A 72,089-nucleotide genomic window follows, 5' to 3' on the forward strand; every position below is an offset into this window, starting at 1 on the left:
TTAGTATCAGGGATATGGTGGCTTCATAGAATGAGTTTGGGAGTATTCCATCCTTTGAAATACCTTTAGTAGTAGTGGTGTTAACTCTTCTCTGAAAGTTTGATAGAACTCTCCAGTGAAGCTGTCCAGACTAGGGCTTTTTTTTTGGTTGGGAGTTGTTTAATTACCTTTTCAATCTCCTCTTTTGTTATGGGTTTATTTATTTGTTCTACCTCTGTTTGTATTAATTCAGATAGGTAATGTGTTTCTAGAAGTTTATCCATTTCTTCTAGGTTTTCAAATTTGTTAGAGTACAATTTTTCATAGTAATCTGATATGACTCTTTTAATTTCAGTTGGGTATGTTGTGATATTGCCCATCTCATTTTTTATTTAGGGTATTTGCTTCCTCTCCTGTTTTTCTTTTGGCCAATGGTTTACCAATTTTTAAATTTTTTTTCCAAGAACTAGCTTTTGGTCTTGTTAACTGTCAATCATTTTTCTGTTTTCTATTCCATTTAATTCTGCTCTAATTTTTATTACTTGCTTTCTTCTGGTGTCCAAGGGCTCCTTTTCTTGCTCTCTTTCTATTTGCTCAAGTTGTAGGGATAATTCTTTGATTTTTGTTCTTTCTTCTTTTTTGTACGTGTGCGTTTATTGATATACATTGACCTCTGAGCATTGCTTTAGCTGTGTCCCAGGGGTTATGAGAGGAAATGTTTTCATTCTCATTGGATTCTTCCAATTTCTTTATTCCATCCGCAATTCCATCCAGTCGTTTTTGAGCATGGTATTGTTCAGTTTCCAAGTGTTTGATTTCATTTCCCTGCTTTTTCTGTTATTGATTTCTACTTTTATGGCCTTGTGGTCAGAGAAGATGCTTTGTATTATTTCAATGTTTTGGATTCTGTTAAGGCTTGCTTTGTGACCTAATATGTGGTCTATTCTAGAGAATGTTCCAAGTGTGCTAGAAGAGAAAGTATATTTGGCTGCTGTTGGGTGGAGTGTTCTGTATATATCTATGATGTCAAGTTGGTTGATTGTGGCATTTGTATCTTCCATGTCTTTGTTGAACTTCTTTCTGGGTGTTCTGTCCTTCACTGTAAGTGATGTTTTGAAGTCTCCTACTATTATTGTGGAGCTGTCTATCTCACTTTTCAATGCTGATAGAGTTTATTTTATGTATCTTGCAGCCCTGTCATTGAGTGCATAAGTATTTAATATGGTTATATCTTCTTGGTATATTGTCCCTTTAATCAATATATAGTGTCCTTCCATATCCTTTCTGATGGATTTAACTTTAAAGTCTATTTTGTCAGAAATTAATATTGCCACTCCTGCTGCTTTTTGATTATTGTTTGTTTGATATATTTTTTTCCATCCTTTGAGTTTTAGTTTGTTTCTTTAAGTCTAATGTGTGTCTCTTGTAGGCAGCATATAGATGGATCGTGCTTTATATTCTGCCACTCTCTGACTCTGTATTGGTGAATTTGGTCCATTTACCTTCAGTGTAATAGGTATGAGTTATTGTTGTCATTTTGATGTCTTTTTTTTTGTGTTTTTGATAGTTTCTTTTTCCCACCTAAATTTTTGTGCTGAGTAGTTTGTCTTTATATATTGTCTTTTCCTCTTATTCTTTGTTGTTGATTTTGTTTTTGCTGAGTCTTTATTTTTTTCTTGCATTTTATTTTGATGAGCAGGATTGTTAGTCTCCTTTGTGGTTACCTTAATATTTACCCCTATTTTTCTAAGTTTAAACCTAACTTTTATTTCTTTATATCATCTTGACTTCCTGTCCATATGAAAGATCTATGACTACATTTTTAATCCCTCTATTGTTTAATGTTGTCATCTTTTACATAATGACATTGTTGTTTCCCTGTTTTGACCATTGTTTTTATCTTGATTTATTTTTGTGATTTCCCCAGCTGGGTTGATATCCGGTTGCTCTATCCGATGTTCTAGTCTTGGGTTGATATCTGATATTATTGATTTTCTAACCAGAAAACTCCCTTTAGTATTTCTTGTAGTTTTGGTTTGGTTTTTACAAATTCCCTAAACTTCTGTTTATCTGGAAATGTCCTAATTTTGCCTTCATATTTGAGAGACAGTTTTGCTCTATATATGATTCTTGGTTGGCGACTTTTTTCCTTCAATGCTTTATGTAAGCCATCCCATTGCTTTCCTGCCTGCCTGGTTTCTGCCGAGTAGTCTGAGCTTATTCTTATTGATTCTCCTTTGTAGGTGACTTTTCTTTTATCCCTAGTCACTCTTAAAATTCTCTCTTTATCTTTGGTTTTGTCAAGTTTGATTATAATATGTCTTGGTGACTTTCTTTTGAGATCTACTTGTGTGGGGTTCGATCAGCATCTTGGATAGACATTGTCTCATCTTTCACGATATCAGGGAAGTTTTCTGCCAACAAATCTTCAACAATTCTCTCTGTATTTTCTGTTATCCCTCTCTGTTCTGGTACTCCAGTCACTTGCAGATTGTTTCTCTTTATAGAATTCCACATGATTCTTAGGGTTTCTTCATTTTTTAAAAGTCTTTTATCTGCTTTTTTTTTTGTATAAATTGATGCCACATGTTTTGCCTTCAATCTCACTAATTCTGCCTTCCACTTCCTCAATTCTGCACCTCTGACTTCCTATTGAGTTGTCTAATTCTGTAATTTCATTGTTAATCTTCTGAATTTCTGATTGGTGTTTCTGTATGGATTCTTGCAGTCTGTTAAATTTTTTATTGTGTTCTTGAATAATCTTTTTAATTTCTTCACCTGCTTTATCTGTGTTTTTCTTGGCTTGTCCTGTGTTTTGCCTGATCTCCTTCTTGATGTCTTGAAGAGTTCTGTATATTAATCTTTTGTATTCTACATCTGGTAATTTCAGGAAAACACCTTCATCTGGAAGAATCCTTGACTCTTTATTTTGAGAGCTTGTTGAAGCGATCATGTTCTGATTCTTCATGTGATTTGATATTGACTGTAGTCTCCAAGCCATCTATAAGTTATTGTATTAATTTATTTTATGTTTGCTTAATGTATTCTAGCTTCTTGCTTTGTTTTGTTTTGATATGCACAAATAGGCTGCTTGAGTGAGCTAGCTTGATTATTTGCACCTTTGAAGCTTTAACGTTTGTCACCAGCGGGCTAGAGGTGTTACCAGGTAAGCCTAGGAGTCCATTCACTTTTCTTGTATGGATTCTGCTCAGGTATCCAGGTAGTTGTTCATCAGGCGGGTAGTACAGGCTCTGTCCTACAGTGTTAGAGGGGCAGGGGAGATTGGTGTAGGCACAAGTATCTGATTGCAGCAGGGGCTCACTCTCTGAACAAGGCAGGGGGCTGACAACTGTCCCCTGAGTATCTTTGATGAAAGCACATCCCTGTTCCCTAGAGTGCACAGGTGAGTGGGTTCTGCAGCTAAACCATGGGCACCCAATGCTTTTGGTTGTAAGGACAGGGAGGTACCACTTATGCTTGGACCCCTGTCACAGGTGGCTAGGTGATGTGGGTGGAGCCACCAGTCCTTAGGCCCCTGATGTGGGTAGGTGTGCACCCTGTTTAAGTTGCAAAGTGGTGTCAAACATCAAAGGCCCACCTCTCCGCTGCACAGCTGAAACAGTTGCAGTCTGCCAAGAAGGGCTTATTCTCCTGAAATGAGCCCACACAGGTCCATGCAGCAGTGAAAGGTATTCAAAGTCTGCAGACCATTTGTGCTTGGGCAGGAGCTGCCTCTCTTCTGATCTCCCCAGCTTAGTGGAGCTGGCAAATTATCTTTTCCCCCAAATGTTAATTTATTCCTTCTCCAAGGCTGGGAGAATGGCTCAGAACGTGCAGGTGGACCTATCTCAGGCCCAGGGAAATTGAAAGCCACTGAAGCCAGCTTGGGGGCCAGGGGCATGGTAAAATAAATGCAAGTACTTAGCTTTTGCTGAGAGCTCTGCTCTTCACTGGTTCCAAAGGTATGAGTAGACTGTGTGACTTGCTATCTCTCCCTGTGGAAACCATTTCCTGAATGCTGCTGCCAGCCCGGCTCCAAGGGATCATGCCTTAGGGGTGCTGGCTCCCAATGAGTCAGGTCCAGCATCTCCTCGCCGCTTCTGAACCATCTCTTCCTCCCCCTGCCCCTCAACCTGTTTTCTAACTTTTTCTTTGATGTTCAGGGATCCTAGCTCGTCATATATATAATCATTTCACTTGTTTTTTCTGACCTTTGTTGTAAGAGGGATCACCAGATGCATCTGACTACTCTGCCATCTTGGCCCCACCTCCCCCCATAAACTTTTAACTAATTGTTTTGTTTGTTTTTGCCCTCACTTCAGTGACTTGCCTTCAAAAATATCTGCTGAATTCCTGAATCTCTTCTAGGTTGTGAAATATATCAGCCTGCCTTCCCAGGAGGCATTCAGTAGAGAAAGCTGAAATGTGAATAAGTTGCCTCTCATCTATTTTTCATCTTACACAATTGTATTACCATTTCTAATCTTCTGGTGTTTCCTCTATCATCTCTGTCCTTGTGCCTTTATATAGATATATATTTTTTAACTGCTGTTTTATCTTCATTAGTAATAAGTAGCATCTTGAAAGGTTAGATACAAAACTCAAGGAGCAGTGAGTTTAAGTTAATTGGGGAGGAACAATTTAGAAAAGGAGGGTGAGATTGTTTGCTCAACATGGATGGAGCTTGAATACATTATGCTAACTGAAATAAGTCAATCACAAAAGGACAAATATTTTATGACCTGATTTATATAAAAAGACAAAGCAGGCAAATGTATAGAGACCAAAGTTTATTAGTGGTTACCCAGGGTGGGAAGGAGAGGGGAAAGAGGAGTTATTGCTTATGGAGCACTGAGTTTGTTTAAGGAAACAAACAATGGAAAATTTTCATTGATTAAAGGTAATGGTTGCACAGCTGATTGCTGATGTTAAGTGCTGTAGAGTCAGTTCTGACTCATGGTGACCCTATGTACAACAGAATGAAACACTGCCTTGTCCTGCACCAGCCTCACAATCATTGTTATGCTTGAGCCCATTGTTGCAGCCACAGTGTCAATCCATCTTGTTGAGGGTCTCCCTCTTTTTCACTGATGCTCTCCTTTAAGAAGCATGATGTCTTTCTCCAGGGACTGGTCCCTCCTGATAATGTGCCCAAAACAAGTGAGACAAAGTCTCGCTGTCCTTGCTTCTAAGGAGCATTCTGACTGTACTTCTTGCAGGACAGATTTGTTCATTCTTTTGGCAGTCCGTGGTATGATCAATATTCTTCGACAACACCATAATTCAAAGGCAGCTGATTAATTGGTGTCAATAAATTGTGGCCCTTTAAAAAGTTGAAGTGCCTTTATATCTTGTTATTTATTTTTTGCTCTGTCATTTTCTTGGAGTTTTGGAAGATAGGTGTCATGGATTGAATTGTGTCTCCCCAAAATACCTGTCAACTTAGCTGGGCCACGAGTGCAAGTATTGTGTGATTGTTCACCATTTTGTCACCTGATGAGATTTCCCTACGTGTTGTAAATCCTATCTCTATGATGTTGATGGGATGGATTTTCAGCAGTTATGTTGATGAGATCTCTAAGATTAGATATTGTCTTAATTCAATCTCTTTTGAGATATAAAAACAGAGAAGCAAAGAGAGACAGAGGACCTCATACCACCAAGAAAGCAGCACCAGTAGCAGATTGTGTCCTTTGGACCCAGGGTTCCTGCAAGGAGAAGCTCCTAGTGCAGGGGAAGATTCATGACAAGGACATTCCTCCAGAGCCGACAGAGAAAGAAAGACTTCCCCTGGAGCTGATGCCCTGAATTTGGACTTCTAGACTACTAGACTGTGAGAGAATAGATTTCTCTTTGTTAAAGTCATCCACTTGTGGTATTCCTGTTATAGCGGCACTGGATAACTAAACCAATGGATAAGGAAAAAAACAAATATGTTTCATCCATTTTCTATAGCCAGAAATCTGATTCTTCTCTAGGTGCTAAGATGACATAATATGTGATATATATGTGTGTGTATGTTTGTGTATATGTGTGTGTATATATATATATATATATATATATATATATATATATATATATATCTTAGGCTGAGTTCTCTGGAGAAGCAAAACCGGTGAGCAAAAAAAACCTGTTGCCATTGAGTCAATTCTAACTGAAGTATGTGCATATGTATACATATAGAGAGAGAGAGAGAGGTAATAGAGAGACAGAGAGGATAAAGAGAGAACGAGAGAGATTTATCCCAAGGAAATGGCTCACGTAGTTGTAGACGCTGGCAAGTCCCAAGTCCGTGAGTCACGTCAGACTGGAGGCTTCTCCTGTCTCATGTAGCTGCACAGGCTGATGAACCCCAGATTAGTAGGTTAGACAGCAGGCTGTGGGCTCAGGGGCTACTAAAGCGATAAATCCCAAGATCAGTGGGCAATACAGCAGGACACTGGCTCGAGTCCCAAGAACCAGAGGTCAGATGATGACAAGCTGGATGTAGGATCCAGAGTGAGAAAATGCCAGAGAGATTTGACAGAACTTCCACATGTACTGAATGCAGGCCACACTACCGTGGAAATTCCCATTACAACTGATTGGCTGATCATATCAGGTCACATTATTGAGATGATTTCATTATATCATAAAATGGAGGATAACTACATCATTTCATAACTGCCAAACTACTTCAATACCTAACAGCCAAACCACTGAGAATCATGACCCAGCCAAGATGACACACAAGCTTAACTATCACCATATACAGATATGTGTGTATATACATATATAAAAACCACTACGCCACCAGGGTTTCCATATATGTATATAATATTCTGTATACACATAATGAAAACCAAATCCATTGCCATTGAGTTGATTCCAACTCACAGCGACCCAACAGGGCAGAGCAGAGCTGCCCCATAGGGTTTCCAAGGAGTGGCTGGTGGATTCAAACTGCTGACCTTTTGGTTAGCAACCTGAGCTCTTTACCACCGTGCCATCAGGTCTCTCTCTCTCTATGTGTGTATATATATATATATATATATGATAAAATTATATTCCTATTTTCTCTTCTTCCATTCACTCTTTAATACATTGCCATCAAGTCCTTTTGTTTGTCCCTAGCTCTCTCTCACATACAACACATACACATACAACGAACACTGCATGCCTACACAGACACTGCTCTAGATGAAGAGTCTCCAATGATTTTCAAATGGCCAATTCCAAAGGCCACTTTTCCATCCTCATTTTACTCAAATTCTTTCTGCCTACTCCTTTGTTTTTTTGCACCCCCTTCCCCTTGACTTTCATGACACCAGTCTCCCTCGTTCTTTGTAGTCTCTTCTGATTATCATTTCTTGTCATTTCTCTCGCATTTGTGACCCTCAAGGTTTTACTCTCAATCTCTTCTCCTTCCTTTTTTTTTTTTCTCCCTTTTCGTTCCTTTTTCTCTTCTCTTTCTGTCTTCTAGAAGCCCTGGTGGAGCAGTGGTTAAGCACTTAGCTGCTAAATAAAAGGTCAGCAATTTGAACCCATCAACTACTCTGTGGGAAGAAGATGTGGCAGTCTGCTTCCATAAAGTTTTACAGACTTGGAAAGCCTTTGGGGCGGTTCTACTCTGTCCCATAGACAGGGGCAGATTAATAAGTAAGCAAGTTGTGCATGGGCTTACATAAAGCAAGGTACCATGGGCTTATTTGTGTTTATTTACTAATCTGTAGTGAACAGTTTCACATGGGTTTCAACACATCTTTGATGTTAGGCAGCTAAATCCAGGAAAGATCAGTCAGAAATGATGGAAAACTCTGGAAACAGTAGGCAGTGTTTGACATAATTACATGGGAAAAGAGTAAATGCAAATTCGTGATTTTTTTAGCAGATGGAGAATAGGACCATGTACTAACAGACACAGACACGTGAACTTCTATAGCAGTCAGCATGCGGTTATATAGTACTTTTTTTTTTTATTTATTAACTTTTATTGAGCTTCAAGTGAACGTTTACAAATCAAGTCAGACTGTCACATGTAAGTTTATACACACCTTACTCCGTACTCCCACTTGCTGTCCCCCTAATGAGTCAGCCCTTCCAGTCTCTCCTTTCGTGACAATTTTGCCAGCTTCCAACTCTCTCTATCCTCCCACCCCCCTCCCAGACAGGAGGTGCCAACACAGTCTCAAGTGTAATATAGTACTTTTATTTTACCTTGTATTAAAGTTTATCCTCTCTGTCTCCTATTGAGCAGGGACCCTACGTGTTGTTAATTTTATCCCACCCTGCACATAATAAACAATCAAAAGAAACTTGTGGAATGAAATGGGCAACCTCAAAACCTCAACCCCTCTAACTTGTCACCTTTGACCTGTGACTCAATGATGATTAAGTAGTGAAATGCCCCAAAAGCAGGTGACCAAAGCCTGACATGAGAGGCCGTTGGAAGCTATCAGTCAGATAACAAACCCAGGAATATTGAATGTCTGTATATATATCTGGTCCCATGACAATGAAATATAACAACAATAACACAGCTTACAGATCAGAAAAGTGGCATGCTTTTAAAGAACTTCTGTATGTTTTTGAAAACTACATGCTAAAAAACTAATGTCCACTTGTAGCATTTGTATTTCCTTTAAACATTTTATCAATTAGTATTTCATTAATTATTGCCTGCATGTTGAAAAATAATCTGAACCCTTTTTTTTAAAATGACTTTAACTTTTATTGATCTTGTTGACATAGTAAGGAATCAGCAACTACAGTAGTTGCCACTTTGTGACCACAGAAAAACAAAATATATAATTATTTTACATAGTTATATTACAATTTTATAAAGTTAGCTGTAGCATACCCATATTTTTCTACAAACTATTCCTTTAGCCATATTTAAGCTGTCAATCCATAAAGGTCTTTGAACATGCTGACATATTAGCAGTGTATATAAAGGAGAAAATAGGCTAAATTCATTTATAAATCTTCTGAGCTCTAATATCAGTGTTAACATTATTTTTGCCTATTGCTATATTAAGCAGCTCATAACACTAGGAAAAAATATTTTAAAGTTAAACAGTAGCACCTTTTCCTATCTGGTTTTAATCATGACAAGAAATCCTATTTGTTTCTTATCACACTTGAACAGTCTGTTGAAGTTTGCAATCAAACATTTTTAGAAACGCTAGTGAGTCCCATTTCTTTACAAATAGTGCCTGTATATTCTATATGCAGTTTTGAGGCTTGGCAAGATGATTACAGGTCACTATTCTGATACAGAGAAGGAAAGAATATAAGGATGGAATGAGGAGTAAGAGCCTAAATTTAGTACATGGTAATAGAAATGAGTTAAAACTTAAATGGGAATAAAAAAATATATTAACAAACTGTGAAAATATCTGTGACCTAAGTTTTAATTTGAAGTCCAAAGCTTGAAATGTCTTTTGAGATGACACACATTTGACAAAGTGATTGGGAAACAATAGACAGGACTGTGAAGGATTTGTAAGTAGAGTCTATGTGGCATGTGAATTAATTATTGTTATTTCTTATTGGCCAGGTTATCAGTTTTGGTTTACTGTATCATCAAGCTAGATGCTAGCAGAAAACAACATTGCTAGGTTATGTCCAACATGTGGCCCAGGTTACTAAAAAAAAAAAAATCTAAACTCTGTTATATTTTAAGACTGAGTGAAAGCTCTTGGGCTTAATTTGTTCCTGAAGTCACTCTGAGAACATTGCACTGTGCTTTGCTGGAACAGAATCAGGACCTTTTGCATTGATGTGACGGAGTAATGACGAACGTCAGGCTAAGAATGGGAATCTGTCCCCATGGGCTTCCTCCCACCCCACCTCGTTTCCTCTCCCTTCTATTTTCTCTTGTACATACTTTCACACGCATCTCATCTCAAGGAAACCTAAGGCACTTTGCCGGGGAGATTAAAGAAATAGGCAAGAATGTACAAAACACGAGTTTCTTACAGCCTCCAAAAGCAGTTTTGCCTCTAAGTGATAGAAAAAGCACCATGTCAAGAACCCTTTTCTAAAGGTTATTTACAAAAATACTATAGAAATTAGTCGTAAGCTTTGCAAAAGAGCCCTGGTGGTGCAGTGGTTAAGGGCTTGGCTGCTAACTGAAAGGTCGACAGTTGGAACCCTCCAGCTGCTCTGTGGGAGAAAGATGTGGCTGTCAGCTTCCACGAGGATCTACAGCCCTGGGAACTCTGTGGGGCAGTTTACTCTGTCCTATAGGGTCTCTATGAGTTGGGATCGGCTCCAAGGCAATGTTGTTTTGTTTGTTTGTTTTGTTTAGTAAGTTTTACAGGTAGCTGTTAATCAACTAATTTGAGTGATTTGAAAAAGTAGCGTTTTACCTATACTTTTTTTATTATTATGCCAGACACAATGTTAACTATAGCATCGGTGAGAGAGGATGCTGCTTGCTCCTTTGGCATGTGGACACTGCTCCAGGCAATTCACATTTGTCCATTCTTGAGTTCTAGCATCTCTCCATTGTAATGGTATGAACACGGGCCCTGCCCTGGTTTGATAATCCATATGTAGTGTCTATAGCTAAGTACAGATAATGAAAAGAAGCAAATGTAGTTTAGACTAAAAGAGCACAAGAAGATGAATATTTTAATAATCCGTATTTCTTTGTAGAGTATGTGAATGGAAGATTTCAAAGAAGTCTTTTGGGACAGCATTCCAAACCATCTTTCTCTTTCCCTTTGGGAAATTTGGTCTTGTCTGAATTTAAAGACTTTAATGATTTTCAAAAATTTAGTGGAGATCTCACTTCCTGATACTCCATCCAGATTATTAAATATGTTTCTAGTGTTCAAAAAATATGGCAGCTAAGCTGCTTTCACATTTTGTATCCAATCATAGTTTGACAAATTGTGTGACACTATTTTTATTAATAAAAAGTTTGTTTTAAAGTATGTTTTTATTCAAATTGAGTTAATTTAAATTTTCTTTAAAAATTCTGTTTTACAGTGATACATTTTTGCTTTATAGCAGTCACATGAATTTTTAAATAAACCTCTCTGTTAAGAATTCTGTGAACTCTGGTGACACAGCGGTTAAGCGCTCAGCTGCTAACCAAAAGATCGGCAGTTCAAACCCACCAGCCACTCTGCTGGAGAAAGATATGGTAGTCTGCTTCCATAAAGATTTATTAGCCTTGGAAACCCTATGGGGCAGTTCTGTTCTGTCCTACAGGATTGCTATTAGTTGAAATTGACTCAATGGCGGTGGGTTAATAAGAATTCTTAGGAGCCCTGGTGGCAAAAATGATTGAGCTCTTGGCTGCTAACTAAAAGTTTGGTGGTTCGAATTCACTCAGAGGCTCCACAGGAGAAAGACCTGATGACCTGCTTCCATGAAGATTACAGCCCAGAAAACCCCATAGGACAGTTCTATTCTGTCACATGGGGTCACCATGAGTCGACACGGACTTAGTACACCTAACAACAGCAATAAGAATTCTGAGTGAGTTCATTTTAAAGCTAAATGGTGTATGAATCTACTAGTAGTTATTAAGAGCCATGTTGAAGTGCTAACTAAAAAATTAAGTGCTTTAACAATGAGGCTTTCTTCATTCTCACTGCTTTTCCTATATTGTAAACAGCTTAAAATGCCATGTGTGATTATGAATGTTAATAACCACTCTTACATCTTCACACTTTTTTTGTGCAAACACAATTTTTTGTTTTGTTTTGTTGGCAAATGTCTCATTGTTTTAATGACTTCTGTCCAAAATTAAAAAAAAAAGAAAATGAAGTAAATATTCCTTCTTTCAAGATGAGCTGTATTTATTACTGGAACGGAAGTTGTCATATCCGTGGTCATTAGCTTTGAACTTTAAGCAGGAATGCTTTTCCTCCAAGGACTGTTTTTCTTCAAATGACTGGCACCAGCAGCATAAGCATGACTGTACAAAACAAAGTCACTCATTACATGTTGACATCAGTTCAACTGTCACAACTCTCCATACTCTCCAAGGTTCTGACTTTCTGTGCATAGCTGGGAATTCTTTGACCAATTCCTTTCTAAGCTCTCTGATTTTTTTACCCTCAAAAATATATAATTATATAATTACACAGGTAGCATATGATACTAAAAGTATATACAGAGCATGTAAATGATACTAGCATGTGATACTAGAAAATACAGAGAAGGAAAAAAAAAGATATGCCTAAGAGTCCTCTCTCAGAGAAAACCACTCTCAATACTTTGGATAAACAGATACTCAAATGAGGTGACCCACCCAGGCCATCGCCCTTAGGTGTCCTTTTGAGCCTTGAAGAAACTGATTCCCTGGAGTCACCTTCAAGTCAGATAAAAGTTTAGTAAGCAGCTTAGTGGAGTCCTTTGGCCTTAAGTATTGAGTTCTTCTGGAAAATTATTTATGCACAACCCAGCTTTGAGAAGTAGGAATTCCAGGGTCTGACTAGAGGCTGTGTTTTAGTATGTATGGAATGTCCTTAGTGACCCTGTTTCTGTAACCTGTGGATCCTGAAGCCCTGCTCATGCTTTGATGTTGCCTCCTGAGAAATTAACATTGCGGTGACCTATATAACCAGCTTTCAATGTTCCCTTTTGGAGTGCCTTCTTGATATGTTTGGGTGACACTGAGTGATTCGAATCATATCTATTCACAATAAATGTATTGTTACACTAAAAAAAAAGATACTTAAATATGTTTTCTATGCAAACAGGAAAAATATAGATACTACCATGCACTTACATACACATGGTTGTACATGTGCCTATGCTTGTGAGTGGGCTATCATTCATTTCACTGAGATTATAGTACTCATACTACTCCATAGCCTGATATTTTTCACTTAGCAATGTCATAAACACCTTTCAATGCCAGTGAATTTAGTGCCACATCACCACTTTCTTCAGCCACATGGTATTCTCATGTGCCATTTCAATTTTGTTATACAGTAAGGTTTTAAAATATACAAGCATCTCAATTTTATTCTTCCAATTTTTTTTCTTGGATTTTTTTTTTAATACAAAACTTTGTTCATTCTGTTTGTTTTCTCAGAAACTACATAATAAGACAATGGTTGATCCACTGTCTTCTGTTTTATAAAGTGATAAAACACGAAAGAACATTCTCTTTCAGTGCTAAAATCTATGAGTTTATGATTTTCCAGCTGTAAAATCTTTAAGTTATGAGTGAGGATTTTATAGACTGCCTTAGATTTTATAGGGAAGCTAACTTCTTGGCTTTCCAATGATGGAATCCCAGGGACAAATGAACAGTTCCCACATAAGGGAGGACATATTTTATTTCACACTAGATTGTTGAAGGAGTGAATGAACGGATGGATGGCTGTTAGGCTGCAAGCAGTGGACTGAGGAGTAATCACACATATTCCACACTGAGCAGCACAATTCTGCTTTACCAAGAGGAGGGAGAAGCTTAATTGTATTTCTTTAACTTGCTGTTTTCACCACCCATGGATAAAGGGACTGATTTGTTTTTAATTCAGATTGGTTGTAGCTGTATAATCCAAAATTGACCAAAAACTGGGGAGCAGAACAGTTAATCTATATTCAGCTGTGATCTTATTATGTGACATCTGTCAGACATCTATGAGTATAATTTTTATTGATTTTCTGAGCAATTTCATGAGTATAACTGATGGGTTGAGGCAGTAGGGAGTGGTTGACTACGATCCATAGGCAAAAACTGACTACAGTGATTTGTAAGTAAAAGTCATGATGAAAAAAAATTTAAACATCATTGATGATATAATGCAAGGGAAAATGGTAAAACAATTTACTAGATTGCTTTGGATAAAAATGCTAATGGATTTGAGGGGCTATCTTTGATGCCAGATTAAAAGAGCTTTTTCTTTTAGAGTACTCTCTTACCTTAAAGCAGTTTTTGAATCTTTTGCTCACCAAATACAGAGCTATTGGATTAATGCAGGAGTTCAGGGAGGCCATGTTGATGCCGATGTAGTCCATGACCAACAAAAAGCTGGAAAAAATAACCCAAAATGTGTCTGTGGAAAATATGCTTCTCTGCGCATGTATTCATTGCAGACTTTTGTGTTGTTGTGAAGAAATATAGCTTATTCATATTGTATAATTGTTTTGAATTTATTAATGGTCCTTTCTGATAATGATATCCCCCTTCTCTGTCTCATCCTCTCTTTCTTTCCCTCTCTATTTTCTCTTTCTCTCCTCTCTCTCTCTCTACTTGTCATCCTTTCTCCCCCAAGCTCCTCACCCCCACCCCCTACATACACCCAGTTCTCCCTTTTACAATAAAATCTCATTTGGAGGTGCTGAAAGCTATTTGAAAATAAAGGGTTTACAAAGTGCAAAGGAGAACCAGACCTGATATTTTCAAACTTGTCACTCCCTCATCATTTTGACAATTCTGGCTTTCCACTCCCAGTGTTCCCATAAGTCCCCATCCATTTCTCCCTCTAAAATAGGAGTAAAGGTACAAATTGGGGGTCTTAATTGCTCCCTAAGGATTAGAAGGAGTCCGTGGGTAATGCGAACGATTAATGTACTTCACTGCTAACAGAAAAGTGGTAGGTTCCAGTCCACCTAGAGGCACCTCCGAAGAAATGCCTGGCTATCTACTTCTGAAAAATCAGCCATTGAAACCCTATGCAGAACGGTTTTACCCGGACACACATGGGGTCACCGTGACTTGGAATCGACTTCCATTTGACGGCAACCGTTTTCTTTTTTTAATGGTTAAAAGAATGGTACTCTTTCTGCCTGTGAATGGGATCAGTGGAAACGCACCTGAATTGCATTTTATTTATAAAATTATTTCTATTTTACCTTTCTTACCTCAAAAGGTCACATCTACTGGGGTCATTCTGATCATAAAGAGTGTGCTTCAAAATCCTGCTGAGATGAAGGGGAAGCCAACACAGGGCAAAGACGAGCACCAGGCAAAAGACTGTTTTGGCCACTTCCCGTCTCTGAAATAAAACCACCAGTCAGACCCTTAAAAGATGGCTCACTATAGTCACATTGTTCTCTCTTCCAAACAGAGTATGCGATATGGTTTACAAAAAGCCAGTAGCATTTGTAAAAATTCAGGAAACTGAACTTTAAATTGAATAATCAGAAGTAAAATGACTGATTTATTTTTCAAAGGAATGATTTTATCTAGACACTTTTAGATTACAGAGAATATTTCAAAATAGATAATATAGATTAGATATTTTCTATATTCAAGGATGCCAGAAAAAGGAAATATTATGCTCTGGTGTATAATAATTTTACTGTATTATCATGATAATTTTCATACTCATAATAATAACTATAACTATGTCAGCAAATATGTTCATTTTCTTACCTGCTTTAAGTGATCATTTAAAGCAATCTGCATGCCACTCTTCTTTCTCAACATTTCACAGGTCATCAGGGTATAAAAAAGTGCAGTAATGGCCAATGGCAAGCAGAAATAGAAACTAAACAGCCACCAATCTTTAGCTGTCTTGTAAAACTACAGAGAAGGGAAGATTTTTATGATTAATTCTCATCCATAAGAAAATCTTTTACACCAAATATTACACAGAAAATAACATATTCATCAAGGAATAATTACCTTCTAAAGGAGATGCATTTTATAAATACTATATAGATAAAAAAGAATTTTTTTTTTTTTTTAATATAGAAACTCTCAGGCCACATCTACATCTACTGAATAAATAATTAAATAACTATATTAAGTGAAACAAAATTTTTCCTAAAAAATATTTGAATACTCTAAGGCAGTGTGCTATAATTATGCGTAAGAATTTAAGCACTTGGGCAAAAATTAAAATATTTGGTAACTCAATGTTTTCTGTACACATAAGCAAGTTATCCTTAGGGCTTTCTTTGTATAAAATACCACACTGAATACAGAAAGATATCCTAGTGTTTACATAAAGTTTTCGTGTTTTATCAAGTTTGTTTAGTGGGAAAAACGGACGTGAGAAAGTCTATGTTAATCATTCGGCTTAATAATGTATACATTTAACCTCTCTATTAAAAACTCAAAGCTGTCTATGACTTATGCCTTTTCCTATATTTTTTTCTGCTCTAAGCTACCTTTTTTTAAAAAATTGCTTCTCTGGATCCATCTGTGTTTTGTAACCTATGCAACGTTTTTTTCTTTTTACCAGTAAAACCAGAAAACAGCAATCTCATTCTCAATTTCACAGCGATGTCTCTCTTTATTATTTTGCTTACCGTATAATATGCAATTCATAAAGTTTAATATAATCTTATTAAAAAATAGAAATTACCATTGGCAACACTTAGACCAGCCCCCTTTGCATTAAAAAAAAAAAAAAAAACTAGGTCCTCTTAATCCATTCTTTGGGAAGGGCCTTTTACGCTTAGGGTCAGTCTTCCAGAGATGAGCATGGCTATTCTTTTCTTATTTCCTGAAGAAATGCTCTTTAATAAATGGCAAAAGTTCTTTGCAATGGCGGCTTTCCCTTTAGTTTCACAGACAAAGAGAAAGGACAGGCTTGCCTTTGAGAATCCATCCCTATCAGGGTGATTTCTAGTTGAATATCCACTGAACCATCCACTCCCTCTGATTACTGTGGTGGTGGTCCCTAGGTAGTGCAAACGGTTTGTGTTTGATTACTAACTTACAGGTTGGCAATTCAAACCCACCCTGCAGTACCTCAGAAGGCACTCCAAGAAATCCTTATGGAGCTCAATTAATAAAAAATGCTCGCCTTGAACCTTGCTCTCTTTTACAGAAATATCTGTATGAGATTAAATGGACAACAGTAACTCTAAAACACAGAGGAGAACTTTAAGGGACAGAGTCTAAGTTTACAGTAGTGAAACCATATTGACAGAGATAGGGGAGTAAGGTGACACAGTGTGAAGTATGTAACCATTGTCAATGAACTGTACATGTAAAAATTGTTGAATGAATGTATGTTTTGTTATATATATAAAAAAAAAAAACCTGTTGCTGTCAAGTCAATTCCAACTCATTATGTCCCTGTAGGACAGAGTAGAACTGCTTCCCCATTGGGTTTCCAAGGAGCGGCTGGTAGATTCGAACTCCTGACCTTTTGGTTAGCAGACGAGCTCTTAACCACTGCACCACCAGGGCTCCCCTTGTTGTGCATAGTTTCACAAAAACCAGTCAACCAACAAAAACCCTATTGAGCAGTTCTACTCTGTAACACATGGGGTCGCCATAAGTCAGAATCAACTCAATGGCAAAGGTTTTGTTTTTTTTTGAGGGGGGGAGTAGGGTTTGGTCTTATTCAGAACCTGTAGTAGTTGCCATACCTTATAAGGCTGTGGGCAGATAAGCTATAAATTCAGATAAATTCTTAATGTGTGAACTTGGTTTATCTGTGGCAGTGGCATGATCTGTGTCCCTGAGAGCCAGAGGGCTTTTAGAGACTTGTGACCCAGCTTCTCGCACCTTGGGCCATTAGTCCATGTGAGCCCTGCAGTCCTGGGATCTATGCTCTTAATTTATGCCAACCCATTGCTGTCACGTCAATTCCAACCCATAGCAACCCTATACAACAGAGTAGAACTATCCCTTGAAGACTCCAAAGAGTGGCTGGTGGATTCAAATGGCCAGCCTTTTGGTTAACAGCCTTGCTCTTAGCCACTGCACCATGTGGGCTCCAATTTATGCCAAGGACAGTTATAAATCGATAGCTATCCCAAGAAGGGTGGTCAGGAGGAAAATAGCTAAATATTTGCAAGGTAAGAATAGAAAAGGGGGGAGAAAAGGAGTAAAATTTACCTGCATGAAGGCTGTTTTCTGAGTGGGATGAAGCAAGCAGATTCGCAGAGAACTTCCATTGTAGTCAACCGTAATCATATCAAAACCCACAGCTTCAGGGACAGCCAGAACCACAGAGACCACCCAAATTAAAACAATTTCCACCGCTGTCCATTTTGGCACCCCAATTCCTTTAATTCGACTCCAAGAAGCAACAGCTCGATATCTGAAGATCAAAATAGCATGGGTTCTCAAGCTGGCAGAGCCTAGTTTTATTGAATTACAGAGTTTGTTTTTTAAGCAATGTAGTGATCAAGAGTACAGTATTCAGGATATACCTGGCTTTAAATAGAAGGTCTCACCTGTCAATACTTAGAGCACATAGACTAAGCACAGTGATGCCCACGGAGGCCTTCTGTATGAAAGGCACCAGCTTGCACATCTCAGGTCCAAAGGGCCAGTCCCCTGCGAGGAGCTACATCGAGGAGAAGACAAGAATCTGAGAGGAAGTTTTACACAGCACCTTCTGAACGGCATTGCTTAGTGGAGAGTAGTTAGCATGCGGAGTAAGATAACAAACCCAGGTTCTTCTTCTTTCCCTCATGGAACACCCCTTTGAAAAGCACCAGGTTTGATATCTGGAACAGGACAGTATGTTGGCAATAATGAAAAAGCAGCCAGTTCATGAGGCTCCATCATGCAGAGCTAAGGGTCAGGATCTCCAGTGTGGACCAACTGGTACCGGTCGCTTAGGTTCCCCTCGCAAAATTGAACCCGCAGTGCTGATAACATCTCTTTACTGTCATGAGCTTAACAAGCCCAGGTGATGGCTTAATCAAGCTTTAGGTTAATTTAAAAATAGATTGCTCCTAAGCTGAGGAGAGCAGACTAATCATATGGAGAATAGTGTGTGTGTCCACACACTTGTTTTTTTACTATAAACAACTTACTTAACTAAACATTAGCTCAGCCCCATGCTGCTCCTTGAACAAACACATCAGTCATACTCCTGGTTTAGAGCTTCAGCGCTAGGTCTTTCCTTTTCTTGGCTCTTTGCCAAGATCCACTTGGCTGACTCCCTTACCTCCTTCAGCTCTTGCTCAAATCTGACTTTCTCAATGGGACCAATCCTGACCTCACTATTAAATGCAGTAACCAGCCAAGCCTCCCAATCTCCCTTCCCCTACTCTAAAAAACAAAACAAATTGTTGCTATCAAGTTGATTCTGACTCATGGCGAGCCCACGTGTTTCAGAGTGGCATGAAGCAAACAGGTTGGCAGAACTGTGCTCCATAGGATTTTCAATGGTTGTAATCTTACAGGAATAGATTGCGAGGCCTTTCTTCCAATGTGCTGCTGGGTGGATTTGAACCACCAACCTTTGGGTTAGCAGCTGAGCACAAATGGTTTGCACTGCCCGGGAACCTGTTTTACTTTCCCTTTCCTCCATAGCACAATTACTTTGTATTGTGTATATCATTCTTTTCTAGTTTTTTTTTTTCTGACTGGCTTCCCTAGAGAATGAGGTAGAATATGTGCTCCACAAATGCCTAGAACAGTGCCTGACACACAGTAGATGCTTAATAAATATTCAAACCCCTAAGACATATAAAAACCAAACTCGTTGCCATAGCGACACTATAGGACAGAGTAGAACTGCCCCATAGAGTTTCCAAGGAGTACCTGGTGGATTAGGACTGTTGACCTTTTGGCTAGCAGCGTTAGTTTTTAACTACTAACACCACCAGGGTTTCCTTAAAATATACAGGCACTGGCTATACGACAAGCAAAACAACATAGCTCTTGCTATTATGTGTGCATATTTTTAAAATTTATTTGATTACACAACAGCAAAAAGACATAGTTCTTACTATTCTACTCTATTTCTGTTTATCTGTCTTCAAAATAAGCAATCATCTATTGTTAAACAGTTATTTTCTTTCGAAGGACAGTTGGGTGTATCCCACACCAGTAATGAATCACTTTAGGTAAACATCTGGATAGAATGTTCATGAGATTTTTAAAATAAAGACAACTATTTCACATCTATGTTTTTCTTTTTCTTTTTTTTAAAATGCTTTTAAAAATACATTTCCAAAATTGAAAACTGTTTTGAAACACAATTGAGTCTTTCTGTTCTTTTCTGAGTTTTTCAAGCTGGGTGACGGTTCTATAGTTAGAACAGCACCTAAGACTAAAATGTGTGTCTCATTATGACTATTACTTAGAGATCCAGCCCAGGGCACATTTCATTTTTTTTTTTTTTTTTTTTATAATGACTTTTATTAAGCTTCAAGTGAACGTTTACAAATCCAATCAGTCTGTCACATATAAGTTTACATACATCTCACTCCCTACTCCCACTTACTCTCCCCGTCTTGAGTCAGCCCTTTCAGTCTCTCCTTTCTTGACAATTTTGCCGGCTTCCCTCTCTCTCTATCCTCCCATCCCCCCTCCAGACAAGAGTTGCCAACACAATCTCAAGTGTACACCTGATATAATTAGCTCACTCTTCATCAGCGTCTCTCTCCCACCCGCTGACCAGTCCCTTTCATGTCTGATGAGTTGTCTTCAGGGATGGTTCCTGTCCTGTGTCAACAGAAGGTCTGGAGAGCATGACCGCCGGGATTCCTCCAGTCTCAGTCAGACCATTAAGTTTGGTCTTCTTATGAGAATTTGGGGTCTGCATCCCACTGCTCTCCTGCTCCCTCAGGGGTCCTCTGCTGAGCTCCCTGTCAGGGCAGTCATCGATTGTGGCCGGGCACCAACTAGTTCTTCTGGTCTCAGGATGATGTAGGTCTCTGGTTCATGTGGCCCTTTCTGTCTCTTGGGCTCTTAGTTGTCATGTGGGCTTGGTGTTCTTCATTTTCCTTTGCTCCAGGTGGGTTGAGACCAATTGCTGCATCTTAGATGGCTGCTTGTTAGCATTTAAGACCCCAGACGCCACATTTCAAAGTGGGATGCAGAATGATTTCATAATAGAATTATTTTGCCAATTGACTTAGAAGTCCCCGCAAACCATGTTCCCCAGACCCCCGCGCTTGCTCCGCTGAGCTTTGAAGCATTCATTTTATCCCGGAAACTTCTTTGCTTTTGGTCCAGTCCAATTGAGCTGACCTTCCATGTATTGAGTGTTGTCTTTCCCTTCACCTAAAGCAGTTCTTATCTACTGATTAATCAATAAAAAAACCCTCTCCCACCCTCCCTCCCTCCCCCCCTCGTAACCACAAAAGTATGTGTTCTTCTCAGGTTTACTATTTCTCAAGATCTTATAATAGTGGTCTTATACAGTATTTGTCCTTTTGCCTCTGACTCATTTCGCTCAGCATAATGCCTTCCAGGTTCCTCCATGTTATGAAATGTTTCAGAGATTCGTCACTGTTCTTTATCGATGCGTAGTATTCCATTGTGTGAATATACCACAATTTATTTACCCATTCATCCGTTGATGGACACCTTGGTTGCTTCCAACTTTTTGCTATTGTAAACAGAGCTGCAATAAACATGGGTGTGCATGTATCTGTTTGTATGAAGGCTCTTGTATCTCTAGGGTATATTCCGAGGAGTGGGATTTCTGGGTTGTATGGTAGTTCTATTTCTAACTGTTTAAGATAACGCCAGATAGATTTCCAAAGTGGTTGTACCATTTTACATTCCCACCAGCAGTGTATGAGAGTTCCAATCTCTCCGCAGCCTCTCCAACATTTATTATTTTGTGTTTTTTGGATTAATGCCAGCCTTGCTGGTGTGAGATGGAATCTCATCGTAGTTTTAATTTGCATTTCTCTAATGGCTAATGATCGAGAGCATTTTCTCATGTATCTGTTGGCTGCCTGAATATCTTCTTTAGAGAAATGTGTGTTCATATCCTTTGCCCACTTCTTGATTGGGTTGTTTGTCTTTTTGTGGTTAAGTTTTGACAGAATCATGTAGATTTTAGAGATCAGGTGCTGGTCGGAGATGTCATAGCTGAAAATTCTTTCCCAATCTGTAGGTGGTCTTTTTACTCTTTTGGTGAAGTCTTTAGATGAGCATAGGTGTTTGATTTTTAGGAGCTCCCAGTTATCGGGTTTCTCTTCATCATTTTTGGTAATGTTTTGTATTCTGTTTATACCTTGTATTAGGGCTCCTAGGGTTGTCCCAATTTTTTCTTCCATGATCTTTATCGTTTTAGTCTTTATGTTTAGGTCTTTGATCCACTTGGAGTTAGTTTTTGTGCATGGTGTGAGGTATGGGTCCTGTTTCATTTTTTTGCAAATGGATATCCAGTTATGCCAGCACCATTTGTTAAAAAGGCTGTCTTTTCCCCAGTTAATTGACACTGGTCCTTTGTCAAATATCAGCTGCTCATACGTGGATGGATCTATGTCTGGGTTCTCAATTCTGTTCCATTGGTCTATGTGTCTGTTGTTGTACCAATACCAGGCTGTTTTGACTACTGTGGCTGTATAATAGGTTCTGAAGTCAGGTAAGGTGAGGCCTCCCACTTTCTTCTTCTTTTTCAGTAGTGCTTTGCTTATCCGGGGCTTTTTTCCCTTCCATATGAAATTGGTGATTTGTTTCTCTATCCCCTTAAAATATGACATTGGAATTTGGATCGGAAGTGCGTTAAATGTATAGATGGCTTTTGGTAGAATAGACATTTTTACTATGTTAAGTCTTCCTATCCATGAGCAAGGTATGTTTTTCCACTTAAGTATGTCCTTTTGAATTTCTTGTAGTAGAGCTTTGTAGTTTTCTTTGTATAGGTCTTTTACATCCTTGGTAAGATTTATTCCTAAGTATCTTATCTTCTTGGGGGCTACCGTGAATGGTATTGATTTGGTTATTTCCTCTTCGGTGTTCTTTTTGTTGATGTAGAGGAATCCAAGTGATTTTTGTATGTTTATTTTATAACCTGAGACTCTGCCAAACTCTTCTATTAGTTTCAGTAGTTTTCTGGAGGATTCCTTAGGGTTTTCTGTGTATATAATCATGTCATCTGCAAATAATGATAACTTTACTTCTTCCTTGCCAATCCGGATACCTTTTATTTCTTTGTCTAGCCTGATTGCCCTGGCTAAGACTTCCAACACGATGTTGAATAAGAGCGGTGATAAAGGGCATCCTTGTCTGGTTCCCGTTCTCAAGGGAAATGCTTTCAGGTTCTCTCCATTTAGAGTGATATTGGCTGTTGGCTTTGCATAGATGCCCTTTATTATGTTGAGGAATTTTCCTTCAATTCCTATTTTGGTAAGAGTTTTTATCATAAATGGGTGTTGGACTTTGTCAAATGCCTTTTCTGCATCAATTGATAAGATCATGTGGTTTTTGTCTTTTGTTTTATTTATGTGATGGATTACCTTAATGGTTTTTCTGATATTAAACCAGCCTTGCATACCTGGTATAAATCCCACTTGATCAGGGTGAATTATTTTTTTGATGTGTTGTTGGATTCTATTGGCTAGAATTTTGTTGAGGATTTTTGCATCAATGTTCATGAGGGATATAGGTCTATAATTTTCTTTTTTTGTAATGTCTTTACCTGGTTTTGGTATCAGGGAGATGGTGGCTTCATAGAATGAGTTGGGTAGTATTCCGTCATTTTCTATGCTTTGGAATACCTTTAGTAGTAGTGGTGTTAACTCTTCTCTGAAAATTTGGTAGAACTCTGCAGTGAAGCCGTCTGGGCCAGGACTTTTTTTTGTTGGGAGTTTTTTGATTACCGTTTCAATCTCTTTTTTTGTTATGGGTCTATTTAGTTGTTCTGCTTCTGAATGTGTTAGTTTAGGTAGGTAGTGTTTTTCAAGGAATTCATCCATTTCTTCTAGGTTTTCAAATTTGTTAGAGTACAATTTTTCATAATAATCTGAAATGATTCTTTTAATTTCATTTGGTTCTGTTGTGATGTGGTCCTTCTCATTTCTTATTCGGGTTATTTGTTTCCTTTCCTGTATTTCTTTAGTCAGTCTAGCCAATGGTTTATCAATTTTGTTAATTTTTTCAAAGAACCAGCTTTTGGCTTTGTTAATTCTTTCAATTGTTTTTCTGTTCTCTAATTCATTTAGTTCAGCTCTAATTTTTATTATTTGTTTTCTTCTGGTGCCTGATGGATTCTTTTGTTGCTCACTTTCTATTTGTTCAAGTTGTAGGGACAGTTCTCTGATTTTGGCTCTTTCTTCTTTTTGTATGTGTGCATTTATTGATATAAATTGACCTCTGAGCACTGCTTTTGCTGTGTCCCAGAGGTTTTGATAGGAAGTATTTTCATTCTCGTTGCTGTCTATGAATTTCCTTATTCCCTCCTTGATGTCTTCTATAACCCAGTCTTTTTTCAGGAGGGTATTGTTCATTTTCCAAGTATTTGATTTCTTTTCCCTCGTTCTTCTGTTATTGATCTCTAGTTTTATTGCCTTGTGGTCTGAGAAGATGCTTTGTAATATTTCGATGTTTTGGACTCTGCAAAGGTTTGTTTTATGACCTAATATGTGGTCTATTCTAGAGAATGTTCCATGTGCGCTAGAAAAAAAAGTATATTTTGCAGCAGTTGGGTGGAGAGTTCTGTATAAGTCAATGAGGTCAAGTTGGTTGATTGTTGTAATTAGATCTTCCGTGTCTCTGTTGAGCTTCTTACTGGATGTCCTGTCCTTCTCCGAAAGGGGTGTGTTGAAGTCTCCTACTATAATTGTGGAGGTATCTATCTCGCTTTTCAGTTCTGTTAAAATTTGATTTATATATCTTGCAGCCCTGTCATTGGGTGCGTAAATATTTAATATGGTTATGTCTTCCTGATCAATTGTCCCTTTTATCATTATATAGTGTCCTTCTTTATCCTTTGTGGTGGATTTAAGTCTAAAGTCTATTTTGTCAGAAATTAATATTGCTACTCCTCTTCTTTTTTGCTTATTGTTTGCTTGATATACTTTTTTCCATCCTTTGAGTTTTAGTTTGTTTGTGTCTCTAAGTCTAAGGTGTGTCTCTTGTAGGCAGCATATAGATGGATCGTGTTTCTTTATCCAGTCTGTGACTCTCTGTCTCTTTATTGGTGCATTTAGTCCATTTACATTCAGGGTAATTATAGATAAATAAGTTTTTAGTGCTGTCATTTTGATGCCTTTTTATGTGTGTTGTTGACAATTTCATTTTTCCACATACTTTTTTGTGCTGAGGCGTTTTTCTTAGTAAATTGTGAGATCCTCACTTTCATAGTGTTTGACTTTATGTTAGTTGAGTCGTTACGTTTTTCTTGGTTTTTGTCTTGAGTTATAGAGTTGTTATACCTTTTTGTGGTTACCTCATTATATACCCCTATTTTTCTAAGTAAAAACCTAACTTGTATTGTTCTATATCGCCTTGTATCACTCTCCATATGGCAGTTCAATGCCTCCTGTATTTAGTCCCTCTTTTTGATTATTGTGATCTTTTACCTATTGACTTCCATGATTCCCTGTTATGTGTATTTTTTTTTAATTAATCTTAATTTGTTTGTTTTTGTGATTTCCCTATTTGAGTTGATATCAGGACGTTCTGTTTTGTGTCCTTGTGTTGTGCTGATATCTGATATTATTGGTTCTCTGACCAAACAATATCCTTTAGTATTTCTTGTAGCTTTGGTTTGGTTTTTGCAAATTCTCTAAACTTGTGTTTGTCTGTAAATATCTTAATTTCGCCTTCATATTTCAGAGAGAGTTTTGCTGGATATATGATCCTTGGTTGGCAGTTCTTCTCCTTCAGTGTTCTGTATATGTCGTCCCATTCCCTTCTTGCCTGCATGGTTTCTGCTGAGTAGTCAGAACATATTCTTATTGATTCTCCCTTGAAGGAAACCTTTCTTTTCTCCCTGGCTGCTTTTAAAATTTTCTGTTTATCTTTGGTTTTGGTGAGTTTGATGATAATATGTCTTGGTGTTTTTCTTTTTGGATCAATCTTAAATGGGGTTCGATGAGCATCTTGGATAGATATCCTTTCGTCTTTCATGATGTCAGGGAAGTTTTCTGTCAGAAGTTCTTCAACTATTTTCTCTGTGTTTTCTGTCCCCCCTCCCTGTTCTGGGACTCCAATCACCCGCAGGTTATCCTTCTTGATAGAGTCCCACATAATTCTTAGGGTTTCTTCATTTTTTTTAATTCTTTTATCTGATTTTTTTTCAGCTATGTTGGTGTTGATTCCCTGGTCCTCCAGATGTCCCAGTCTGCATTCTAATTGCTCGAGTCTGCTCCTCTGACTTCCTAGTGTGTTGTCTAATTCTGTTATTTTATTGTTAATCTTTTGGATTTCTACATGTTGTCTCTCTATGGATTCTTGCAACTTATTAATTTTTCCAGTATGTTCTTGAATAATCTTTTTGAGTTCTTCAACAGTTTTATCAGTGTGTTCCTTGGCTTTTTCTGCAGATATCCTAATTTCATTTGTGATATCATTAAGCATTCTGTAAATTAGTTTTTTATATTCTGTATCTGATAATTCCAAAATTGTATCTTCATTTGGGAAAGATTTTGATTCTTTTGTTTGGGGAGTTGGAGAAGCTGTCACGGTCTGCTTCTTTAAGTGGTTTGATATGGATTGTTGTCTCCGAGCCATCACTGGGAAACTAGTTTTTCCAGAAAATCCGCTAAAAAAAAACTGCAGTCAGATCCCTATCAGAGTTCTCCCTCTGGCTCAGGCTATTCAGATGTTAATGAAGCCGCCTGGGGAGGGTGGGGGAGGGAACAGAGAGATAGGAGAGTAGCAACTCAGAATATAGCCAGAGTTGCTTGTCTTGCTTGGAAAGGCTATTATATCTGAGATTCCCGCGGGCGCGTCGCCTATGTGTGCTGTCTGTGTGGAGATTGCCCCCGGGGGGTCTGGCCCGCTGGAGTCACGGTCAGATCCTCCGCTTCCAGCCCCACGCCCAGCGTCAAGGCTCCCCTACTGGGACGGTGCACTCTCGACTCCAAAATCAGTCGCTGCCTCCCGGGGACTTCTCGTCCCTCCAGCCGCGTGGCCGTGCCGCCCCCGTGAACCAGGTGGGCCCCCTCCCGGGGTTAGTTCAGATGGGTGGAGTAGCTCCCCGTGCTTGTGCCGCGACCGAGTGTCCCGGCTGGAACGCTGTTCTCCCTGCTCCAATGCCAGTCGCTGCCTCCCGGGGACTTCTCCTACCGGCTGCGTCCCACGCCGCCCGCGCGACCCGGATGGTCACCTTCCCGGGGTTAGTTCAGGGGGTGGAGCAACTCTCCGTGTTTATGGCGTACCTGCGTGCAGTCCAAATCCCTGTGGGACGGTTCCCCGGCTCGGGTGCTGCTCTTTCTGCTCCAAGATCAGTCACTGCCTCCCGGGGACTTCTCCTAACGGCTGCGTCCCACGCCGCCCGTGGAACCGGCTAGTCCCCCTCCCGGGGTTAGTTCAGGGGGGTGGAGCAGGTCTCTGTGCTTGTGCCGTACCTGACTGGTATGCTGGCTCCAGGCTCTGGAAACAATCGCTGCTTCCCCGTATTAGTTCGTTCTCCGTCTCTAAATCTGTGTTTGTTGTTCAGGGTTCGTAGATTGTTATGTATGTGATCGATTCACTTGTTTTTCCGTGTCTTTGTTGTAAGAGGGATCCGAGGTAGCGTCTGCCTAGTCCGCCATCTTGGCTCCGCCTCCTCATTTTTAAGTTAGACGTGAAAAATTACAGACGGGTGGAACAGAAGTTTGCAGACTTACCACAAATATGCTTAATTGAGGGGTCTTGAAAGCCTGCAGGGCCAGGCAGGTAACACAGAGGAGGGGAAGGTATAAGAAAGTCTTTGGTGTCAGGAAAATAATAGGGAGTGGTGAGGTCTGGGGCAAACCCTGTTTAAAAGGAGCAGCTGCTAATCAACATCACACAATTTTTACCATCAGGATTCCAGATACAAATATCTCTTGATTTTTCAGAAGAAGTGAGAAATCAGACTGTGTATGAGAAATTCAGCAACTTATAAACGTTATCGACTAATTCACTTAAAAAAAAAAAAAAAACACTATCAGGGAATGTTGTATTAACAAAATCTATTTGTGGGCCAGACTAGCCTCCATCTTGTAACTTCTGCATTAATGAATAGACTCATAACTCTGCTTATTCATTCATTCACTGATTCAACAAACATTTATCGAGTACCCACTATGTGCCAGACACTATTCTGAATGCAGGGTGTATATTGGTGAACAAGAAAAACCCCAAGCTCTCATAGAGTTTATAATCTACTGAGGGAGACAGACTAGAAACAAACAGTTTATATGGTTGTCTTAGTCATCTAGTGATGCTCTAACAGAAATACCACAAGTGGATGGTTTTAACAAAGAGGAATTTATTCTCTCACGGTCTAGGAGGCTATAAGTCCAAATTCAGGGCATCGGCTCCAGGGAAAGGCTTTCTTTCTCTGTTGGCTCTGGAGAAGGGTCCTTGTTGTCAATCTTCCCTTGGTCTAGGAGCTTCTCAGGCACAGGGATCCTGGGTCCAAAGGACACACTCTGTTCCTGGTGCTACTTTCTTGTTGGTATGAGGTCCCCCTGTCTCTCTGCTCACTTCGCTCTTTTATATCTCAAAAGAGAAATTTATTTTCCCACAGTCTAGGAGGCTAGAAGTCCGAATTCAGGGAAGCAGCTCCAGAGGGAGGCTTTCTCTCTCTGTCTTCTCTGGAGGAAGATCCTTCTCATCAACCTTCCTCTGGACTGGGTGCTTCTCTGTGCAGGAGCCCCAGGTCCAAAGGATGTTCTCTGCTCCTGGCAAGGCTTCCTTAGTGGTATGAGTTCCCCAACTTTCTGCTTGCCTCACTTTCCTTTTATCTCTTGTAAAATAAAAGTGGTGCAGATGACACCCCAGGGAAACACCCTTTACATTGGATCAGGGATGTGACCTGAGCAAAGATGTTACATCCCACCCTAATCCTCTTTAACCACAGGCGGAGATTATGATTTATAACACATAGGAAAATCAAAGAATGGAGGACAACCACACAATACTGGGGATCATGGCCTAACCAAGTTGACACGTATTTTGGGGGGACACAATTCAATCCACGACAGGGACCTAACTGAAATAAGAGAGTGAGCCATGCAAAGAGCATTCTAGACAGAGAGAAGAGTACGTGCAAAGGCCCTGGAGTCAAGATATGCCTGATGATCTGGAGAACAGCAAGAAAGTCAGCAAGGCTCCTACAACAGATGACTGAGGTTACAGACCCAGCTACTGAGTAAGTAAAGTTGTAGGGCGAGAAGTCTGAATGTTATTTTGAGGGAATTCATTGCAAGGTTTTGAGCCAGGAAGTGGAATGACCTTATTTATGTTTTTAAAAGATCACTCTGGCTACTTGGTGTAGAATAGATTGTAGGGGTCAAGAGAGAAAGCAGGGAGATCAGTGAGAAGCTTTTGTGGTGCCCTGGGGCTGAGAAGAATGGGTTATAGACTGTATAGAATTTGAAGGCAGAGCCAGTAGGGTATGCTGACGGATTGGATGTAGGGTGGAAGGAATCAAGACACTTCAAGGATTTACTATGTGAATGGTGGAGCCATTACTGAGATGGGAAAGACTCTGAGCAAGCTATAAACTTAAGATTCTTCAAAAGAACTGCCAATTGCCCTTGGAAACAGGAATAAAAATGTTCCCATCAGTTACAGTAAAACCTGAGAAAGTCAGAACCTGTGTAAGAGGGAAACCTGTCAGAGAAGGAAAACTCAAATAGTTTCCACTAAAACCAGCAACAGAAAAATGATAAGGCCTCACCCTGTCAAAGGCAGAAAACTTGCAGGACCCAGAAAAAAAAGGTAGTCCCGTAGAATTCCGGCTCTCACAGGTTTCACTCTACAAAGACTTTGTCAGATCCAGGTTGGTATAAATTACTCAGATAATATTCTGTCTAATCATTTTATTCTCTTTAGTTGTATCACGAAGAAAATAAAAACAATACTTACATGGCACTTATGATAAGCCAGGTGTGATTCTAAGTGCTTTACACATATCACTGAATCTTCAATGTAACCCTAAGAGGTAGTACTATTATTATCCCCACTGTGTAGATAAGAAAATGGAGACACTTAGAAAGTTATTAACTTGTTGTGCTGGTTTTAAAAATCTGCCAACAAATTCTTTGATATTCTTCCCTTCAAAATGTGGTGTCTAATTTTCTTCTCCTAGAGTGTGAGCTGGGCTTAGTGATTAACTTTTAAGGAAGAGAATGTGGTGGAAATGATGTTGTGTGACACCTGAGATGAGTTCTTACAGGGCTTTCTGGCATCTTCTTTGTTCTCTCGGACCACTCAAGTCAGCTGCCATGTCTTCAGGACATTCAAGCTTCTCTATGCAGACGCCAACGTGGGAAGGAACTGAGGCCTCCTGACCATAACTAAGGCTAATCTGCCATATGTGTGATGGAGCGGCCCCTGCAGCCCTAGTCTAGCCTTCAGATAACTGCAGTCTTAGCCAGTACCCTAATGGCAGACACCCTGAGCCAGAACCACCCAGCGAAGCCATTCCTGGAATCCTGACCACAGGCACAGAGAGAAAATAAGTGTTCATTGTGTCAAGCCACTAACTTTTGGGGAATTTGTTGCTTATCATTGGGTTGCTAAAATAGTTGCCCAAGACTGCTCATTTCTGTAAGTAACAGATCCACCTTACAACCCTGGTGGTCTGGCTCCAGAGTCTGTGCTTATAACTACTACAACACCTTTGGGATGGAGTTTTGTAAAATCTTATCTTGTAGAGGAGTCCTTGGGTGGTGTAAACAGTTAATGCAGTTGGAAGAAAGGCCCGGTGATCTAATTCCACAAAATCAGCCTTTGAAAACTCTATGAAGCCCAGTTCTATTCTGACACATGTGGGAAGTTACCAGAAGTTGGAGTTGACTCGATGGCAACTGGTTTTATTCTATAGAAAAGAATGTTTAGGATTAAATAAAATATTACTATTTATAGGTTCATAGGTGTCTGTCAATGATGAAATAACAGGACTCAGGGTAAAATTTTCTCCCCATCTCCTAGCTGTTTTAACCCTATAATGTCCATATTTGGGGATATTGTTAAACATTTTATTCTGTCTCAGATTACTTCCAACTACGCAAATCTTAAAGCACTAGTGGTTCAGTGGTTAAGAGCTACGGCTGTTGAACAAAAGGTCAGCAGTTCAAATCTACCAGGTGCTCCTTGGAAACCCTATCGGCCAGTTTTACTCTGTCCTGTAAGGTTGCTGGTGGCCTAGTGGTTAAGTGCTACAGCTGCTACCAAAAGGTCAGCAGCTTGAATCCACCAGGCACTCCTTGGAAATTCTATGGGGCGGTTCTACTCTGTCCTATAGGATCACTAGGAGTCAGACTTGAATCAATGTCAATGGGTTTTTTTGCATGCAAATACTGGAGGCCCCGGTCGGTCGTGCAGTGGTTAAGAGCTCAGCTGCTAACCAAAAGGTCAGCAGTTTGAATCCACCAGGCACTCCCTGGAAACCCTATGGGGCAGTTCTACTCAACCCTATAGGGTCACTATGAGTCGGAATTGACTTGATGGCAATTTTTTTTTTTTTTTTAGTGCAAATATTGGTACCATGTAGGTACAGACACCAGAAGAATCAGGATGAATGAATGTCCTGATCATTGAAGAGAAACCAGCCTGCCTCATGAAAATGAGCACTGCACTGAATCCTGGCCCTGTTTTGAGGTTACTATTGTTTTTGGCTCAGCCTAAAAATTGGATTATTGCTTTTCATACCACTGGGAAGCCTGCAGCCCAACCTCTGACCCACGCTATCACAGAGGACAGAGAAACACAAACTGGAAATTGTAACCATTCTACTCAAGTTCCACAGAGAGTTAGCGAGAGACCTAATCATAACTGAGAGATTACAATTTTCCAATCTACCCTCCCTAAGGGGAAGGGACAGCAAAGAAGAGAGCATTAACCTTCATCAGCTTTCACTGTCTCATGTTCCCAGTTCAGATCCAAATGCTACTGGTCCACAGAGCATAGCCGAAGACCGCGCACTGTTGCTTCCTTTAATTCCTAGTGAGAAGGACGATTTCGGCAGGCTGCCACTTGCCTCCTGTAAAACGCTCACCAATTGCCTCTCTCTAACCAGAAGCTTTGTGGACACTCAGAGAAGCTGACAGGACCCATGCCCCCTCCTAACGCTCATCTCTGTCATCTTGATGGCCTCTAGCAAGAGAGTCAACAGTGCAGGGAGCTTATTTAAAATGCAAAGGCATCAACTTGTTTAATGCAAAACAATCAGTGCCCTGCATGGGGGGAAATGCCCTTAGGCTATGCCAAAAATCACTCCCACTATCTTCAAAATTTGGTAAGGAAATGTTCTTATAGATTGTTATGGTTCCTGGAAATTATTTATTCTGCCATTTATTGACAAAAATAATGACATTCGACATCTATATTTCAAAGTTCAACAGTCCAGCTTTCCTCTCTGCAGAGGAAATCGATTTCCTTTATTGCAAGAGAAAGCACCTCTAACTTCAAGCCCAGCAAAAACACATTTCTTATTCCCAGGTGTTAGGGGGTTTCCTTTGGACTTTTCTTCTATGAAATCAGATAACTTGAGGGCAAGGTCTGAATACTGAAGGCAAATCAAATACTGTATGAAAAAACTCAGTCTCTGATGGCAAAAAGGATGCTATCATTCAGCGTTGTTTCTGTGTCCCTGCTACGTGACTGACAATTTCTAGGTCCTGTTTAAAGTTCAGTTTGAACATGTTACCTAACATTTATCAAACCTGAGTCAGAAGATACCCCACGGTTAACATTGTAATGGCTCATTCAACCAACAGCTTTTGCAGTGTCAGGCCCTACGGTCAATGTGGTGTTCACTTAACCAAATGACAACCTGTGTCCGTGCTGGCCCTTATTTCCCTCGAAGGCTACTTCTGCTCCCCTAGCTTTTTTTTTTTGGTATGAATAAACACAAATAAATATATAAACACTGAAAATGGAGTCCCTGAGTCATGCAAATGGTTAATGCACTCAGCTCTAGCTGAAAGGTTGGAGGTTTAAGTTCACCCAGCAGTGCTGCAGAAGAAAGGCCTGGCAACCTATTTACAAAAATAAAATCACTCATTGAAAAGCCTACGGAGCACAGTTCTACTCTGACACACATGGGCTCTCCATGAGTCCAAGTTGTCTCATCGCCAACTAGTTACTGGTTAGAATAAAGATGTGATGAAGCTGGTTATAAGGTTTCTGCTCAAGGATGGTCATGATTTCATAACTCTATAATGCAAATAAACTATTTTTATATTATATAAAATTATGTTTATATTATATTAACATTGTTTTTATGCAATATAGCTTTTTTTGTTGTTGTTAGAAGGATAGCAGGAACAGAAAATAAATATCTTTTCTTAAGGGTATTGTTAAATGAGCCCTGCAAAATTTCTCCAACTGAGGGATTTACATTTTTTCTTTTCTGTTTTTAATTAAAAATCACATTCCTTAGAAATTAAATGGGGAAAGCCCTGTTAATACATACCACTGTTAATGCCGGAAGGAATCAAGCCCCATAAATTCAGGAAATGCCGAAGTTAACCATCTTGCAGGAACAAATGTTCACTTGCTTCATTAACCGTACGTACTGTTCTCCTTTCCTCTTTTTGAAAATTAAGCCTCTACACTGAGCTTTAAGTCTGTTTCAGGATGTTCTACAACTTTCCTAGTGCCTATCACACTACCTGGCACACAGTGACCACTCGTTGCTGAGTAACAATGAATGAACAAATGAATTTGATCATAAAGCAGAAATCCTCTATGTAATAAAACCTCTGTCACAAGCTTTCCAGTGCTCATATTCTAAGTGAATTTTTAGAGAGGTGAGATAACTGTGCATTAAAAAACCAAAAAACAAAACCAGCTGTTGAGTTGATTCCAACTTGTAGCGACCCGATAGGACAGAGTAGAATTGCCCATAGGGTTTTGCAAGAGTGGCTGGTGGATTTGAACTGTTGACTTTCTGGTTAGGATCCATAGCTCTTAAACACTGCACCACCAGGGCTTCAACTGTGCATTCATTAGCTTTTTATATTTTCTAGTTTATGTCCTCTCCCTTCCAGATGATCAGGTCATCCTGACACAGAGCCAGGAGCCCTGGGATTGAGGATTGAGGATCTGCTGTTCTCTTGTTGGCGTTCTGCCCTTCCAAGCAAGCTGGAAAAAGTGAAAGACAAAAATTCCACTCTCCCCTCTCTCTCCCCTCCTCAAACCTGTCAAGGAAATTACTGATATAAAACAGAACCTACTGTTGCTTACTATCTACTGGGATTCTCTGAAGAGCTTTAATTGCTCAGAGGATTGTAAATTTGGAGGAGATGGATGCAGTAAACATAACAGCCTGGTAAGAGATGATCATAGAAGAGGATGGGTGAGCTGCATATTAAATAGAAGAACCACCGGGACTTTGCCAGATTACAGTCTGCTCCGTCTCACGGTGCACCATGAACATTTCTCTCCAATGACTGGCATTAAAGAAATGTTTTTGCAGTAAAAGTCAAAAGAGGGAAGTAATGGGGTGGTAGCGTTTCACAGTGTTGGGAAGGGGTGTATTCTTCTGTTTTTTATCTTGGCTTCCTGTAGCAGATAAGAGTTTTTCTGAGTTTATACTAGTGTTTTAACAAGATAGGACACCCTCATTCAAGGATTTCCATGTCAGAACTCCCTTTCTTTCTTATTCATACATACAGAGAGAATTCAAAGTAAGCTGCTGGTCAAGTGCACAGTAAATTATTTTCTTGACATACATTCTGCCTTCAGGGACAAATATCAATTACAAGTTCCGCCAGCATCCATCAAAATGCATTTAATCACATAAAGGTCAGGCTATGTGGGTTAGGAATAAGTCTGTTAGAAGTAATGTCAGCTCTTCCCTTAAGGGTATCATTTAAATAGACTACAATGTGAATGGAGCCCTGGTGGCAAAGTGGATAAGAGCTCAGGCTGCTAACTAAAAGATCAGCAGTTCAAATCCACCAACTGCTCCTTGGAAACCCTTTTGGAGCAGTTCTACTCTGTCCTATAGGGTTGCTATAGAGTCATGATGAGTCAGAATTGACTTGACGGCACACAACAACAACAATGTGAATAGTGTCCCCTGGAGTTGTGCAGGATGAATTAAAGTTCTTGAAACAAAATCTCTGAGAAGCAAAGAGATAGGAACCAAAAAAAAAAAAAAAAAAACAACATTGAAAATATTCCTTAGGAGATATTTAAGTTCATCTCAAATGTATTTTTCAATCAATTTCACAATGAAATTTATTTAGCCTGTAATAGAAATGGATTGCTCTCTCTTATTGTCTGAACTTAAAAAAGTATCCACAGATTATGCTTGAAAAAATTCCATTAGCACTTCAAATATTTTGAAAAGCCCCAGCTAAGAGAAACAACAAATACTATTTATAAACCAGTTATTAGATTTGCTTATCTGAGCTGGGTCCTCTAAGATCACCACGGCACCTGAAGAAATTGAATGTTCATAGTATTCAGCTGGATATATCCGGATAGCCTCATGGCTCAGGACCAGGACTTCCAAACTTTATGAGTCCAACAAACCTTATTCAGTAATTTCGTGCCATAAAAAAAAAAAACTTAGACCTAATTCTATCTGTATTTTATTGAACACTTGCTACTGCAGAATCTGAAAGCCCTGTTAACAGCTTGAAATCACTGACTGAGGGACAAGAAGACAATGCATAATGTAACCATTCAGAGAATATTTTTCCTCCATTCTGGAAAGGACAAAGGAGTTGAAAAAGAGAGAAGCAGAAAAGAGACGTGGAGATCTGCCTTCTTTACAAGGTCAGGCATGAGGATGGCTTTGAGCTTAAGGAGAAAATCACCTAAGAAATGCTTCAGTCAACTCTGCTAGTCAATTTCTAACTCAAAAATGATCCTCTTCTCTGGCTCTATCTCTTTCTTTCTCTCTCTACCTCTATCTCTTTATCTCTCTACCACCACATTTTGGCCATTTTCTCTTTACCTTTTTTTTTTTTTTTAACCATGGGGTTTCCAATGGCTGATTTTTTTCTGGAAGCAGATCACAGACCTTTCTTTTGAGGTGCCCCTGAATGGACTCAAATTGCCATCCTTTCAGTTAGCAGCTGGGCACATTAACCATTTGCACCAGTCAGAGACTCCTTAATCAGAGGGTTTATAGGGGACGAGAAATAATCAGCCTCTAAATAAGAATATTTGGAATAAGTAAAGTCTAAAATTGGAGAAGTTGTTGGCTAAGATATACCCATACACCACGCTCAACTATCTTGCGAACATAACCAACCTCTTCTTAACTGTACAAAGTCCTGCAAGAGAATGTTTCACATCATAAATTACATCTTGAATCTTACTTCAGCTCAGGCTTTATCTGTCAACACCCTTTAAGGCACTTAATCATTTATTAGCATTTGGCATGTTTCTCTAAAAATAATCAACTATAGCATATTAGCCACACAGAGATAACCTTATATGGTTTTCTTTGTGAAATAAAGAACATGGCTCCCTGGCTTTGAGACAACAGGGTCTTGGCTATGTCATTCTCTTGCACAGTTACGGAAATATCTTCAATCTTGAAAGACTCATTTTAAGTGAGGAAAGAAAAAATGTAAAGCCTTTAGTAGACAACTCTTACCATATTGAAAGAAACATGGCCTTGAAATTTCTAAGAGGCTTGGATTTATGGAGTGACCCAGGGGCAGATCAAAGGCAAAGAAAAAAGTCAACACAGGCAACCTTTCATTGCCCAAAGTCAAGTGTTTGCCACACATTTGTCATGGGAAATCGTGGTCAGAATGTGAAGCAGTGGGTTAGGAATATAAAGTCTTGAGTTTCTGGGTTATCTGAACTCTGCTTTTATAAATCAGTTATGACTAATATCCTCATACAGAAGGAAGAACAAACTTTCCTTCCTTCTTTTCCCCTTGGACAGTTGCAAAAATATAAGTAGAAAAAACCCACCGCCTTTAGGTCTCCTATATACGATTATTTATCAAAAGAATTTGTCTAGTATAGGTCTTATAGGCACTATGCTAATTGGGTGGAGGGGTATTAGTTTTACTCGTTAATTGATCTGAAAGTCATTTGGAGCTAATAGTCTTACTCTTTATTAATGCTTTTTTTTAATTGTGGTAAACATATAAAAAAATATATAACATAAAATTTGCCATCTTAACCATTTTAAGGGCCCTGGAGGTACAGTGGTTAAGCATTTGGCTGCTAACCAAAAAGCCAGCAGTTCGAATCCACCAGCTGCTCCTTGGAAACCCTATGGGGCAGTTCTACTCTGTCCTATAGGGTCGCTATGAGTTGGAATTGACTCGACGGCAGTGGGTTATATGATTCCATTGTATTAATCATATTCACAATGTTGTGCACCCATCTCCATGAATCATTTACAAAATGTTTTCATCATCCAAACAAAAACTCTGTACCCATTTTTATGGACTGAATTGTGTCCCCCAAAATATGTGTCAACTTGGCTAGGCCATGATTCCCAGTATAATGTGGTTGTCCTCCATTTTGTGATATGTTGTAATTATCCTGTGTCGTAAATTCTAACCTCTACAATGTTAATGAGGCAGGCTTAGAGACGGTTATGTTAATGAGGCAGGACAAAATCTACAGGATTAGGTTGTCTCTTGAGTCAATCTCTTTTGAGTTATAAAAGAGAGAAGCAAGCAGGGGAGAGAGAGAGGGATCTCATACCACCAAGAAAGAAGAACCAGGAAAGGAGCGCTTCCTTTGGACCCAGGGTCCTCAAGAAACTCTTTCAAAACCCCTAGACTCAGAGGAAGATTGATGACAAGGACCTTTCCCCAGAGCTGACAGGTAGAGAAAGCCTTCTACTGGAGCTGGCACCTTGAATTTGGACTTTTAGCCTCCTAGACTATGAAAGAATAAATTTCTGTTTGTTAAAGCTATCCACTTGTGGTATTTCTGTTATAGCAGTGCAAGATAACTAAGACACCCATTAAGCAATAACTTCCCATTCTCTTCTCTCCCAAATCACTGGCCTGATAGTTAGCATTGTGTATCAACTAGTAACCACTAATCTCCTTTCTTTCTCTATGAAATTGCTTATTCTAGATACTTCATACAAGTGGAATCACACAACATGTGTCTTTTTGTGACTGACTTATTTCACTCAATATAATGTTTTCAAGAGAGTCCCTGGCTGATATAAATGGTTAACATAGTGGGCTGTTAATTGAAAGGTTAGGAGTTTGAGTCCATTCAAAGGTGACTTGGAAGAAAAGCTGGCAATCTACTTCAGAAAAATCAGCCATTGAAAACCCTACAGAGCATAGCTCTACTCTGACATATATGTGGTCACCATTGAGTCATTTGACTCAGTGGCAACTGGTACTGGTACTGGTAGTATTTTCAGAGTTCATCCATGTTGTAGCATGTATCAGGACTTCATTTCTCCTTAAGGCTAAATTTATTCCAGTGTACGTATATGCCACATTATGCTTATCCATTCACCTGTTACTGGAGATTCAGGTTGTTTCTACCTGTTGCCTATTGTGAATAATCTGCAATGAACATTGGTATACAATTATCTGACTGAGTCTCTACTTTCAATTCTTTTGGGTATATACCTAGGTTTATAAGGGTTTTTTAAAAAAGTTAATACTTTAAATGTGTGTAATTGGTACTTCTTTTAAAAAGCTTTTGCTTTAAATAAATAAACTTCAAAGGTAAATAGATTCCATTTTTAGGTCAAAATGCTGCCACCACTAACATATCTCTAAATATCATAAAAATATCTCAGTTACTTGACTGGGAATGGGAACAGTGATATTAATTTGGAAGAAATCAGACTCCAATGATATGAGGCACTGGTGGTTCAGTGGCTGAATTCTTGCCACCCATGTGGGATACCTGGGTTTGATTACCGGCCAACGCATCTCACACACAGCCACCTCGCAATCATCAGTGGCAGTTTGCACATTGCTATGATGCTTAACAGGTTTCAGCAGAGCTTCCAGACTAAGAGGGAGCAGGAAGAAAAGTCTAGCCATCTACTAGTGAAAATCAGCCAGTGAAAACCCTATGGACCACAGTACTTTGATCCACAATTCATCATGGGGATGGCAGAGGACCAGGCAGAATTTTCATCCCATTGTATATGGCGTCACTGTGAGTCAGGACTAACTCTACGGCAGCTGACACTACCCCCCGATGATAATTTTACTTCTTGTATTGAGATATACGCATATATTTCAGTTTATTGATTGGAAAATTATAACTTTAAAAGTTAAGTGATTGTTTTCCATTAAATTGTACTTTTAACTGTTAAACTAGTTAATTAAAACTAGTCAATTAAATGCTATCTTGTTAAGTACTAGAGAGAAAGGTAATTATGTTCAGAAGATCATTTGGATTGTGTTATATGCAGAGAATATCTGATTACCTGAGAGGGTCACTTCACTCAAAACTCATTTTGGATTCGGTGAAGCAATTCCCCATTTCAGCATGCCAGCCTTTTAGTGTTATATGTACCTCATCTTAACTAGTTAGAAGTTAAAGATCAGCAGTGTTGCTTCTCAGAGCTTTGAAAGCAGTCTTTTTTTTTTTTTTTTTGCATATTAATCTTTCTAATCATTTTCTGTTCTTTTTTATTGTAATTTAGATGAAGGTTTACAGAACAAACTAGCTTCTCATTAAACAATTAGTACACATATTGTTTTGTGACATTGACCAACCCCACAACATGTCGACACTCTCCCTTCTCGACCTTGGGTTCCCTATTACCGGCTTCCCTATGCCCTCTTGCCTCTAGTCCTTGCCCCAGGGCTGGTGTGTCCCTTTAGTGTTGTTTTGTTTTATGGGCCTGTCTAACCTTTGGCTGAAGGATGAACCTCAGGACTGACTTCATTACTGAGTTAAAAGGGTGCTGGGGGCCATAAGCTTGGGGAGAAAGGAACCTCTTTACCTCTAGCAATAGTCTGTAAAGTTCTAATAGCACAACTATCTCAAGGTACTCGAATGGGTCACCAACCTCATTTTTAGCTCTCCATCACCGATGGACACCTGATTAGATTTTGAATTCTTATCTAACTAGTTAAAACCTGTATCTGTCTTATCAGTTTACAAACAGATTTGTTTTCAAATGCAATTTTCTTATGCACAAAGGAAGCTATATTTGAGAATTTAACTCAGTTACCCATGTAAATATAACACAAAAAACCTTAAATTGTTAAATAAAATTCAGAAATAATTAAAAAAAAATTTTTTTTGCAAGAATTTTTAACTTCTCCCTAACCTACAACCAAGTCTTGCTACAATTCACTGTTACAAACAAAAAAAGACCTTCATTGCCATCCACAGGTACACCCAGCTCTTTTGCTTTTATACAACTTAGACACCTGTGTGCTACTCCTATTTAGTAGTCAGATACCAGGCTCTCATATGCAGCAAACATCCAGATTATCCCATTTATTTATATATAAGAAGGACACAATAAGTAGCCACTGAATAAGGAGAAATTCATTCTCACATTAGATATTTAAACATTGGCTTTTGGTTGAATTATATACATAGGCTACAAAAATGTTGGGCATAGTCACATATACCCGAAAATCAGTTGCCATCGAGCTGATTCCGACTCACAGCAGCCCTACAGGACAGGGTAGAACTGCCGCATAGAGTTTCCGAGAAGTACCTGGTAGGTTCAAACTGCTGGCCTTTTGGTTAGCAGCCAGGCTCTTAACCACTATGCCCCAGGGTTTCCTAGTAATACATATAAATACATACATAGACAAACATATATACATATATATATACCATTCACAAACATATATACACACACATTAGATATGTATATATAAATATACCTATATGAAGCTAGTGTATAAAATATTATGAGCACAACAATATCTTTGGAGCTCAATATAACAATATCTATCAAAACTACAGATGCACATAGTTTTAATTCAGGAATTCTAGTTTTTGAAATTTATCTTTCAGAGGTAAGCACACATATGTACAAAGGCATATGTACAAAGATGTTATTTTTAGCTACATTTGTAATGGGGGGGAAAGACAATCCCAAAACATAAATTCCCAATGTTATTCATACATGCACACACACTCGTATACACACAGACTCTAATAACATCCATTGTTTGTATACCATATGTCAGACACTACGCTAAGTGATACGTATGTATACATTCTTATAACATTTAATATTCATATGTATATATATGTACACACACATACACATATATATTTTTGTGTCCACTTTGAATGAGTGAATTTTTCATTTTTCATCTGGGTGGTCTTGTGTAATGTTGGCGTAGCCTTAGTGAGTACTGATGAGAAGGGTAAATATGGTTTATTTTCAACATTTTTACATGAGCATTTGAAGTGCTTCAAGAACCTCACTTTGCTGAGTGCCCTAAGACACCTCACCGCCTTTAACACAGGACCTCCGCCCTTACACAGGAGACCTGGTGAGGGGACTGACTGTCCCTGAAATTTCCCAGTTCCTCAAGGTACAGCAGACATAGATTTCCCAAGGTTTGTCAGCCCCTCACAGCAGTATCTCTGTGTAAAGTCCTAACCCATTCTATTGTAATATCAAAAACTCTGGCTACTCTTGTCTGGAGGGGGGATGGGAGGATAGAGAGAGAGGGAAGCAGGCAAAATTGTCAAGAAAGGAGAGACTGAAAGGGCTGACTCAAGAGGGGTAGAGTAAGTGGGAGTAGGGAGTGAGATGTATGTAAACTTATATGTGACAGACTGATTGGATTTGTAAACGTTCACTTGAAGCTTAATAAAAGTTATTAAATAAAAAAAAAAAAAAAAAACTCTGGCTTACCTCTGTGGTACTTGTTGGCATAAAGTATGTTTCCAACTCATAGTGACCCATACTGACAGAGTAGACCTGCGGCATAGGGTTTCCAAGGAGTGGCTGGTGGATTCAAACTGCCGACCTTTTGGTTAGTAGCCAAACTTTTATCCACTGCACCGTCAGGGCTCCTGGTGAAATTGTGTGGCTTGTCAACATTGTTTAGATGTACTAAACTCCAGATTGATGCAATAGATTTGCCTTGACATATCTAGGCCCCGGGTCCTTAGTGTGCCGACAGATGGATTGGGGATCAGATGCATTTCGGTACGAACCCCCAGGAATTGTATATATGTATAACATTCATTAAGGAGTCCCTGGGAAGCTCTGGTGGCATAGTGGTTAAGTGCTACAGCTGCTAACCAAAAGTCGGCGGTTCGAATCTGCCAGGCGCTCTTTGGAAACTCTACAGGGCAGTTCTACTGTCCTATAGAGTCGCTATGAATTGGAATCGACTCAACTGCAGTGGGTTTGGTTTTGGTTTTTTGGGTGGTGCAGATGGTTAACTGCTTGACGACCAGCTGAAAGGTTAGCAATTTGAACCTATTCAGAGGCACCTCAGAAGAAAGGCCTGGTGATTTGCTCCTAAAAGGTCACAGCTTGAACAATCCTATGAAGCAGTTCTACTTTGCACACACGGGGTCACCATGAGTTGAAACCAACTCCATGGTAACTAACAACAACATAACATTCATCAGATTCTCAAAGAGAATTGTAACACTCCACAAAAAAAAAAAAAAAAGATCAGCAAAAACTGGATTTAATTCAAGGCTCTTACTTTAGGATAAATTTAAATGGCATCCATAATTCACTTAAACTGCTTTTTGTGGATTACAACGCCTGGTTACTCTGAAATCCTAAGTGTGTATTTTTAACTTACTATGGTTGCACAATAATTTAGGGGGAGAAATGGCTTTAACTAGTCCTGGATTGGGCATTTTGATAAATAAAGCCTTTACAGTAAGATCCACTGATAGTATTGGTATTAAACAGTACAGACCATCTGAAGGAGACGTCAGGAGATATAACTCTTCAGACGACTTAAATTAATTCCTGAAAGTGTTTAGCAAGTAGCCTTTGATGTTGTATGTCATGTAATTCCTCCAATGGACTCAGATGAGGTCCTAAAACTCTCAAGGCTAGAGAAGGGCACGCCATGCCTATGTATACTCCGTGTAGTGGGATGTGGAAGACCACAGGTTCTAGGGCCAGATGGTCTGGGTTCAAGTTCTAGTTTCAGCACTTTCTGGTGCTGTGACATTGGGCAAGTAACCTCATCTCTCAGACATATAGTTTCCTGAGATCTAAAAGAGGGATAATAAGAACACTACCTTGTAGGGTTGTTTCAGTGATTTAGTGAAGTAAACTAAGCACTGAACACTTAATAAATGATAACCATTATTATTATATTAAGGAGCTCTGGTGGCACAATGCTTAACCGCTTGGCTGTGAACCGAAAGGTTAGTGATTCGAACCCACCCGTGGCTCTGAGGGAGAAAGATCTGGCAATCTGCTCCTATAAAGATTACAGCCTAGGAAAGGCTATGTGGAAGTTCTACTCTGTCACATGGGGTTGCTATGAGTTGGACGGCACACAACGATAACAACAACGTTGTTGCTTTTATACCTCAAGTGAAGCATATTGACACGTTATAAAAATAAGCCAAAGGTCATGAAGTAAAATTCAATGAGACCTAATTCTATGTGATGGCTTTGGTTATAGGCAGGCAGTCTAGATGACTAGATGACTAGATTTGCAATGACTCATTAGTTTGTTTATCTCAGAAGTAAAAGCAGAACTTTTAACAGACTGAATGGCTTCAGGCAGAAGGATGCAACTTCCTAGGGAGATCATAAAGGAATGTGAAATGAAAGGAATCAGTGTAATAATATGACCAGACAGAGAAAGTAAGATGGTCCTGGGAGAGCTGATTTACCATCTGGCATGGAGCTCATCACACCGAAAGAAAACTTCCTTATCTTCCACCTTCTACAAAGCACTTGAACTGCTGGCGGGTTTCAAACCCGGGCTGGACTTGCAGGGTTTCCTAGGATCTTCCTAAACAGACTTTTCACACACACACAAAAAATCTATGCAAAACTAACTTGTAATCTCACTTTTTGTAGGGTTCTTATTTTTTTTATTTTATTTACTTTTAAATTTCTTATTTCTTATACTCAAAAGTTTCTCAATTCAGTTTTGAAGAATTGGGTTGAAATTCTTCTGCCAAATTGGAGGGGTAGAACTTAGTCTGTGGAATTCTTTGAGTAGATGAGTCACTTCTGAGCCCCGATGGAGTAGTGTATGCATTCTAAGGGCCTATTCAACCCATCCTTCCTGCGAATCTTCAGAGTTCCAACTGCCATCCAGGATTTTAGGATTTTCTCAATTTATTCCTTATTTTTGGAAGTGTTTCTCTCTCAGGCCTAGATCCTAACCTTAATCTCACCTCTAAACCTCAGATATTTCTGGAATTCCCTTAAAATATGGCTATGGGATAAGGATTTCCAGAGATTCACAAAGGGCGATTTATAGGCATCGTGGTTATGGCAACTGCTCCAGCCACAAAGATCAAAGCATCCCCTACAAACTTTCCCAGCCCCACATCCCTTGTTTTTACTTATACTGAGCCCAGAACTGACCTTAGGCAAGTCCATAAAGTACATTCCCATTCCCTGTACTTTGGTTGCATTTTAATGTGTTAACATTCTATCGTTGAACACGTTGCAGATGCAGAGTTTTGCCTATTTGTATACCAAACCCCAAACCTGTTGCCGTCGAGTTGGTTCCAACTCATAATCCTTTTGAACTGTGAGCAATGGTTAAGATACTGGCTGCTAACCAAAAGGTTGGCAGTTTGAATCCACCAGCTGCTCCTTGGAAACCCTATAGGGGAGTTCTACTCTGTACTATAGGGTCGTTCTGAGTTGGAATGGACTCAACGGCAATGAGTTCACTTAGGGTATTTTGCCTAATTCACACACAACCTCAGTGGCTGGGCACTAGCAGCATTGTTGTAGAGTTGAGGAAACCGAGGCCCAGGGATATTGGTATGTGTCCAGATTTCCAAAGTAACCAATAGCATGGAGGCTTCTGTCTGCTGCCCATGGTAATCACACAAGAATGTTCACTACTGAAACTGTTACACAGACCTTAAGTTGAGTCTCTTAGTCTTGTCCACCAAGTTATTGATGGATGTAGAGAGATGGCACCTGACAGATTTGAGCCTGATTCCCAGCTCTACCTCTTGCTAGTTATGAAACTCTGAGCATTCTATTAGTCATCTGTAAAATGGGGATAATAGCTTCTTGTGGATTTCTAGAAGGTGTAAAGAAAGTAACACATCTATCTCAGTGTGTGGTCCACTAGAGGCACTTAGAAAGTAGCTACAGTTATTCACAAGAGGTCAACGGCATTTTCCCAACTCACCAGTGTAGGCCCGTTTCTTCCATGCCATTTGTTTCTTAAAAACCTATTCAGGCCCCCTACCTTCAGGTTCCTTTAGGACAGTGCTTCCCAAAGTTAGTGTGTATATGAATTATCCAGGTGCCTTAACTTGCAGTATTTGATTTAATACGTCTGGGATGAACTTGCATTTCTAACAAGCTCTCAGATGATGTCAGTATTGGGTAGAAAACATACAGGGAGCTAGTTGCCCCTATAGAATAGATCCTTCTGGACCAGTGGTTCTCAAACTTCACAGTTCATCATAATCACTTGGAGAACTTATTAAAATACAAACAACCGGGCTCCACTCCAGAATTTCTGATTTAGTAGGTCTGGGGTAGGCCTAGAAAATCTTCTCTAACAAGATCTAAAGTGACCCTGATGCTGCTGGTCTGGGGACCACACCATGAGAAGCCCTCTTCTAGGTTTGGAGTCCTGGGGTGATGCAAAGAGTTAAAGCACTCACCCACCCAAAGGCACCTTGGAAGAAAGGCCTGGCCATCTACTCCCAAAAAGTCAACCATTGAAAACCCTAGGGAGCACAGTTCTACTCTGACACACATGGGTCACCATCAGTCTGAATCAACTCCAATAGCAACTGTTTTTGTTTTGTTTGTTTATTTTGGTTCTGGGCTTAGCAAGGGACTACTAAATACCAGAAGGGAATTTAGTTCTGATGATTACTGACTTTCAGGAAGGGACAGATCTTCTTAAGCAAGCTTCCCCTCTGCACCTGGTCCCCCTCCTGTATTAAAGCCCAGTGTGAACAGGCCCCCTTTACCTTGTAGACATTGATGGGAATGTCAATGGTGATGTGCAGCAAGTCTCCCAGAGCCAGGCTGGCGATCAAGATATTGGGTCCATTTCGCATACACTTGTTCTTATAAATGATTCTCAGCAAGGTGGAGTTCCCGATAATGCCCAACACAAACACGAGGCAGGACACCACTGTGTTGATATACTTGAAGGTGCCCTTGATCTCGATAGATCCTTGGCACGGGGGAGGAGGAAGAGTGCGTGGCCGGGCCCCTGCGGTCCTCCCTCCGTTAGGCACTTGCGGAAGTGCTGAGGAAGGTGGCAGGCTGGCGTTGGACCCTCTCGGCCAAGAGGTCCTAGTGGAATACGTCATTATCTCTTCCATCTTCAGGAGTGGCAAGGTGGTCCCGGCCGGCGGTAATCTTCTCTCCTCTCCCCAGACCCCCGCGACGCCACAGGCAAGAAGCAGCGCCACCAGGGCGCATCTGCACAGACTTGAAGGCGACTGCATGCTGCTGCCTGCTGGAGTGGGCTTCTGGTGACCGTCTCGCAGCTTTCTGTGCCTGGAGACCGACAGGGGAAGGAAAACAGGACACAGATCAGCCACCCTAGCCACTTACCTGCAAACAGCTAGCGCAGAGCGCTGTCTCGCCGCCACAACCCGAGCGCAAAAGTAGCTCAAATTTGTGAGCCAGTGGGGAACTCCTGCACGCGCGACGCGTTCCCGCCAGTTGAATCGCCATCTCTAAGCCCCTCTCCCTGAGTTTTTCTCCCCGGCGTCCCCCTGAGGGGTAAATCATTTGCAGTGGGGTAGGGCATTCTGGAAAAAGTGTGCCCAAAGCTGCGAGTCCAAGGCAAAGGTCTGAACTACGTGGTATGCCAGGAGGGAGGCACGTACGCTTTAGCTACGGGTGCATGGAGGCGAAGAATCAAGGCACCTAGTGCCCAAAAGCACATGCCAATCTCTGCACTCTGCTGCCCAGGGACATCCCGATATCCTGCATCTGAACTCCAAGACTCCTGCCCGCGGGAGAAAGCCGCTGCTCCGGGGCTGGTGGCAGTGTTACGGTTCCACCCGTGCTCCCAGGGGTGTGCACTAACTCGGAAAATCTCAGACTTCTCAACTCAGGCCGATTTGGGAGAATATCAGCTATTAAGGTGGAAATTTCTGTCCTCCCAAGTAGTTCCAAACACTCACGCTCTGTGCTTTACCCCATCTCACTTCAACTTGCTGTATTTATAATTTTATTACAAAAAAAAAAAAAAAAAATCCCAAACTAGTTTTCCAAGCGGAAGCCTTAGGACAAGGCACGGTCACTGTGTTACCTGAAAACCAGGGCAGAAGGTTTACCTCGCTGATGGTGGCCACCAGGCGCAGAGCGACAAGAGGAGAGCGCTGATCTGGGGGCGCTGGGTAGCTGGCCGCGGGGCTGCTGCAGAGGCGCGCGCGGCCGCGGCTCGGTTCCAGCCGGCTCCGGGAGCAGAGCACGCCTACACTCAGCTGCAGGCGGGTCTGCCTCTGACGAAACGCTGAGAGAATGCCAGACAGAGGAGCCTCCGCAGCTCGCTCGGGGTCTCTGCTGTCGCTAGACAAGTACTTTTATTCATTCGTCCCTTCCCATCAATCACCGCTGAACTCCTCCCGCGCCTTCCGACCGCGTTGCAACCTTTCCCCCTCGGCAATGCCTGGACAGCGTCAGCCGGAGCTGCGGGTAGGAGAGGGCAGTTGCTGGCCAGAGACGCGTCCAAGAGGCGGTTTATTTGTCATAAGTTATAAGTTCTTCAAAAGACAAGCCTAAATCAAGGACAAGTTATCACGCAGCCTCGAGGCTCCGGGACTACAAACTAGAGCAGGGCTCTACAGCAAACGTGTTATCTGGACTTTTAATGTCGACTGGGACTTTTCTTACAGTTAAATAGCCCGCCGTGTTATTTAAGACTTAGTTGGTTTGGAGGGTGCTGCTCTTCACCCTGGTTTTGATTTGTTTTCCCCCTAAATTTTCAAGTATATATTGGCCCTGATAGGAAAGAGCGCTGTCCTTATCTCGGAGACATTCTTACTGTCCCGTCCCAGGGTGGTGCAAACGGTTAGGCGCTGGACTATTAACCAAAACTTTGTCAGACCCGCCCAGAGATGCCTTGGAAGAAAGGTCTGGAGGTCCGCTTCTGAAAGGCCATAGCCTTGAAAACCTACTCTGTACACGTGAGGGCGCCATGGGTCGGAATAACTCCACGGATAACTGGTGTTGGTCTCATTACTCAGAGAGAGTACTAAGGGCCCTCTCTCACATTCTTTGGCAGCAGCTGTTCTCTCCTCCTCAAGGTATTGGGTTCCTTTCGCATGTGCTGGAGTGTTGCCCCTGGACCACCTCAGGGACTTTTATAAGGGGCCTATAAGGTACCTGATACTTTAAAAAAAAAAAAGAAATACTTTAGGGGACCTAAAAGTCAGAAAGCTGCCACTCAAATTCAGGATGATATTCATTTACCAGGAGAGGCAATAACATACATTTTCGTATCTATTCATGAACTCCATTTTTGTAGCCTAGAGGGAAATAATAGTGACTGATGGTTTTGCCCAAAGATTGTATAAAACAAAACTCAGGAGTTCAGGCTGTGAGCAGCACACTGGATATTACTCTGCTGTCCACCTTGCTGGTCTGTGACATTTCAGGCCCAGCAGGAACCATTCCTGTAGTGAGTTCACCTAGACAGCAGGTTTCCTAGCTGGTAAATGCCATAGGTGGGACAAGAATCTTGGAATTTTGGCCCCATGCAGTGTTTTCTCTTTAAAAGGGTGAACTTGAAATCTAAAGAAAATGACTAAGGAGTCGGCCAAAGGAATAAGAAATATGGTCTAGGGTTGGGAGTGCTAATTCCACATCTGGCCATTTTGAACATAGTTCGTATCCTCCCTGTCTCAGTAAAAACAAGGTCAATATTCAATTGCTTCATTGCTGAGCTGAGTAAGGATACATAGTGTTATGTGAATGAGGAATTATACTAGTGCATTGGTGGCACAGTGGCTAAAGCTCTCTACTGCTCACCAGGTTGCTATCCAAAAGCTCTGCAACTGGGATCCGCCAGCTGCTCCATGGGAGAAAGGTGTGGCAGTCTGCTTAAGTAAAGATTTATAGCCTTGGAAACCCTACTGGGCAATTCTACTCTGTCCTGTAGGGTCACTATGACTGGGAATGGACTCCACGGCAATGTGTTCGGTTGGGTATTTGAAGTATGGAGTTGCTGAGGGGTACAAATGGTTAACATCCTCAACTACTAACCAAAAAGTTGGCAGTTTGCGTCTGCTCAGAGGCATCTGGAAACAAAGGCCTGGTGATCTACTTTCCAAAAGTCAGCCACTGAAAACCCTGTGGAGCATAGTTCTACTCTGACACATGTGAAGTTGCCATGAATTGGAGTTGACTCAATGGAAACTTTTTTTTTAGTCAACATAAAGCCAATAATCTTAAGGCAAATATACACATCCTTCATTTGAAATTTAAACAACAATATTGGCTATATGTTATAAGCACTATAATACATATTAAGGAGCCTTGGTGGTACAGCGGGTTAAACGCAGGGCTACTAACTGAAAAGCTGGAGATTCAAACACACCAGCGACTCTGCAGGAGAAAAGACCTGGCTGTCTGCACCCATAAAGGTGTAACCCATTGCTGTTGAGTTGATTTCAACTCACAGCGACCCTATCCTAAGGGGCAGTTCTACTCTGTCCTTTAAGGTTACTATGAGTCAGATTTGACTCGATGGCACACAGCAACACCTATATCAGGCACCTTACTCACAGAATCTGATTTACTCTCTCACATCAGTCTTTTCATGGTTTTACAGATAGTCAAACTCAGTGTCGGGGAAGTTAACCAATTCACTAAAGACCACATGACTAGTTGAGTGTTGGGCTAGGGTTTGGAACTAGGACTTGAATTCAAGTCTATTCTGATTACATGGACTGTGCTTTTGATGAATTTAATAATATAAAGTCTAGACAGAGTTTTTTCTCTTTTATTTATCTTGGAATATTTCAAACATCAGTAAGATTTAATCGAAGTTTAATTTCAAATTGAGTTACAATGTAAAGGTTACCATTTGAAAGATTTCTTCTTTGATCTTCGTGAATGACTGATGTCAAGTCCCAAGCACATAACGGATCCTATGCCAGTGTCTCTTACTTCCTGTACTCATGCCTTGAATGGTACTGGTGTGACCCAGTTGCTGTTTTTTGTTTTCTGCCTTATAACTTCAAATCACTTATGGATAGACCTTATTTATAAACTCGCCGGCAGTGAAAGCACTGTGTAAGTTTCATTTATACATATGAGCTAAAAGTTGTATCAAATTTTAAGATTCCTTAAAACTTTCAGCTTTGAACTAATTTTGCATTTATGAAGGTTTGTGTTTTTGTCTTTTTTGTCTAGGTAAGTGTGGAATGTTCTACAAGGTGAAAGTATCCTAGGAAGTGTTAAAAAAAAAAAAATAGATTGGTTAAGATCACGCCTTGAAGTCAGAAAAGCAGTGAAAGTTAATGTCCCACTATTCCTTCTTAATGGTTTAACTACTGGACCCTAAAGACATGGCTGAACGCAACTCAGGATTCATTCCTCAAGGAGGTTTGCCATGGGAAGTTCACACAAAGCAAACCTTTTCCCCTGGTAAAGGAACAAAGACAAGCCCTTTTAGTCACCAAAAAGTGAATACTATCATGTAATCCCCTTGACATGAATTTACCTTTCAAAACCACCTTGAATTCTCTAAATCCTGAATGCTGAGGGACATGGTCTGTGGAAAACATAGAAAGAGTTTGTTCAATTGCTTCTGCACACAGACTCCTAGGAAAAGATCCAATGATCAAACAGTGGTTGAAGTAAAGACATAAAGAAATTTAAAGTAACTGCACAAATCAACAGAAAAAAGCCAGAGTATATCTATTTCTTGGATTTTCTCTTATATTAAGTGAATGAAACTATTTGGGCGGTATGGATAAGGGTCCCTTTTTTGTTATGAAGATGCAATTTATACACAGCTAAATGCATAGAGCTTAAGTGTATAGAGCTTAAGTGTACAGTTTGATGAGATTTGATAAATGTATCCCCAAACCCAAACCAAACCCATTGCCCTCAAGTTGATTCTGACTCTTAGCAACTCTATAGGCTAGAGTAGAACTGCCCCATAGGCCTTCCAAAGCTGTAATCTTTATGGAAGCTGACTGCCACATCTTTTTCCTACAGAGCAGCTGGTGGGGTTCAAACCACCAACCTTTCAGTTAGCAGCTGAGTGTTTAACCAGTGTGCCACCATATGCTCCTGTAATTCATACCTAAGGGAGCTTTTTGAAAATGCATGCTTTCTTGTAAAGTAGCAAAATTTGAATATTTTGGATTTGAACAATATTCCTCTTAAGACATTATTTCTTTTTCATTAAGACACTGTCCTTTCTGCTTTATCAACTTAAATTACACATGTTATCAGTTTCTATAGTTGAAACAGAGAAAATATTGATGTTGTCAAGGATTTCATTCTACTTGAATCCACTTAAGACAGAACTCCAAACAGTTTTACATCAAAATACTGTTTTTCTTTGCTTGACTTCCTCTACCAAGGTGTTGCATTAAAATCTTTTTCGTTTACTTGGCTTCCTACCCTACATCTTCTGCATTAAAATTGTTCTTCACTTGGAAGTTACACGTAAACCCCATTGTGCCTGCACAGTATGATTAAGAATGTTGCTGATGTGACTTGTATGAACTCCCTACTTGTAAAGCCCTTAAAAGTAGTTTTTCCCTCGGTCTCGGTTAGCAGTCTTGGCAGCAGCAGCTCCAACTGATTTCTTTTCCTTGCTCAAGGAAATGAAGGTGTCTTTCCTGCTGTCCCACCTCAATCTCTCATTTATTGGCCACCTCAAGTCATGCCAGCAGGGTCTGGGGTTTCCACTCAATAACACCACAATCAACACCCATGGAAACAGCAGTTAAGAGATCAAAAGACGAATTGCATTGGGCAAATCTTCAAAAGACCTCTTTTAAAGTGTTAAAAAGCAAAGATGTCACCTTGAAGACTAAGGTGTAACTGACCCAAGCCATGGCGTTTTCAATTACCTCATACGCATGCGAAAGCTGGAAGATGAATAAAGAAGACCGAAAAAGAATAGACACTTGTTGAATTGTGGCATTGACTAAGAATATTGAATATACCACAGACTGGCAAAACAACAAACAAATCTGTCTTGGAAGAAGTAAAACCAGAATGATCCTTAGAAGCAAGGATGGTGAGCCTTAGAAGCAAGGATGGTGAGACTAAAAAGTAAAAGTCTCACATATTTTGGACATGTTATCCGGAGGGATAAGTCTCTGGAGAACAACATCATGCTTTGTAAAGTGCAGGTTGGGGAAAAAAAGGAAGACCTTTAACAAGATGGATTGAAGTAGTTGCTGCAATAATAGGCTCAAGCATAAAAATGATGGTGAGGACAGCACAGGACTGGGCAGTGTCTCGTTCTGTTGTACATAGAGTTGCTATGAGTCAGACCGGCTCAACAGCACCATAATAAATACAACATAATTGGACATGGTTCATAAATTACAGATGTGGTTATAAATTTCAAGAATCTAAAATGTAAAACTTTATCTATGATTGCTTGATAACACATGATTATAATCTATGTTCCCTCATGTAAGAAAAAATTTGATAAACTTAGAGTAACTAAGAGTAAGAAATAACATGTAATTAATTCTTTTCTGGTTATAAAAAATACAAGAAACAAGAAAGCCACACTTCCTTTTTTCTGTTTGAAATAGCAACATAGTTCAACGACTTCAGTCTATGATCTACTTTAATTAAAGGGTAATGCCTTGCTTTCCTATTTATGGCTTAAGTAATCTTTATATTCTTTTCTTTGATGTAAGCATTTTTTCCGTGTAACTCGGCCAGAAACGCCTTAAAACTGATCACAGGGACTCTTTGGCATAATTAAAAATGTGTTAGAAATTCCGATCTAAGCAGGCAGTCCACACTATAATTTCTTGATTGAGACTGCTTGCTTGATAATTATTTACATTATTCATAGGCCATTCAGTCATAAAGAAAACACTCTCGTTATTTATGTTAAAACAATTCTGTCAAGTGTAAGGTGCTTTTTTGGGGGGCTGTTATTTCATATTGAAGGAGCCATGGTGGTACGATGGTTAAGCTCTTGGCTGCCAGTTGAAAAGTTGGTGGTTCAAAAGCATCCGTTAGCTTTGTGGGAGAAAGATCTGGTGATCTGCTTCTGTAAAGATTACAGCCAAGAAAACCCCACGTGGCATTTCTACTCTGCCACATGGGGTTGCTATGAGTGGGAATCAACTTGAAGCCACCTAACAACAACATTTCATACAGAATGTAATTCATGACAAGTTCACACCTCCTCCGTTCTACCTGCACATATTTTTGTTAATTTTCACCTTACTGGCTTCCATTTCTTTAATATCCAAATGATGCATCCAAAGAAACGTGGAATCATCAAAGGAAGTTAGAAAGAGAGGACAAGGAGAAACTTGGTGGCTTTAACTCTCCCTGTTGAATGAAGGAGAGTTGCTATTTTTTTAAAGGAATGTTTTTTGCAGTATAGAAGAGAGTATGTTGGGAGACACAGAAAGGATTTTAGAAATTGAATTTAATCAATGAGATATTTTTATTTTATTTCTGGTAATAACAGAGCCCTAGATTTTAAGGGAAATCTTTCCAATCAAAATCTGCTGACATCTCTACAAAGTTTCCTCTGTTTTGAGATTTAGCTATAGGAGAACACAATTGCTTGAATCAAAATATAAAGGAAAACAATGATTTTTCTGGAAGCTTACTTACTGTATGCTAGATGAATAATTTGATCTCCAGCCCAGTCTAAAGTAAACACCTCTGAGTTATGGTATACCTTTGGCACAGTGAGGGATCATTGAGTGCTTTCAAAGACATGTCCAATTTCATAAAATGTTTCCCTTAATTTCCCTTAGTGATGTGTGAACAGGAAATTGCCTCTTGTCTTTCAGGCCTGCTATGAAGAAAAGCTGTCACTATCTGTGGAGACAGGGATTATGAAATATCTTTCATCAACTATGGATTAAATCCAAATGAAATTGCTCACATAATCTCACAGGAAATGCACAGGAGACATCTTTCCTAAGAGTGCAGCTGGAGGTTGTGAGGATAGTATTTAGGGGCAAACTGCTGAGGTAGTGGGTAGGAAGTTGTAGGTAGGTAGGCAGGCAGGATATAGCAACAGGGAATCCAGGTAGTGGTTAATCATTTGAATACATACATTGCTTCTATTTTAAAGCAAACTAGCTTTCAGAAATTAACTCACCTATAGTATTGAGGAGTTCCTTGGTGATGAAAATGGCTAATACCTTCTGCTACTAACCAAAATGTTGCAGGTTCAAGTCCACTCAGAAGCAACTTGGAAGAAAGGTCTAGCAATCTGCTTCTGAAAAACCAGTCATCGAAAACCCTGTGGAGCACAGGTCTACTTTGACACCCATGGGGTTGCCATGAGTCTGAACGGACTGCATGGCAACTGGTAGTATCATTGAATAGAAAAATATGAACCGTTATATTATAAAATGTCATGGTGCATTTATCTAAATGTATCAAGATTGAAAGAACTGTTGTCTTTTATCTTTCCTCCTTATTTCTTATTCTGATACAATGGACAGTACCGATGCTAAATGAATGAATGAATATTTGATTTCTAATATAACTTGCTGGAAACCCTGGTGGCGTAGTGGTTAAGTGCTACGGCTGCTAACCAAAGGGTCGGCAGTTCGAATCCACCGGGCGCTCCTTGGAAACTCTATGGGGCAGTTCTACTCTGTCCTATAGGGTCGCTATGAGTTGGAATCGACTCGATGGCACTGGGTTTGGTTTTTTTGTTTAATATAACTTGCACCATTATCAGTCCTTGATAGTTCTTTCCTCCAGTGTTTACCAGAGAATGGATAATCTTTTGGCTGTTGCAATGGGAAGGAATTAACATTCGCACAGCGTTGAGTGTGATTGGTCTTATAATACAATATGAAATCAAAGTTTTCACTGGCTAATTCTTTTCAGAAGTAGACCACCAGGTTCTTCTTCCTAGCCATAGTGTTTTCAATCACCTCATATGCGTGCGAAACCTGGACAATGAATAAGGAAGACAGAAGAAGAATTGACACCTCTGAATTGTGGCGTTGGCAAAGCATATTGAATATACCATGGGCTACCAAGAGAATGAACACATTTGCCCTGGAGAAAGTAGAGCCAGCATGCTCCTCAGAACCAAAGATGACAAGACTACCTCTCACATACTTTGAACATGTTGTCAGGATGGATCAGTCCCTGGAGAAGGATATCATGCTTGGTAAAGTAGAGGGTCAGCGAAAAAGAGGAAGAACCTCAACAGGATGGATTGATACAGTGGCTTCAATAAGGGGATCAAGCATAACAAGGTTTGTAAGGACAGCATAGGACCAGGCAGTGTTTTGTTCTATTGTACATAGGGTCGCTATGAATTAGAACCAACCACGAGCACCTAATAACAACAATGATATGACATCAAGACCTCTGAGAAGCCTTACTGCTCTCCTCAACATTACTCGAATGCATATCTTTCCCTCTAGCTTCTTGATACCTGAAATTCCACAATCAGGAAATAATGTGCTATGATCTTTTCCTGAGAGCAGGTTTTTTTTTTTTTTTTCTCCCCTATTGGGAAGATGAAGAGAATTGTCAGGGTTTATGGCAGCAGGGGAGGGGGGTAGTTGAATGGGAGACACCAGATAGATTCCAAGGGTTCCAACAATAGAAGTCAGAAGCATGTGGGTCACTAAATGTGGTCAGTGAAGAGCAGAGATCCAAGTCATTGTGGGACAGGGCCAGAAATAATTGATTCCTCTATGGAGGTGGACTCCACAAGAAGGCAGTCGGGCCATATGAGAATTGGGTTTAACAAGAGCACTTCAGAAATGGAGAGCTCCAAATACCAGGCAGGCAGGAAGGATATAGCAGGGGAATCTGGTGATGGAAAATACTGGACATACAGTTGGACAGCGAGTATTATTCTGGGACATTTTCTTAAATCATTTCGTTTGCAGCTGCAACTTCATATGATATCCTTCTTCTGTCTCCCTATCTCTGTGTTTCTCCTCCTCTTTTATAAGGACATCAGACTTATAGCATTAGGACCCACCTTCCTCCAGAATGACCCCATGTTAACCTAACTGATAACGTCTTCCAAGACCGTATTTCCAACAGAGTCATAATCATAGGTACCAGGGGTTAGGACTTCCACATACTTTCTTGGAGGATAAAATTCAACCCCCAATAGTGAGAGCAACTGGGTGTTCTGCACACACGTTGCTGGCAGATGGCATGAAGCTGGGTTGTACCTCATGTGGGAGCCTATTTACTTCTGTTCCGCTCTAGCTTTTCAGAGGCAATGCCTTAGAGTTTCAACTCAAAATGTGAGAAGTTTACCTGGGCCATACCCGTGGTATATCCTGGGCCCCAACTTTTGTTCTCCTACCTCTGCGAGGCCAGAAAAAAAAAAAAAAAAAAACTTCTCTTATCTAGAACTGGATTGGTAAATACCTGAGGATGAAAGTGGCCTCACAGTGTGAGGTTCACCTCTCTGGATGTCCTTCTTCTCTGGGAACTTCAGCCCAATAATTCTTTATTACCTTATTAACTCTTTGATGGCTTCAAGCAGATTAAGATACTTTTTTATTTAAAATTTTATTTGTTTATTTTGTTGCTGTTGTTGAGACTGTACACAGCAAAATATACACCAGTTCAACAGTTTCTACATGTACAAGTCAGTGACATTGATTACATTCTTCAAGTTGTGCAACCATTCTCACCCTCCTTTCTGAGTTGTTCCTCCACTTAAAATACATGTATTTTATGCATGTATATGTACACCCATTGCCATCAAATCAATTCCAACTTATAGTGACACTATAGGAGAGATTAGAACTTCCCCATAAGGTGTTCAGGCTGTAAATCTTTAAGGAAGCAGATTGCCACCTCTTTCTCCTGAGGAGTGGCTGGTGAGTTCAAACCACCAACCTTTTGGTTAGCCGCCAAGCACTTAACCACTGCACCACTAGGGCTCCTGTATGTATATGTAGAAATACAACTTACATATATATATTTACATATATATGTACATATTCACATATAATGTAAATGTATATGTTTGAGTCTATAATTATCTATTTGTCTGTCTGTCTATATGTATTTATCAACAGAAAGGTTGTTTTAATTACTCAGTTTTTCATTCCTACTAACAGAAGTCTGAGATTCAAAGATCACTGTGGGAGCATTGAGCCCTCAGGTCCTCGACCACAGGACCCAAGTCTATTCAGTCGCAAGTTGGCATAGGTTGAGGCCGAGGGTTGGGCTATTGAACTATATCCTGTCTTGTTCTAGATCTTTTTAGGAACTGGGAAGGCCTACAATTGCACATGGAGGGTTAGGGTATGGGGGTTGGGGAAGTCAGTGTTAGGGACTAAGGCCAGGACCCACAAGGGAGGATCTATTTGATATAAATTTAAGACAAATCACTCCTTTTGACAAATTGGCAAGAGACTAGCTCTGGAATTTAGGTGAATTTGACAATCAGAAACTTGATACAGATGTTTTCATGATATTTTTTCCAATTCCAAGTTAGTTAAAAAGTGGGTGAATGACTGCCATCACTGGGAAAGTTTGGCAAGAATTTACCCTGAACAAGAGCTGTAACACCTTTAGATTGTCACGGCTTCTTTCCTTCTAGCACCTTTCTCCATCCATTGATCTAGATCTTCACAATGAATAAACCATAACGTGTGAGGCAGTCAAGTATTTATAGAAAAAACATTATTGTCACTCAGGTATAACTAATCTTTTATATGGAAGCAAGTAGAAAAGGAATTAAATTAACCTTTTATTGTATGAAAATTCGAGGTGACAAATAAGACATTTTTTATTAAATATATATCTATACACGTACATACATATATACACACATATATGTTATTTGGCAAGTGCTTGGACCCATCAACTCTCTTGTGTGCTAAGAAAATCATAGATTAAATAATTCACTAATATTAATATCCACTGAAAGTACTTACAGCAAGCAAATATTAATGAATGAAGATATGGATGCTGAAAATAATCAAGACCTATTTGTGTATTTAGAAAAAAAGCTTTAACATTGGATCAAGTGAAAAAATCTTGATATCTGGCTGGTTCTAAATTTTACTTCACAGTATTTTGGTAATTCTCATATTTTCAAAGCTGCAATGTTAACCAGTGTCAAAACCCAAAGGACCTGATCTTTGGTGGCCCTGATTTGCCACCAAGAAATGTTCTGAGGAAATATTTCATCCCTTTTGCTTACCACAAGGTGGTGGTTTCATTATTGTTACCAAATATGTTACGTATGTATTTTTTTATAGTAGTGTTATTTGGTGTAAAATTAGCTAGAGCACATGATATTTTAAGATGCTTTGTTTTTGAAAGGAATGTCTTTTCCTGAAAATGTTTACCACCGGAGGCATCAACAACATGTTTTGTTTAAAATTAGCTCTTAAAAAAAAAAAATTAAGCTATTTAATCTGAAATATATAAATGCGAATGGATTTGCCTGAAAAACAACATGGGCATTTTTTGTTTGGAATTCCAGACACAACACAGCTTCTTGGAAGTGAAGAGGTCAAGTCCAAGAACAATGCTATTCTTACCTTTACTCTAGGGAAAAGCTGAATTTGCTCTAGGGATAAGAAGTAAAGGTAAAATGTCATTGTCTTAGTCATATTTTCACTAAATTATTTAAGAAAAACTTCCTAAGTATTTCCTAAAATAATTCTAACACTTAATTTAGCAATAACAACCATTTTTCAACCCCCAACTTTTAAATTAATTCCTATAGTTGTCAGATTCACTTAGGGCCTAGGGTCATTAACATAACGGAGAATGAGGATCAAAAGCACAAATAGTAAATTCAGTAGTAAGCACTTTCAGGTGAAAAATTCAGTCATATTCAAACATGTATCAGCTTTAAATTTTAGCTGCAAAGACACTGATGAAGGTCAAAGAGTTAGTGCTTCATTTCCTGTACTTGTCACTTCGTTACTTGTTACAACAGATTTCTGGAAGTGACTGACAGTGGAAATAATCCTACAAAGGTCTTGTTTACTTGCCATGAGGAAATTTAACATGGGCCCAATACCATGAAGTGTTTTGATAATTAGGAACCCTCATTGCATAGCAGCGAGAGGACAAAATTATACAGGACTTAATCTCCCACAAGTCACAGACATAATGTAGGGCAAAGGGGGTAACATAAATACATAATTGGTCAATGTAGATGCACCTTTTCATTCATGTGTATGTAAGTGAGAATGTTCCTTGATTTTTAGCAATCATCTATTGGCTTAAGCTTGGTCTGCTAAAGTAATTTCTTTCCTCTGTAGGTGGTCTTTATTTTTCTAGAAATATGTTATAATGGATTGTTTCTGCTATGTATTTTCCGTAGTTATATCTGTCTATCTTGGAGCAATGAGGTATAAACTCTATTAGTTCTCATGTGGGCTAGGTGTTGCTCAAGGCCCTGAAGACTATTTTACAGATGGCAGGCAATTTTATCAACATCTTCCTGGTAATTTAAACTTCTGGACTAGGAACAGGAAAGACAGGAAAGGATCATGCCCTTTTGCAAGGGTGATGGTCTAGAAAAAAGAACATGAAAGTCAGACACTTGGAATTCTGGCTGTTTACCTAACTGTGAAGGCTTACACAATCATTTCAACTCAATCTATCTGGTGAGTTAAAGGGAGAATAAAAAAAAAAAAAAAAATAGTGCCTCTAGTGCAAGACTTAAATACTATAAAACATTCAGAGACGGAGCCAAGATGGTGGAATAGTCAAATGCTTCCTGTCCTCCCTCTTACAACAAAGACCCCCCCACCAAGAAAACAAGCAAATCGATTATATATGATTTATTTATTATATATATTTATTTTATTATTATTATTTATTATATATGATAAGGAACCCTTATCATCAAAGACAAAGCTGAAGATTCAGATTGAGTGGCAGTGGGAAAGACAGACAATTCAAAAGCAGCAAAGAACTTCCAGCTGCAAGGTTGCCAATGCCCTGCTGGCTGGGTCTGCCAATACACTCAGGCTGAGGAGAGCAGTAGCATTCGAGACACTTCTCACCACCAGGCTGAGTGAGGCCCAGCAACGGTGAGTCTGCACACACCTCCAGAGCTGGGTGGAAGCTGCACTGGACCTGCAAAAGTTAAGTGTAAGAATCTAACCTACCATGCAGGGGCAAAATAACCCCTCCCCCACAGAGTTTCACAGTGGAGAAGTGCTTCCTTCCCTTACCCATTCCCCACCCAGCTCAGCACTGACACCAGTCCAGCAGTATTCAACAACTGCCACATCGCCTAAGCCTGAACTCAGGGTGGGTTTGGAGGCGCTGCCCTTTCATCCGGCCACCAGCCTAAGGGGTTCACAGTCTTGCAGAACCCTTCACCCCTGCCTAGACCTGTGTGGGCTGATTCAACACCGCATGCCCTCATTAGCATAAAACAGCAGGGCATACACCTGAAGCCCATTTTCATCTATAGCAGCCAAGGGGGCGCTACAGATTCATAACATTTGACACTGCCCTGTCCCTTAAGCAGGGACCTCACTTACCCATATCAGAGGCCTGAAGGCTGATGGTACCTCTCACTCCATCTAGCCACCCATGACAGAGGTCTGAAAATAAGTGGCGTTTCCTAGTCCCTCCAGCCAACAGCACTGGGTGCCCAAGGACCAGCTGCAATACCCCCCCGACAACATGCTTTAAGGGACAGGGACACGCCCTCCACCCAGACACCTGGACATAGCTGTCAGCCCCCTGCCCTGCTCCACACATAACCCCCCACTGCAACCAGAAATGATCTGGACACCTGTGCACTCACCCACAAGAAAAGTAGACAGGCTCTTGGGCTCACACACCTAGTAGCTGCTCTAACTACCTAGAGACAGGATGTGAGAGCTTCAAAGATGCCAATAACCAAAGTAGTTTGCATTCCCAGCCTACTCGGGCATATCAAAACAAAACAAAAGAAAAAGTTAGGACACAGTAAAAATACATACAATAAATAAATACAATAACTTATTGATGCCTCAGAGACAAGTCAATATATAATCACATAAAGAAGCAGGTCAAAATGGCTCCAGCAAGTGACCAAAATAAAGAACCAGGAAACCTTCTGGAGGAAGATAAAGAAATGGAATTACCTGAGATAGAATTCAAAAGACTAATATACAGAGCTCTCCAAGAGATCAGAAAGGAGATCAGACAAAACTCAGAGCAAGCCAAGGAACACTCAGATAAAGTAATGGAAGAATTCAGAAAAACAATACAAGAACAAAATAACAAATTTAACAGGCTGCTAGAAGCCATAGAGAGAAAGCAACTAGAAATACAAAAAAATTAACAATAATATTTCAGAATTAGACTACTCAATAGAAGGTCATAGGAGCAGAAAGGGAAGTCAGAATTAGTGAGACTGAAGATAAACCTTTTGACGCTAATTTATCTGAGGAAAAATTAGAAAAAAGAATTAAAGAAATGAAGAAAGCCTAAGAATTATGTGGAATGCTATCAAGAGGAAAAACCTACGAGTGATTGGAGTACCAGAACAAGGGGGATAACAGAAAACACAGAGAGAATTGCTGGCAGAAAACTTCCCTGATATAATGAAAGATGAGAAGATACCTATCAAAGAAACTCAATGAACCCCACACAGGGTAGATCCCAAAAGAAAGTCACCAAGACTTATCATAATCAAACATGTCAAAACTGAAGACAAAGAGAATTTTGAGAGTAGCTAAGGATAAACGAAAAGTCACCAACAAAGGAGAGCCAGTAAGACTAAGCTTTGACTACTCAGCAGAAACCATGCAGGCAAGAAGGCAGTGGGGAGACATACATAAAGCTTTGAAGAAAAAAAAATAATTGCCTGCCAAGAGTTACATATTCAGCAAAACCATCTCTCAAATATGATGGTGAAATTAGGATGTTTCTAGATAAACAGAAGTTAAAGGAATTTGTAAAAAGCAAACCAAAATTACAAGAAATATTAAGGAAGTCCTCCAGTTAGAGAACCAACAATATCAGACAACAATCCAAGACTAGAACACAGGACAGATCATCCAGTTATCAACCGAGACAGGGAAGTCACAAAACCAATTCAAAGCTAAAAGACTGAAAATAGAGAACCAGAGACATCAATATGTAAAGGATGACAGCGTCAAAGCAAAAAGAGGGAATAAACAGTGTAGTCATAGAACTTCCATACGGAGAGGAAGTTAAGCCGATCTCAAGAAATAAAAAATTGGTTTAAACTTAGAAAAATAAAGGTAAATAAGGTAACCAAAAAGGAAGCTAATACACCTACCCAACAAAATAAAAAAAAAAAGAAGAAAAACATAAATACTCAGCAAACACAAAATCATTAATAATGGAAAAGATGAAAAGAAAATACATAAAGAAAAATGTATCAGCACAGAAAATTAAGTGGAACAAACTGTCTACACCCCTCAAAAAAATAAAAATCACAGCAGTAAACTCATAAAAAAAAATACCTATCAATAATTATACTGAAGGTAAATGGGTTAAATGCACTAATAAAGAGACAGAGAGTGGCAGAATGGTCAAAAAAAAAAAAAATCCATGTCTATTCTGCCTACAGGAGGCACTCCTTAGACTCAAAGACACAAACAGACTAAAACTCAAAGGATGGAAAAAAAATATATCAAGCAAACAACAACCAAAAAAGAGGAGAAGTGGCAATATCAATCTCTGACAAAATAGACTTAAAGCAAAATACTCCACAAAGGATAAGTAAGGAAGGACACTATATAAAGATTAAAGGGTCAATACACCAGAAGGACATAACCATTATAAACATATACACACCCAATGACAGGGCTCCAAAATACATAGAATAGACTTTAACAGCATTGAAAAAGAGAAATACACAGCTCTACAATAATAGCAAGAGACTTCAATACACCACTTTCAGTGAAGGACAGAACATCAAGAAACTCAATAAAGATACAGAAGATCTAAATGCCACGACCAATCAACTTGACCTTCTATAGATACACAGAACACTTCATCCAACAACAGCCAAGTATACCTTCTTTTCCAGTGCACATGGAACATTCTCCAGAATAGACCACATTTTAGGCAACAAAACAAGCCTTAACAGAATCCAAAACATTGAAATATTACAAAGTATCTTTTCTGACCATAATGCCATAAAAGTAGAAATCAATAACAGATACAGCAAGGAACAAAAATCAAATACATGGAAACTGAACAACACCTTGCTCAAAAACTCCTGGGTTATAGAAGCAATCACCACCCACTGCTGTTGAGTCGATTCCGATTCATAGCGAACCTATAGGACAGAGTAGAACTGCCCGGTAGAGTTTCCAAGGAGCGCCTGGTGGATTTGAACTCCCGACCTCTTGGTTAGCAGCTGTAGCACTTAACCACTATGCCACCAGTGTTTCCAGAAGCAATCAAGGACAAAAAAAAAAAAATTATAGAATCAAATGAGAATGAAAACACATCTTACCAGGACCTTTGGGACACAGCAAAAGCAGTGGTTAAGTGTTCGGCTGCTAATCAAAAGGTCAGCAGTTCAAATCCACCAGGTGCTCCTTGGAAACTGTATGGGGGCCGTTCTACTGTGTCATATAGGGTCACTATGAGTCAGAACCCCCATGCATCTGTCAGTTTGTCATACAGTGAGGGCATTCATGTTGCTGAGATGCTGAAAGCTATGCCACCGATATTCAAATACCAGTAGGGTCACCCATGGCGGACAAGTTTCAGAAGTAGACCCAGTGGTTTACCACTGAAAAGAATGAGCCAGTGAAAACCTTATGAATAGTTCAATCAGATAGAGGAGACCAAATGGGGGACTCCTGTCCAGAGGCAGGATGTGAAGGCAGGAAGTAACAAAAACTAGTCGAATGGACACAGCAAACCCCGGGTGGAAAGGGGGAGTGTGCTGTCACGTTGTGGGGATTGCAGCTAATGTCCCAAAAGAATATATATATATATATTTTTTTTTGTATGAAAAATTAACAAGCTGTAAACTTTCACCTAAAAATAAATAAATAAATAAAGCACAATTAAAAAAAAAAAGTCAGTGAAATGCCTGAAGTAGAGTGACTGCACTGGTTTTTTTTTTTTTTTTTTTTGTCTAGTAAATATCCGCCATCGTTTTTATTAATGTATTTCTAGTTCCTGGAAGGTAAATATTAAGGTGGGGACATCATTAGACTGCACAATGGAGTCTTTTTAGAAAGAGCTTGCTTGTAATTAACCATTTACCATCAAGTCAATTCCAGCTCCTGGAGGCCCTGTGCATATCGGCGTAGAAGTGTGCTCAAGAGGATTTTCAGGGGTGGATTTTTGGGAAGTAGATTGCCAGGACTTTCTTTCAGGGTGCCTCTGGGTAGGTTTGAGCCTCCAACTATTTGGTTAGCAGCTGAGCGTGTTATCCATTTGCAGTACCTGGGGACGACTTCTAGAGTGTATGTATTTACGGGTTGATTGATAGCTAATCCTTGGTAACAATCATTGGCCTTAGTGGTAATGATGGATTGTCTTCATTTTGATGGTCAGCTATATGATGACCAGAAAATGGGAGCAACTGACGACCTCAGAGATTATAGTTCATTGCTCTACAATGACATGTTCAAGAGCTTTATGAGCAATTTAACGAAGCTATTTTAAAACCAGCCAAAAAGACTGAAAGCAGTGAAAATTAGTTATGTCGGCAGCAGATTCTGCATCAGCTACAGAGTGATATAGATTCATATGCCTTATTTATTTTGGCAAGTTCTTAAAATACACTTACATGCTGGAAATGTGTTCTCAATACGCTGCTTTCAGAGAGGGATGTATAAATAACAGGTCTGTGAGGGTATTGGGTCCAATTTTTGCTTCAGGACACCTCTTTTTAATTTTATATTTAATATCATTAAACATCTGTAAAACGGTGCCACGAATTATTGAGTTCTTCTTCCTTGGGATGTTTGTTCTCAAGGAAACATGTATTGTTGGAGAAATGGTTTCAGAGAAAAACTTCCACAATGGTGGACAAAAATCATCTGTAACAGTGCAAATCTGAGACCAAAAAACTGTCAGAAATATTGATAGTTGGTAAGTTCTAACTTTTCAAAAGTATACACTAAAAGCGATTTAAAAAAATTCAGCATTTATTGATACATCTGTTATGCACCAAAGTAGAGATTTCAGCAATTCTGAAATATTCCTGGCAATAATGAGACTTATCTAGATGCATGCTATGCCTGAAGTTTGGTCTATGAGGAGTGTAAACAGCAATGTTTCAAACTAGAGGCACTCATGTGTAACATGCACAGCTGGGTCTTGTTATTGGTACCAGTGGAATTTGTAGCAATATCTATTTTATGACACTTTCACACCTACTTTTGCCTTATAAGGTAAAGACACAAATTCTAAATGTGTATTATACATAGGCCTATATTTAGAAGCAAAATGATGATTTTTGCAAGCCAAAGAGAAACAACAACTCAGTCTCCAGATGCTGATTTTGAAAAGCAGCATCTAAATAGTTGCTGTGCAGTGTCATGACTAAGTGTTGACTAAAATAATTCCAGTCTGCTTTCCTAAAGTCACTATATAAAGCCAGATTTCTATTTTGGGGGGCAACATCTAAAATACTCACATGTGTCTTTGGGAGTAAAATAATATGCAACTGCAAATAATGTAAAGACACTGATGAAGTGGCTCAGTTTTATTAGAGTTTATAGTTAAAATCATGTCCCAACTGGACCAAAAGCAAAGAAGTTTCCGGGATAAACTGAATACTTCAAAGGTCAGCGGAGCAAGGGCGGGGGTTTGGGGACTATGGTTTAAGGGGACTTCTAAATCAATTGGCAAAATATTTCTATTATGAAAACATTCTGCATCCCACTTTGAAATGTGGCGTCTGGGGTCTTAAATGCTAACAAGTGGCCATCTAAGATGCATCAATTTGTCTCAACCCACCTGGATCAAAGGGGAATGAAGAACACCAAGGTCACACGATAACTAAGAGCCCAAGAGACAGAAAGGGCCACATGAACTAGAGACTTACATCATCCTGAGACCAGAAGAACTAGATGGTGCCCAGCTACAACCGATGACTGCCCTGACAGGAAACACAAGAGAGAACCACCGAGGGAGCAGGAGACCAGTGGGATGCAGGCCCCAAATTCTCACAAAAAGACCATACTTAATGGTCTGACTGAGACTATAGGAATCCCAGCAGTCATGGTCCCCAAACCTTCTGTTGGCCCAGGACAGGAACCACTCCCGAAGACAACTCAGCAGACATGGAAGGGACTGGACAGTGGGTAGGAGAGAGATGCTGATGAAGAGTGAGCTATTTGTATCAGATGGACACTTGAGACTGTGTTGGCATCTCCTGTCTGGAGGGGGGATGGGAGGATAGAGAGAGTTGGAAGCTGGCAAAATTGTCACGAAAGGAGAGACTGGAAGGGCTGACTCATTAGGGGGAGAGCAAGTGGGAGAACGGAGTAAGGTGTATATAAACTTATATGTGACAGTCTGACTTGATTTGTAAATGTTCACTTGAAGCTCAATAAAAGTTAATAAAAAAAAAAAAAATCATGTCCCAAGTCTGCCTTTTCTTACACTGTGAAGGAATTTTTCAAATTTCATAAAACAAGCATTTCGAAACAAACTTCACCCTGCTTGTAATTGATATTCCTGAAAAGGCTTCCTGAAACAGTTTGCTAACTTTTTCTTCTATCATTAGATATTCTTTTATAACATTATTTGGTATTCCTCCTTCTCTGGTAATTGTCTTGACTCCATAGGATTGCCCTTCCCTTTGGAATCAACTCAACAGAAACGGGTTTGGTTTTTGGGTCAACCATGTTTGTACCAAATGACCTGGCCTTGCTGGCTATAGCTGAGTGGCTGAGGTGGGACTTGACTTAAGTTGTCCTATTAGAGTCCTTCCTTGAGCACAATTAGGAGAATGTAGCCAGCTAGCCAAGAAGGATGGGGAAGAACCCTGTTGACTCTGAGTCCCTTGTTCTCAGACCTATCTTTATCCCCACCTTTCCTTAGGGTTGAGGTAGTGGAATATCTAAAAAAAGAAAGAAAAATATCCCCTTTCGGCCAAATTATTTTCAGTAGGATATCTGTCAACAGCAATCAAAGTAGTTATGACTAATACAAAAGCCAGTAATAAAAATCACACTAAATGGCTACTAGTCTAAAATAAACACCATTCCATCACCCTGCCTCCCTTACTCTGACACATTTTGAACTTTTCTATTTAATCGTTTATCTCAAGCCACAGGAATATATAGCCTACAAGACCAAGAACTTTTTCTGTCATGTTCGTCGACAAATTTATTATGTCCAGAACACTGGCAAGCACATGGCAGGCTTTTAAAAAATATTGGTTGAGTGAATAAATTACCAGCATAGGGTGCTAATCGTTGTGAAATATTAATAAATTTAAGTGTCTGTGTGTGTGTGTGTGTGTGTGTGTGAACTGATAAGTAAGGGGACTAGAAACAGAAATCAGCTTTTCAATTAATAATGGTTGACTCAGATGACCTGAATAACCTACATCCTTCATGTCTCTGCTAATATGAAAATTTCCTTTGGGAAGACTTCCCTCAATTCCTAACTATATGAGGTCTTCTAAGTGCTTTCTTTTCATAGCACATATTACACTACATTGAACTTACTTCTTTGCTTGTGTGCCTAAATTTTCTCTATAATTTCCTTCACTTCAACGCCATGACCGTGACCATCACCATCACCACCACCACCATCATTGTCACCATCACCACTATCGTCACCACCAGTACCACCACTGGTCGTATCCACTTGAGAGCAGGGGCCATGTGCACACATACAAACAAGGTATATTTTTTACAAATACATTTAGGTGTGTATCAGAAGTTGAAGTGTAAGCATGTGGGTTTATGTCTCTAAAACTTAATTGAAAAATACCCTCATGAAATTCTTGCCTTTCTTTATCTTAAAAAAATTACTTGAATTTTTTGATTTATAAAATAGAATACAACACACATTTGGAAAAAAAATAAGAAATTATAAAGAAAATAAAAATTCATTATAATCCTCTATGTAGAGAACATATTGCTATATAAATTTGTTTTTAAATGCAAACTAGATCTTGTTATACATACCATATGATAACATACTTTAACTTCTCTTATCATTAAATATCCCTTTATATATTATTTTGTGTTTTTTTATTGAATGACTATTTGATAATTTACTTAACAATTCTTCTGCTCAACATTTACATTTTTCAGTTTTTCATAATTATTATCAATAAGTTTATGAGCATTTTTGTCCATATACCTTGGTGAATGTATCAGCCCCAGTAATTCTGGGGCAGGTAAGTAGTCAAATGATTAAGTATCAAGCATTTTCTGGGATATCCAATGCAATCTGAGAGGAGGTATAGTGGCTAGAAAGTAAAATTATAGCTCTGCAAATTAAATTTAGGTTTATACAAAGTCATTTTATGCTGTTGAGGGGAAATGGGAGAGTTAAACAGTCATTTAAGGAGTTTGATCAATGTAAACAAGTAAATTCAATTATTTAAGATAAATAGTAATTTACTTCTCAAAAAACTTATGGAGAGACCCTCAAATATTTAGCTGGTGGGATTTAATGTCACTTTTTATTCATTTGGTATATGAAGGGAAGTCTCTAAGATAAACCAAGTAATGTTCTTCCTTGGAGGGCTGAGGGCCATAACTGCTCAGGAGATTCCAGGTGGGACAAGGAGGTACTGGTGATGCCTGCTGCTGCCAAACAAGATTCACATTCACAAAAGCAGTACTAGCAAAAGAAGAAGGTAAACAAGTTAGAAGGAAGGACTACAATTGTCAGCCTGGACACAGTACATTCCATTTACCATATAATAACTTACTTTGTTAGCTTTTATAACAGAAATCATGGCTTTGTGTGGTTTCCTTTCTCTTCAAGGACCTTAAGATGAATTATTATAACCATAATTATAGCCATTGTGTAACCAATCATAACCATATTAGAAGTGGAGGTTAGGGAACCAACACAACCTCCTGACATTCTGCACCTAGATTTGACCTAGTGGTTTGAGTGCAGAGAAGGGCCAGTAAAAAAAAAAAAAAAAAGACATTTGCTGTATAAATCTGAGTTTTGTGCAGTCTAGGCAATTAGTTTGTGATTAAAGATCAGTAGATGCCCATTCAGGGATTTGAAACTCCTGATAAGTTGCAAAGTTACTGAAATAGGCCTTTAAATTTGTGTGTCCACCAAAAATTGTCAAAAAGCAAACAAAAAACACTGTTGCCATAGAGTCGATTCTGGCTCATAACAACCCTGTAGGACAGAGTAGAGCTGCCGTATGTGGTTTCCAAGAAGCAGCTGGTGTATTTAAACTGCCAATCTTTGGTTAGCAGCTGTAGTTCTTACCCACTGTGCCACCAGGGCTCCAAAGTTGTGTATATAAAATATTCTCCACATTTATATGCTATTTTATTTCAAATGTATGCAGATGTTGTTGTGATCAACATAAGACAAATTTATTTAAGCAAACTGAGAGACTTGGAGGGTCACTGAGCTTCTGTTAAGGTTGATGGAAAAATGTGAAAACAGATAGTGGTGAAGGTTGAGTGGGATGATAAACTGAATTGGACACAAAAATGTTGAAAAGACACATGTTTTGTTATATGTATCCCAGGCACAATAAAGAAAATTGCAATGGAGAAAAATTCAAAACAATCTAAATGAAGCTATTAAGCAAATTGATTAAATTTTATTATATTTATAATATGGAATACTGTTTAGCTGTTAATGATTAAAGTAGGTCTACAAGGAAAGATGCCCACAGTAGATTGCTATGTGCAAAAATAATCTTCAGAGCAGAATATTTAGCTCCAGAATATTTTTATAAATATATATATACTCACACATACATGTATATATTCTACACACACATAGAAGAGAACTGAAAAAGACAAATACCAAATCATTTATAATAGTTATATAGTGATGGGAGAGTGTGTAGAAAGTTTATGAAGAGCGCTTACTTTCTAGATTTACAAGCATATGTTGTTTAGAATATATTTTAATTGACATGCAGATAGTTACTCTGGTAAACCATCTCCAAGATGGTTCCCAATGATCTCTGCCACTTGGTATTCAAATCTTTGCCTAAGCCATCCTTACATTGTACCGGGATTGATCTGTCTGACCAATCGAATAAGGCTGAAGTGACGGCGTGTGACTTTTGAGATTAGGTGTAAAAGACACTGCCCCCCGTTTCTCTCTCTCTCTTTTTCTTTCTCCTGCTTGATCTAGGGGAATCCAGCTGCCATGTCATAAGCATCCCCACAGAGAGGCTTTCCCTGTGGAGGAGCTGAGGCCTCTGACCATGGCCAGTGAGGACTCGAGGTCTGTCAATGGCCATGAGAATGACATTGGAGGTAGATCCTCCAGGTTCAGTTGAGCTTCAGATGACTAAAGGCCCAGTCAACACCTTGACTTCAGCCCTAATGAGAACCCATGAGTCAGAACCACCAGCTACACTGTTCCTGGTTTCCTTACCTCCAAAACTATGGGAAAAAATACATGTTTGATGTTTTGAGCTACTAAGTGTCGAGCTAATATTTTTACACAGAAATAGAGGCTAATACTGTTAATCTGTAAGCATTTGTCGGATGAATAGCTTACTTAAATTTGATTTTAGAAAACTATAAATGCATAGAAAGAATGAGAAAGTAGTTTTAAAAGCTTATTAAATTGATGGCAGCTTTTTGTCCTTATGTGTGGTCTCAGTCTATGGGTAAGAGAAGCAAAACTACTGTCACATGGAGGGAGTGTTTAAGAAATATATTAACATCGTAAGTATAAACATTATTCTTGAAAGGGTTGGAAACATTGTCATATATCATTGTTTATAAAATCAAAATGATTCTGACTTAGATTCAAAGAAAAGCAACTTCTCTTTTCTAAAGTGGTTTACAAAGCCATATATAAATATTTGTAAAATATATATTCACATGCGTATTTATACATGTACATGTGTATACATATATATGTATATGTAGGCATATCTATATATACAAATATATTTGACATACTAGTAGAAATTACATTGTTTAAAACTAAATTTAAACTAAAGTCTGCAACAAACAATGGAAAAACATTACATGTTGATGTTTTCTCATGAGGTAAATATACGGTTATATTCAGAAAAAATCACTCTATTAATAATAATTGCTAGGATGCTTGGAAGGTGTGCCACCAGTATTTAAAATACCACCAGGGTCATCCATGGTAGACGGTTTTCAGTACAGCTTCCAGACTAAGACTGACTAGGAAGAAGGGCCAGGCAATCTACTTCCAAAAAAGAATTAACCAGTGAAAACTTATGGATAGAAGCAGAACATTGTGTGATGTAGTGCTGGAAGATAAGCTCCTCAGGTTGGAAGGCATTCGATGCAGACATTCGTGTCCCCCAAAAATATGTGTTGTAAATCCTAACTTATATGCCTTCCGGTAGAGTCCCATTAGAGAATGGGTTGTCTCTGTTATGTTAATGAGGTGGAATTAGTTATTGAGTCAATCTCTTCTGAAATATAAAAGAAATTAAATAAGCCTGGCAGTAAGCGGAGATGGGAGAATAGAGACACCCAGCCACATAAAGATCATTCAGGAGCAGAAGGTGAGAAGAGACAAAGAAAGATCTTCCCCCACAGCTGACAGAGAGAGAGAAAGCCTTCCCTTAGAGCTGGCGCCCTGAATTTGGACTTCTAGCCTTCTAAACTGTGAGAAAATAAATTTCTGTTTGTTAAAGGCATCCACTTGAGGTATTTCTGTTATAGCAGCAGTAGATAACTAAGACAAAACTTACAATATAACTGGGAAAACAGTGAGCTCAAACATATCTAACATTGCGAGGATGATACAGGACTAGGCAACCTTTCATTGTACTATATAAGGGGTTGTTACGAGTTGGAACCAACGAGACAGAGCCTAACAACAACAACAAATTTAAAGTTAAGTTTTTATCAGCTACATTGAAAACAAGGCACCTTGGGTAAACTTCTTCCACTGAATCACATGACTACGTTAACTTGCCAGTAAGGAAGACTCCCTGATGTGGCTGAGGAAGAGACCTTTAGTAAATAATGGCAATGCATCTATTCCCGGAAAAGATTGTGCTTTGCAATAATTCAA

General features: G+C 39.4%; 1 protein-coding gene across 2 annotated transcripts; it reads right to left on the reverse strand.

Moving 5' to 3' along the window:
* Positions 1-8,660: 8,660 nt before the first annotated feature.
* EDNRB (endothelin receptor type B) lies at positions 8,661-47,304 on the reverse strand. Of its 2 annotated transcripts, none has more exons than XM_049853058.1 (8): positions 47,056-47,304; positions 45,755-46,292; positions 18,076-18,188; positions 17,735-17,939; positions 15,311-15,460; positions 14,797-14,930; positions 13,855-13,963; positions 8,661-11,893 (listed from the first exon to the last, which is right to left on the reverse strand). In XM_049853058.1, the coding sequence occupies exons 2-8, from the start codon at positions 46,238-46,240 to the stop codon at positions 11,759-11,761; spliced, it is 1,332 nt and encodes a 443-aa protein (XP_049709015.1). In that variant the 5' UTR covers positions 46,241-46,292; positions 47,056-47,304; the 3' UTR covers positions 8,661-11,758. The 2 variants fall into 2 exon arrangements, with proteins under 2 accessions (XP_049709015.1, XP_049709014.1); XM_049853057.1 differs by having other exon boundaries at positions 47,081-47,163.
* Between the last annotated feature and the right edge of the window lie 24,785 nt (positions 47,305-72,089).

Source organism: Elephas maximus, chromosome 14, assembly GCF_024166365.1.
Source record: "Elephas maximus indicus isolate mEleMax1 chromosome 14, mEleMax1 primary haplotype, whole genome shotgun sequence".
In the NCBI taxonomy this organism is placed as follows: Eukaryota; Metazoa; Chordata; class Mammalia; order Proboscidea; family Elephantidae; genus Elephas; species Elephas maximus.

Bases quoted from the DNA above. Each gene is read 5' to 3' on its own strand.
- EDNRB (XM_049853058.1), bottom strand. From the start codon at position 46,240: ATGCAGTCGCCTTCAAGTCTGTGCAGATGCGCCCTGGTGGCGCTGCTT. The intron at 18,189-45,754 runs GTAAAGGGGGCC...TCCTCGATGTAG, and splicing joins TTCCCATCAATGTCTACAAG to CTCCTCGCAGGGGACTGGCC. The intron at 11,894-13,854 runs GTAAGAGAGTAC...TGTTTTGTACAG, and splicing joins GATTCAAAAACTGCTTTAAG to TCATGCTTATGCTGCTGGTG.